Raw genomic sequence first — 72089 nt, forward strand, 5'->3', positions numbered from 1 at the left:
CTATCGGCTTTCCTGACCGGTGTCCAGTGTCCTGCTGTCAACAGCGTGCAACAAAAAGGAGCGTGCTGCTCCATTCCAGGGCAGCAGCAAAGTGCCCTCTGCCACACATGTCCTCAAGGCCCTGACAGGTAATTCAACCTTTGCTGAGCGTGTCCCTTGGGCACCCTGTGCTCCTCCCTGCCTGGACTGTGGCCGGCTAGGGTACACCAGTCCTCCTTCCATGGGATTTCCCTGCCTGACATTCAGCAAGTGTGGTGCTAGGTGAGTCAAGGGGAGCTGTCATTTAGCCACCACAAAGACTTAAACAAAAAAACAAAAAAAAAACCAAAACAAAACAAAAAAAAAAAAACCAAAAAAAAAATCAAACTCCAAAAATTTTTGAAAAGCTAAAATTGACCTAAAAAGTTAAATCAAGTAGGTCATTCTTTCCAGGCAAATAGAAACCTATGTAGCTTTCTGAAAGTGTTTTATTTGTACACAGCATTTATTCACCTTTTTTTTTCCAGTTATATGGGCACAACAGGAAGAACCCAAAGTAAACCCTCATTTACCACAGGAGGAAATAATCTGAATAAGAGACAGAGAAACATACAAATAGTGGCTGTTCCAGCTGGGTTACCAGGCTATTAGCACAATGCCTCTAGCTGTCACAACACATCACCCTTTGCTCCCTGATTGTTAATACTTTGTCTCAGTTTCCAAGCTGTCTTTGCTAACAAACAACTTTGTCCCAAGGCTTTGAACTTAATCGTTACATTTGTAAGTGGTGATAGGCTTTGTCACCGCTACCCTGACTATCCAGCAGCAACCCTGTTGAACATTAAAATGTATTACTGCAAGCACTCAAAAGTCCAGAAATGGAGGAACAGTTAAGGATTTTTTATTTTGATCTCTGCGCACCGTAAGGATGATGACTGATAAGTACTACAAGATGCAACCTCACAGAGGACTGAGGTCCAGTTTTCCTTTGAAGACACACTGTCATTTTTTGTGTGATAGGGTGATAGGAAACACCAAAGTTCCCACAGATCAATCTAAATGTGGCCCACGGGCAAATAAACAAAAGTGATAAAATTTGGTGAGGGTTTACATTTATTAAAGTAAGTTCTCACACAATACAACTTCTCTCTCAAGAGTTTTACGTTTAGGCTACAGCTAAAGGCCTTCATTACTTTTAAGTGAAAAACTGATTTACTTGGACAACAGAGCTGAAATTCCACTTTGAAAAATAGGGTTTTGAGGCTTTAACTACAGTTACTCAGCCATGTATGATTGTATGTTTTCAGACTTCATATTTCTTCATGATGCTGGTGAATTAATTTCACTGAAAGGACATCTAGTGCTAATCCTAAGTCTACAATAATGAAGTCAAGGCTGTCACTTGGAGCTAGTTTTCCTAGGTATAATAGGAAAGTTGTGTTGCTCTCAAGGAACTAAGTACACTTAGGTGTGTGGTTATTTTAAATATCAGAAGTGTCTATTGAATTTGTGAGTCTAACATGATTCCCACACACCGTGAACAGATGATTTTTTTAATCTTTTATAGGTTTTTATGCCTTAGCATCCATGGCCTTATCACAAAGGGATGCATGCACCTTTCCACTCCATGCATCTCTACCTGTGTTTGTTTGCTATCTATTAAAGAAAACTAGGAAGTGGAGGGATCTGAGCAGTTAAAGCCTTCATATTTCTTCAGTCAACCTTTATGCTTTTTCCACCCTTCACAGTTTTAGTTCTCATACAGGAGAGTTTATGGTTACCCAAGAATGAGTGTCAGAAAAACAAAGGATTGGTATCTGTGTAGCATCTGGAAAAATGGTTGCAACAAAACTGAGCAGTAACTCCCTGCAAACTACCTTAGCATAAGGATTACAATCATTACCTAACTCATACAAAATGGTGTTTAAAACGCTAATAAAAAAACCCTCAAACCAAGCAAACAAAACCACCAATCAAACAAACAAAAAATCAACTCGGAAATCCCAAACCTCCTGTTTTTCTAACCAATAGCAGCTGGAACCAAGGCAACAGCAACCATATGAGCAGCTTCTCCACAGCATGCTGCCATCATATGGAAAGAAGTGAGAGGCCGGAGAACGGAGTGAGATAGATATGACACCCACTGGGCTGGGAACAGCACAGAGCTTCTCTCTGTCAGCAGCAGGTGCCAATCTAACCTGCTAACACCAGCCCAGTTATACTTAGATGTTGGTTTGTGACATTCATCTGGTACAAATACAGCTGAACTTTGCTTCTACTCTGGTCTTTTCTGCCTGCCTTTACCATCCCTAACACGTCCATCCATACTGGCACACTGGATCCCATAGATGGCTTAGCCACCTCTTGCACTGCATCCCTTTTGCCAAAATGATCGGAAGCTCACCGTTTATAAAGATTAACACACGAAGCTGATGAGGTAATTGAAGCTGCAGCAAGCTAGGGCCCCCTCCCAGGGAGCAAATTGACTAATTCCATCAAGTGCTGCTATAGCTTGTCTCACCCAGTGCTTTGGTTTCTTTGAAAAACTTTGTGCTGGAAGCTCAACACTGGCAAATACTTACTGCTAGTAGCAGTGGAATTCATTTTACCTTAGGAGCTGATATTAAGTTTAATTACATTGCCTACATATACCATTCAGTCACTCACAACACCTGCACACTGCCTACTAATCCTGAAAACCTGAGTGCATAAGTGAATGCCCTCAAGAAGCTGAAGAGGTCCAGATTTTTAGTTTGGGGGTCTATCTTTATTCTGACAGGAAAGACACCTTTCTGCTCTAGTAGGCAGGGAAGAAGGCCCCGTGGAGTTCACACCCTGAGTTCTTCCAGGAACAATCTTGCTCATGTGGGAAAGACTATTAGAAATTGTTCTTTGAAGTCTTTGTTATATTCCTGCTGCATCAAATCCTCTGATGATGGGAAGTAGCATAAGACCACTGACATTCAAGGTTTACCCCTGGCAGGCTTACTGCTTTTGTAAGGTTTTTTTCAAGGTACTGCTCCAGCTGTAATAAGATGATTCACAGACATTGGCCAACATCCTCTCAAAACCAGAGTGGCTACTGTAACATCACATTAACTCAGTCTTTTTTGTTATTTGTTCCCTTAGAAAATACTGACCTGAATTTAAATACGCTGTTTTAGCATAAAAAAGTTACAACTCATAAAAGAATATCTGACTTTATAAACCTACTCAAAGCCTTTTACTGAAGAGGGAATTCTTGGTTTCTATGAAATTGATAGATTTAATGAATATATTCCTGTTATAATATGACATCTCATTTTTCTTTCTCATAAATACTTGTCAGGTTTATGATTTTTCACTCATTGGCCAGGAATTGTGTTGCACAAGCTCAGATTGTGGGTGCTCATACCAAGTTTAATTTCACTCACAAGTAGAGTTGACAAAAGATCACAGTCACTAAGCCCTGGAATTACCCTAGATATTGCCCTCTGTGCTCTGCAAATGAAATCCTACAGAAGACCCTTTGGAAAAGAAGAACATGATGGTTAACTCTCAGAAATCCATTTTGCACAGGGCAGTGTCAGTACACAGAGAAGCACTGAATGACAGGCAGATCTGCCAGCTCCTGGATGAGCAAAGTCAGATGCTCAGCATTACACTCTCTCTGTCTGCCTGTCTCAGGCTGTTCCTTTCCCACTTTCCCTTGTTCCTCTCTCATGCCCTTGATTAACTACCAGGTCAGATAAGAAATTAAGAACAGTGAAATCAGAACCAGACTGCACCTGTCCCCAGCACAGCCAGAACAGAACTGAAATAAAGCACTTACAAAATTGCTGTGGTCATAACCTTCAAAACACCAAACTCCCCCAGCTGTCTGCTCTCAGGGACCAGGCACTAGAGTGGAGAGCTGGGCAAGAAGGCCCAGCAAGCTATTTCTAATGAAATGCTGTCACTTTGGGAAAGGCTAAAGCAGTCCACAGAGTAAAGATCTGTTTTTAGCAACAAAGCTTCTGAAAATAGACATGACACTACTATTTAGTTCATCGAGTTACTACTCAGTAATAGAGGGATCACTTTACTGCTGTTTTATTTGATGCTGTAAGGGAAAAAGATAACTGCTATTATGAACAAAGCACTACTTATCTATTACAGCAGAAATTGTCATGGTGAGTGCTTATTGTAGTGGAACATGTTATTCTTGCAAGTTATAGAGAATACTTGAGTCTAAGGATTCAGCTGCACGAGTTGCATTGCTGGTCCTGCTCCTAAATGCATGCATAGGCATAATTATGCATATGGGCCTATATATGTATAAGACCTCTCAGTTCTATATAGTCAAAGCTAAATTCTTCTTTTTGCTAGCAGTACACTTCAGGAACAGCCTCGTTTATCTGATGAGTGCAGGTAACTCTGAATCTTACCAGACTTTTGACCAAAGAGATCCTGATGACAGAAAAAGCATCATTGGTGCTTCAGGGAAACCATATTCGGACAAGGTTACTCTTTAAACCCAAAGAGGTGCATGAGAACGGCAGTCTGTCTATAATCCAAGGCAAGAAACCAGATTTACAGCTCTTGCAGTAGGCTCAAGGCTCCTAAATTAGATCTCCAGCTCTACTTAGTTCAACAGAGAATATTTCAGAATGAAAACCAAAAAAACTTAATAATTTGAGTCCCACATGTCTAGCACATAAAATTGTGAATGGAGTAACAAACAGAGCAGAGGATATCCTGGGCTGAGGTGTCTTTTATCAAGGAAGTTCAGGATCCCAAAGCCAAAATATTTTTCTGCAGTATAACTATGCTTTCTTTTGTAGAACAGGCATGAATCAACTTCTTTCTTTGAGAGACACAGCACAAGACAACGTGGCAGCAGTCCCCTTTGTCAATCCCTCATGAGCCACGCACTAACAGAGAAACAAGTCCATACAACAAGAACAAAAAAAAAAAAAAAAAAAGAGAGAATGTCTTCCATCCAGTACTCCAGGTTTCCCAAATGCAAATTGTTTACATAAGTCTGAGTATTGGCTGCTTCGTAATTAAAGGAAGTTACGAAATTGTCCTCCTAGTTGAAGGGAAATACTGACAGATGTGCAACTAATGCTACACTTCAAAGCAAGAACATAATGCAAACTTGTCTGTTCTAAAAGAAAAAAAAATAAAAGTGACATTTCATTAGGTAGCAGTCTGGTTTTGGTTTTTCTGGTTTACAACCATAACGTAACCCTTTTGCTTATTAAGTTGTCAGAGGAACACAGATTAGCACATAGATTAACAAGGAAAACATACACCTTTCTAAAAGAATTATCCATTTCAATTAATCACTGAAGCGTGAGTGAAGTCACAGGACATCTACAAAGAATTTTCACATACTCTCTTTTGGCTACATGTACAGTTACATGTATTAACAGAACTCATTTGAAAATCACCGCTGCTTTGGCTTCTCTTCCAAGTAAAAAGTACTAACACACAAAGTTCTTTCCGAGTTCCCACAAAGAACAGGAAATCCTCAGTGGGAAAACAAAAATACCCATAGAGATGTGAAACAGAATTGCACAGTTAGATCCAGCTCAGGTATTTAGTGCTGCTGCTCACAGTTTTGAACAGAAATTAAGACATGGATGCATGTACAGGTAATTACTCAGCAGATTGTTTGTTCCTGCTTGTAGGCACTGCTTATGGTACTCTATTACAGGTTCTTCATTAGTCTAGACTGCTTATTACACCACTGTATCAATATACCTTAGCCCATTAAACAGTTCCATTAGAAAGCCATTGTTAAGGAATAAAAAGTATGATACTGTAATGCCTCAGCCATGATGCAAAAACCTAGCTCAGGATTGAGCAAGTGACTGGATCTCAGACCAAAATCAGGATGGCATGTCACTAACCCACTGTTATTCTCTAGGGTTGGAAGGCACTCTGCAAAAATGAAGCATTTAAAACAAATTGGTGGCTACTGAAATGTTTCACAAACAGGTTCTTGAAATGTTCTATTGCAACATATGTCCCTGGCACCAAAAACAGAGACATTATCCAGCTGTTAACTGCATAACCCTCTGCCACAAAGCTGAGTGCTTCATATGCCCCCAAGCAGAGGACAGGGTGCATACAAGCACTACAGCTGGCAGGGACACTAAAGCAGACTGCTCACCACCACCCTCTGGGAAAAGACCTGAAAGAAGAACCTACAGAACAAAGCATCTGTGTTATAATTTATGTTTCTTTTCAGTCCAGATCAAAAATAAAGAGGAGAGCGAGAGAAAAATGTTAGGTACACTTTTCATGATAATGGGAGTACTTCGTTTGCAAGATCATTCACTCCACATTAGACTTTCCATCCTTATCCCTATATGAGGACACTCTGGGAAAAACTTTTTAGTGTAAACAATTTTTTATTTCACACTGACATTTCAGCAAGAACAGCAGAAGAAAGGTGAATGGATGCACATAAGATTGTATTTCAAATTTTGTCTTTGAACAATAGAATTAAAACACACATCACTCAAATTTTAAGAAACTGCATGCACTAGGAGATTAGTCATTACATTTATCAATATTCATCAGTGGTGGGATGGTATTGCTTAAAATGAAATAAGCTAAGCATTCAGAAGTGCTAATACTCTGATGGCTTATTTTCAGGTTAGGAATACATTGCAGATTCTCTGTCATTTTAAAACAAACAACAGATTTAAAAACAGAAGGCTACATTATTGCTTACAGGTAATGCACAATTGCAGCTGGAAAAGTGAATTCCATTTTACAAGGCAGTAGCATAGAGCAACACCTGCAAATCAGCTCAATTTGAATAAGGTCATTCAGATTATTTAGTGTAATCACTCAAGCCAAAACTGAATAAAATAGAGACCAAAAAAATTTAACATCTGATCAGCTTTTTTGCACCTTATAATTTACTTACCTTTGACTACTTCTACAGGACAAGACCTAATATATGCTTAAATCTTTGTGGGACTGTGGCTGAAACCAGCTCTGTAGTAGTTTCTTCTCTTATTTAAGTTTATGTTTCTGACATAAGCTATGACCATAAAATTGCTAAAAAGTATTTCTTATTATTCTAGTTGTGTACTAAACTGCATGTTTCTCTGAATCTGTCAAGTGAATTTTTAAACATCCCTCTAACTTGAGGTCCAATACTGTTAACAATGAAATCTGTTTTGAATTTGAAATGGGGGGGAAGGGAGAATATGACAGGAGGGAGAGATAAATCCTTTATTTTTCTTTATCTTTTACAAATTTTATTACTTCGGTCAAAAAATGTGACTGAAGCAATAAAACGTTACTGTTGCTCAGTGTAATGGTATGTGTTTGAAATACAACCCATTTGCTCTTCATTCACTTCATCAGAGTTTTGGCAACTGCTAAAGGCTTCAAGTATGTGTGTAGAATATTTCTTATGCTATCACATCCATATTATTTCTCCACTTACCATTTCTTACTGAGCTATTTTTAACAGTTGCCCACTTATCAGTTTTCTATTTATGGCTATGTGCTTTCCTCTGTCTAAAAACATTTAATGAGATTTGTTTATGAAACTCGTTTGCAATGCTTTGAATGCTGGCAGCAGCTACAAGAGGGAGATCAGAGACCATAGGTGCAGCTCTTCTTCCAAATCCCTATCCTGACTACAGACCTGTGGTCACTGCCAACTCACATGAAATATGGTCAGCTATGCAATCCCAGCAATTATGCAGATGACAGGACACAGTCTGAGTTTATATCATGACATTGCTCCATTGACTCTCTCTCTCTCTGACGCTAGGGACACCACCTCCAGGAATCATGGAAAGCAATAGGAATGCTGGGGAACTAATACACTCCAAGTTCAGTTGGGTATTTGGGGAGCTCTGAAAGGCAATGTGGCAAGCTGATACTTAGCTGTCTTGTTTATCCCCTATTCTGGCTCCCTCGTATTTATCTAGCTGTTTATGGACACCTAAAAGCTACAAAAGCTGTTTTCTTTGGCTCTCAACTACAGTCTATAAAATACTGCTCAGTAAGGGGATCATGTTTGTGTCGTTTAATACCTAGCCAGGTGCTTTTCAGAGTTGGCAGCAGTGTCTTTACTGATAAATTTGACTGCATTTTATGTCTTTTCCTTTTACAATTACAATGCAGACTGCTGTTCAGCTATTGCTCCCTCTAAATCATGCATGAGGTTGGCTTGTGGTGAAAGTAATTCAAAGACTTTCCCACAAGCAGTATGCCCTACCTACTAAAAGCAAATGAACAAAAAAGCAAGGAGTATAGAAATTCCCATCTAACTAAAATTATTTGGATTTTCTTTCCTAACCTCTTAGGTACCTAAAGGGCACAAATTATATTTTGCAAAAGCTTTAAACCTCTGCGTTTCTAAAACCAGCAGAACAAGACCAGTACTGGAAACACTGTAGAGTGGTCCCACAAGAATATATTTGGGTGCAACAATTAGTATTGCATTGCAAACTTTCTGGCACATTTTGATTCCTACTGCACCATTTCTGTAGTGGTCTAGTCACTGATCTTTAATTTCTTTTCCTTAGAAGACCAAGGCACAGCCATTTTCCAAACCAACTTCCTAAGAATAACAGGGGATGAATCTCTGCCACAAAGTTCCACAAAGGACAGGGATTTTCATTCTGCCCAATATCAGTAATTCTTTATATCAAGTTCCCTGCTCACTGACAAAATCCAGTGATGATCACAGCTTCCCTCCCTCCCTTCCTTCCCATTTCTATCTTATGAAACTGCACGTTTCACTTATAGTGACATATGGTAAATGAGTTACCAAAATTTTCTATGTTTCCAGTTTCCCCTACTGGTTCATATGAAGAGCTCAGTGGATATTTGTGATATGTGACAGCTGTCAAGAAGGGCCATGTTCCTGGAATGCAGCACAGAATGCCATCCACAGCAGAAGGATCATCTCTTCACATAGCCAGGAAGGGTACAGAGACCTTGGCTCAGTTCAGTGAGAGCTGACACAACAGGTTATCTATTTGCCAGAGTCACCTAGGAAGACTTGTGTACTATGACAAGGTCTCAGGAGGTCATTCATTCTGTGTCAGAGAAGCATAATAGGACATTAGTGCCTGGGAACCACTATAAAGGCATTTTAAATCATTTCTGACAAACTTAGAAGAAGACATGGGGTCTGGGTCTTCCAAGAATTGCTTGGGTTTTCTGCAAACTTTGGCAAAAAGCTAATGTATATCAGGGGTAAGCAACTGAATTATTGACAAAAACTGAATAAATTCACAAGGGCGATGCCTAAGGCCAAAGAGAAAAAAAATAAGCTTTTCTTAAAACCAGCAGAAATGTGGAAACTCTTCCATTTAGCTTACAGTGCATAAGCAACCTGTAGTTTTTATTCCCCTGAACAGCACCTCATTTCACATAACAAATATGGCATTCAGAAGGCACCTCTGTGGCACTGAGTAAAATCTCTAGAGTGGGACATTTATGTAAATGACAACTTATGTTCAAAACATGACAAACCTCAGGAAATGTGAAAAGAACTGATTTTCCAAAAATGTCCACAGTACTTCTTTTCCATAAGATAACCTGCTCCACAAACTGTTCTGAACTGAAAAAAAATCAAGACCATAGTTTATAAGAAGTACTCAAATTCACTGATCATTTCCGTCATAGTTAAGAAATTTTCTCTTGAACAAAGTAGAACACAGATCACTAAAACCAATATTTTGGGGAAAAGAACGCTTTACATGACAAGACCAGAATGCTCTGCATGTTCATAGCTATAAAGGGGTGGATAAAAATGGCAAAATAGGTAATTTCTGTGACATGTATACAGGGGCACTATCCCTTGTTGACCTTGGCAATATTTCAGAGGGAAGCTTTCAAGGATTAACTGTTCAATCAATCAGATTTTATGACATACGCCAACTGGCTTTACAAATGCACTGGCAATCAAATTGCAAGAATAACAACAAAAAAGGTTTAATCTATTGTTAGCTCTTACACCAGAACCCGCAGAGAAAAGTTGCACACTTCGGCAGGAGCAACCTGCATGTTTCAGAAACTCCTCACCTGCCTCAGACTGTAGCAAGCATAGAGTGCAGCTCTCACATAAGTGTTTGGGGGACCTTTATATAGGAAAGTGCATTTCTGCACCTCATTCTCAGTACACTGAACTAATGAGAACTGACCCTTTTTCAGCCAGAGAAGAAAATCCTTCCCAAGTGCACATCTATGCCAGTTGCTGCCTTTGAGACACAGAAAAAGGCTATGCGCATGCAAAAATTAGAGACAGAGAGAAGATGCAGCCTGAAAGCAACCTTGTGTGCAGAACAGAATCTATCTTATTATTAGAATAATCAAATTGCATCAACGAGCCCTAGTCAGGGCTGCACGACCCTGAAGATTGTTGTTGTACTCACAGTCATGCTATAAAAAGACAGTACTGCCCCCAAAGAGCTTAAAACAAAGATTGTAGCAAACAGGTACAGGTAAGCCAATAATACCCCCAAACCAAATAATGATGGTTATGAGACAGATGGAAATACAAAGTGAAGGACATGATCTTCTAAAAGCTCTTGTAGCAAGTACATTTAGCAGGAAGAGGGCAGAAAATCAACTATTAATTCTGCTCTAGAATAAATCCTGATAAGAACAGAGCCTGCCTTGACTCAAGAAGGTGTGCTCTATTTCACATGTATAAGCAATGCAACTGATTCCAGGTGATGTTAGTTTACCTCAGATTAAATAAACATGTAAGTACTTTGAGTGAAAGCCAACCCCCACATATTTCATTGTAAAATATCTGAGTGGAATCAGGACAAACAAATGATGGTCTACTCAAACTCAGAGAATCCCAAGAAAGCCTCAACAAACCCAGTTATCCAGTGGGATAAGAGCTACACAGTATCACCACAGTATCACACCTTAGCTGCTTCTGATTGCCTTTTTTCTGGAAAAAAAAAAAAAAAAAAAAAAGGGGGGGGGCTAACAAATTATTTAAGGAGTAGAGGGGAGACATTTTGTGGGGAAAAAAAGAAAAGGTAAGGGTCAAGATAGGATGTTCCCACACCAGATTTTTTTCACCATTGTCATCTTCTAGGTCAAAGGGCAGATCAGAGTATTAACTGGGAAAATTCCTACTATTCTAATTGAGTCACACCAGGATATGCAGCTAATCTAACATATAAAAGAAAAAATCAAATATCCTTTTCATAGATAACTATTAACATAAGAAAATTATCCAAATTATTTTTCTTTAAAATATTAATATTCGTCATTCTAACTTTGTATCAAATATCCTGATTAAAATACACTGGCTAAATTTGATACCCTTGTTTGATTTGCTTCCTTTCACTATGGCTGCAATTGTAGCCAGCACAGCCAAGAATCTGGGTAGAAAACTTAGACATGAGCAGCAAGTGATCATTCACAGCCCATAACTTGCCCTGAAAGACAGCTGTGAAGTTACCTTGGACTGCAAAATTATTTAGGTTAACAACTTTGCCCCATGTTCACAAAAACAAAGTCTTGAGGATGGTCCTACAGATATAATTTTCTGTGGGGATTTCCAGAGGTCTGAGTAGAGAAAGACAGGGACCTTTTGAACAAAGCAACCCCCTCTTTTCTGTAGCACTGAGGAGAATATTTGGCACAGTTCCCGTGCTACCTATATATTTTTGTCTTTTTATGGTTGATATATTCACATCAATTACAGTAATTGTAAACCCAAAAGGAAGAGATACTGAGGTTTACATGATTATACTGTACAAGAAAGTTTTTGGCTGAAGATTTAATTAAAGAACATGTGTTATTTGTAGGTGGAAGAACCTTAGAATAAATCAGGCTGGAAGGGGATACTAACTCCAGATATGGCTTACAAGACAGAATTCATAAAAAATGAAAGGAAATTCAGATATGCAGTGATGCTACAAAACCTTTGATATCCAGGATTAAATAAGAAAATTTCCTCTTTCTCACAGAGATAAAATTAAGAAACATCCCTTATTTGTTTTTATTAGAACAATTTTTTATTTATGCTCTGCAGATATTGCACAGAGAAGCAGCAGAAATGTAGTCTGTGCTGCAGGCAGCTTGGACTTAGATAAAACTTAGGTGAAGTCCTTACAAAACTCTGAAGCAGTCAATTTATTTTTAAGAAAGAGCAATTAAGAGAGCCAGGAACAAAGTTCAAATATATACCTACACACACACGTGGAATAAAGCCCTTTTTCTCACCTCAATGTATCTCCCAGTAAAAAGGGACTTACTGTTGAGTGATTTGATCAGAAGTTGTTCTGCATAACTGTATTTTTAAAGTTTAATGGGATAAGTTCATTATTCTTGTAATTCTACTTACTTTCCAGTCTCTACTGTCCAGACACTTGGAAAGTGGGAGAAGAACTAGAAGAGGAGAAAGAAATCAAGACTATTTCAAGCATACTCTTTGGCAAAAAGTCTAGATCAAACTGATAAGCCTGCAGTCTGCTGTGCATACTCCATCACAATCTTTAAGAAGTGAAACAACCACACTGTACTTCCAAAAATAATACGCAGAAAATAAGACTACAGATAACAACCCAATTTTATTAGAGTTCAGCAAAAAATGAAAACTGCTGCCTTGTCTTCCCACTGTGCTTTTCTTGTCACCTTACCAGGTCTAAAGCCTTTTTTACTGAAGAGTAAATATTTTTTAATTCCCTCTATTATTCAAGATAAAGAACTGTGGTATGCTGTAGTGCTGCTGACAAATTCCCTCCCTAGGGTAAATAATTTCTCTAGGACCATGCAGACACCTTTTCCTGTGGCTCTCCTTTGGTTTCCCTGATGCATCATCTCACACAAGCACCTATTATCTGCTTAACCACCACTACCAGAGCTCAAGTGTTGCAAAAGCAAACATTTTGCTCAATCATGCTTAGATTTTTCCTTATAGACAGAAGTACAAAAACATAAAAGCTAGTTAACATGCTGTGAGTGAAGAAGGAATAAAAATTACTTCCTGACCCCAGGCTTTCTTGAAGCTTCTTTTTACTCTGGAGGTATTTTGGAAAGACAATGTACTGAAAAATATTATAAGCATTGCAGTTGAGAAAAGGAAGGAAATGAGGGAAAAGGCTTGTACCTAAGTAACAATCCAGACAGAGCTTGTATTAAAGCCTAAGAGGTCTGTGTCTCAGCAGTCCTGTGGTTTTAAGGAAGAACTCTAATACCTGCTTGCAAAGTGTACCTGATTTGGCTCTACCTGCTGAGATGCCCATGCACAATGGCAGCCACTGTACATCACTCCATTTGCTTCAGAGGAGAAGATCTGAAGGCTTTGGCAGAGCAGCTGAATGGCATAAATGCCAAACTTATATCACTTGATGGAGCTTTGCTTAGCTCACTTTGTTATGAAAAAAAAAGTCATATTACATTTTTAGCACATTGAAATGACATTAAGGCTGCACAGTCAGGCATCCAAAGATGCAGGAAAATACCAGAACTAAAGTTTTATGTGAAAATTAAATTAGTCTCATAAGATAGACATTGTAAAACTTATCTTTATTCTAAGGTGCAATTTTTCATTTCTTTATCATTTACTTCTCTCTCCTCTCCCCAAGATCAAATGTTGCCTGCCAGATTTCAAGTGGAAAAGCATAGGCAGTAATGTTTCTCCCCCTACCCCTCCAAGTAAAGCAAGATGCAGGACATTTTCCCTTTGTAATATGAAAAAAAAGTCATTTTCTGTCAGCTTATTCTGAGAAGTACACTAATATAAGCCTGGCTGAAATTCTTCCCCTCCCCACCTCTCCTGAATGAAGACACCGATCTGGAAAATCTCAGCCCGAATTGTTTAAGCTTTGGCAGCATTAGCACGGGCAGTTAAAAACACAACCTTCTGTCTGAAAGTGTTAAGCAACCTTAAGCACAGGTAGTGTTAGCAGCCCTGTCCATCATACATAAACACAAACACAAGAATGAGATCACAATATTCGGAAGTTTTTACAGTGGGAAGGAGATCCACTGCCAGAGCTGTGTGAGGAATATGTTTAATGCCTCTTCCAGCCAATGCAATGGCATCCTTCAATAACAGGATTAACAATAGATATTTGCACATTTTCCTACATCATCTCTGCCAAAACAACTTAACTCTGACCTCCCAAACCTTTTGTCATACCCTCAATCTCTCAATTACACTACACCCAGCTCCAGGAAGACATAAATTATTCCTTTTCTCTATAAATGCTGAAAAAAAGTTTGTAGCAGAATTTTTATTCTGCCCACATATGTGGTTTGCATTCCCACTGGAAGATTGTGATAGCAGTATGTCCCTGAGATCCTCCTTGCACCCATTTGCTGTTTAGACTCTTATTCCACATCAGATACTGCTTTGCACAAAAAGACAACTACAGCAGTCATCTCTCTTGTGATCAATAAGAGGAGATCCCTCCTATGTGTTCAAAAACCACACTCAGCTACTTTGGTCACAACTTACTTAACCAGCTGCAAGAACCACCAGGGAAATTCACTGCCTTATGCAGTGCAATTAATGGCCCCTTCTACCCTCCAGAACCATCAACCTCAGAATCTCTGTAATGAAAAAAGTATCCTGAAACTAGTTCTGAGGTTAGTGTTACTCAATTAAGATGTATAAGAATATCAATATTAATATGGTTTTTGGTTTGGGTTTTCTTGCTTGTTTCAAGAGAGGGAGCAGTACTATTTTAAAAGCATTGATTCTAGGCGAATGGTAGAAAAGTAATGGCAACATTCACTGATCATCAAAACAGGATGCACACACAAGGTTTATGTCAAGCAACACCATGAGGTAAAGCCATGTTCTTCCTTGCTCCCAATCTCCAGCTTCAGAGTAGGTTCAAACCTGCTGAAATCAGCTGTCAGGTATTTACTCTCTGCAAATGGGGCAACTCAAAAGTTGGTGTGCATTTGTGGAGATGCTCCTCTGGCACTGCTCTTGTGCTTCCTCATATTGGAAAGGCTATTCTTCAGCAATGAGCAGAGGTGAGTGATTCTTAACTTAAATCTCACCAGTCTTCATTGCTGGTGCTTCCCAGGCCATGAAGCAGACTACCACCATCCTTCTCTAAAATCTGTGTAATTTACAATCATGCCCCACTTGAACATTTATTAATAAAGTGGACAGGTTGATCCAGTCTGGAGACAGTTTTACAGACTAAAGTTCATTTCAAAACACTTGTTGCCATGGGGCACTCCTGCTGTTTGCATCAGGGCACTTCAAGTTCATGGCCTAGATGAACTTGACTGCCTGCCTCCTGGGTCTGTGAGCCACATCACCTGACTCAGGACATCAGCAGAGCCCCATGAAATCATCCCCCTGCCAGGATCAACACCTCCCAACAGCCTCTGTGCTGTTTCACATAAGCACTTCTAGGTGGCCACAAGGTCATTTGGTTGAAGAGGGAAATGTTTGGTTTGTGTTAGCTAAAATTAGTCGATGGGTACAAAATAATCTTTTACTTTGCTGTTAGAAGCTTGAGAGTAGCTGGATGTTCTAAATGGAAAAATTATTACTATAACAAGGAAATATCTTCCTTTCAAAAGCGCTGTGTCCTCCATGTGGCACAGAGCTCTCAGTTATCTTAGATAGAGTGGAGTTTTAAACACAGCAGAAGAAAGGCTTCGTGTTTGGATTTTTTTCTTTTGTACCATTTAATGTAGTTTAACATACTACTGCATCGACTTCAGTAAATATTGGGCAGATAAAAGCTAACTGGGAAAGAGCTCTTGGAAAGAAAATATTAATGAACAAAAATTTATGTATTTCACACTTTTATTTTTTCCCCAACACTTATTTGTTAACTTCCTTGAAGAAAGCAATTATATAATAAAATGTATGCAAAAATGGGGGAAAGAAATGTGGTTACCATGTAACAGAAATAAGTGGCAAGCATTTATTTTCTTTGTGGTATGATGATGTCACTTACTTTACCATCTGCAGCCAGCTTAAAATCAGGGTTTCCATACAATAACAACCCACAAGGACATCGCACAGGCTGTTGCCGTGGAGTCCCTTTCCAGGCACATGTGCTCACAAGTCCTTGAGCTGGTTTAGGCCCCAGCAGCTTTTTTCTCACTGGCCTCCTGATAGAAAGCAAAACATGCCAGTGGGGTTCTCAGTAGAAGGGCACTAATGATCTTATACTCTTGTATATTTGACTATGGGTTGATATGAACATAAATTCTCAGACCTTCAACAATCCATTCACTAAGTGTACAATTATCAAGGATGCAAAACAGTCCATTGCAAGCAAAGTTGGAAATGTACAATAATATAATCTTCTTATTTTGCCCCATCAACAAGCCAGAACATAGATGGGCAGCCAGGTTTCTGTTCCTGCAGCCCACCCTTTGAATTGTGCCTTCTCCCCCTTTTGTGCAGCCAGTTCTCTCAGCCTCAAGTCCTGATCTTTTTACTTTCCTGCTTAGCTTTCTGGGAACACACAGCAAATTCACACCAATTTCTGTGTGTTCTTCCTTCAGACGCAGCTGACTTCCTCAGAGTTCAGTTCCAAGGCACTCCCATCCAAATGGGAAGGCACAAAGGGTAAATGGCAATTTACAAGAGCTATTTAACCCTATTCTGTCAAATGTCTAGGGATTACGCTGATGATACTGCAGCATTATAGTTGTCAGCCTGGATTGATAATAGGCTTGTGGACAGATTCCCTACATTATGACAGACTCGGGACAGATTTTGCACATGGGAAACAAGGTATGTTTTTGGTTTTACTTATTAAAACATGAAGTTAAACATTCAGTTCATCTGCAACATGAGTTACTCCATTTCTCTGAATTGCATTATTATCTCTTAGAGGTATGTTATTTCAATAATTCTGTCCAGGATAATCCAGCATTTGGAATCAAGGGTACTGAACCTTTGAAAACTAGAAAACCATTTTATTATGAGACCAAGAGATGCAGAAATGAAAAAAACCCACATTTTGAGAGACTGACATTTGTACTCTAACACATTAGCGCACTATGCTGGTTTTGACATAATTTGAAGTCTTGGTGCACTATTATACAACATCAGAAATTAATGACTTCCTATTTCTATTACTTCCCCTTCACTTCAGAAATGGTTTCATTAAACTGAGATGCCTGACTTTTCTCCAATTCAGCAAACCACTGACTTCAACAAAATCAAACCAAGTCAATCTATTATTCAGTCAATTTCAGCAATTTACTTGACCTCTAAATCATATAACAAATACCCAAGCAGCAAGAGCTCTGAGGGAAGAAAATGCATGCCTCAACCTTTCAATGTAAGCAGAGCAGTGTGCCTCAAAGTAAAAGTTACACAACACTGACATGATTCCAGCATTACATCAGTAGCACCAGTTTCTACAGCATAGAGAAATCAAGTCCTAGCACATCAGTCTACCCTTATCAGCCAAGCTACTTCCCCAGCTTTCCTCTTAAAATAAATCTCAACCCTCAAAATAGAAGAGTTAAAGGTGTGGTCTTCCTTACACAATCAACCCAGAATTTGGAAAGACCTGGAAGGCCTTAAAGGGTTAATTACACATCTGCTTTTGTTGGCATTTTTAAATTCTAATTGAAAAAATGAAAAAGCTATAAACCGGATGACAATCATAGCCATCAACTGTTAATATTTCTGTTCATTTGTCATGCAAAATAAGGATTCCCATTTACTACTTTATTTTTAGTATTGCTTGCTCATAAGCAGCTTTGTATCATCGTCTGTCAGTTTCGAACTTGAAAAAAGTTACACCACAGATTGCATTTACACTTTGCAGCTGGTCTAGGTATAACATTTTTGTATCACTTGACAGGATATATTTTCATGAATCTTTACATTTTATCAGATGCACAAAGAACAGAAGAATTTTGCATTTTCATTTTTTTTTTAGAAATAAGAAATATGTTAGGATCTTTTTCCGTATCAGAGTTATTCTTAGAAAAAAATAAATTAAAAATCATAACAACTAGAAAAGGGGAAAGGGAAAAATAATAGAGAAATACTGAGGTGTGAATGCTGCTTTCATAATCTTTGAGGTTGCTAGATGGAGCTGTAATGGACAGCTTGACATAGGTTCTTAAATGCCAGCCTGCAGGAAAACAAATCTGTGGGTTCTTTTTATATGTGGAGGGAGGTGAACTTGACTTTTCAAGGGTGTCAAAACTGATCTTAAAATACTGTGCATACTGGGGATGATCTCTAACAGAGCAGAATCCTCAGAATGCACAAAGAGTGAGTGACCACAACTTTATTTTTTCACTCTGAGAATGTATTAAGTGTCCAAAATTAACCAAGTAATTAAAAATTATAATAGAAATCTACAGCTGAATGCTGAAGGAAAACAAATTGAAGTGAGGGCAAAGACATTTTTTTCAAGAAAATTGGTAGTCAAGCAATAGTACAGTTTTCTCTTGACATCTCACACAGTCTAGATAACTCTTTTTACACTAAATTAGGCAACCTGAAAAGGTATGAAGCTCAATATTCATAGAGTGAAGGGTCAAAACTCTATGAATAGCACCTATAACAGATAGGAGCTCAAGGAACCTTATTTAAATAGTCTCTTTCCAACTTCCCATCTTTGAAAAACCTCATCAAGCTCAAAGAATGAAATAAGAAAAAGTTATGGGCAATTTCTCCTCTACAAAACAATAAAAATGACATTTATTTCTCTTTTTACTTAAATTATTTTATCCATATAATATAAATAAGTCTGGTCCATAGCATCTAGCCAAAAATAGAATTCCTCCAGGTATAGAAGTAAAAAAGTCTACTAAAAACTAAAGAAGTAACCTCCACACCAAATGAAACACAGGCTAGTCATATTCTCTTTCAGAATTTATTGCTATTTTTTATGTAGTCTTATTATAGCAACATTCTTTGCACCTTTTTTCTGAGCCAGAAGGTTTAATAAATGCTATATGTTGTCAAACTATAGGTACATGGTGTGAATAGGTACATGGTGTGAATGTAACTGTTCTCTTCTAAGCCATGTTGCCAAATGACTTTCTAGGGTTTCACTGAACAGGTGAGAAATGCACAAACTGCCACAAAGTAATGTGACAACTGGACCTTCCAGTCTAGGATACAGCAGAGACTCAAAAATATGAAAGAAGCTAGTGCAGGTAGTTAAAATAATCCATTGAAGATACCTAACACTTTAAACCTCTCATCTGAGAATACGCCTCATTTCAGCTGTGGGCATGCTTGGGTTCAGAAGCTGGTTTCTAAAGTAACAAAGCAAATTTGTGAGCTAACAGAACAAATGATAAAATGCATCTAATTGAATTCCTCACTGCTAAAACCAAATAAAATAATCTTAGTCATGCTGATATCTATGTTCATATCCATTTTTGTATCTTCTGAATCTAGGCTTTTTATGTTAAATGCCAGCCATCAGCCACAGAATGCTAATCACATTATTTAAAAAAAATTAAAAAAAAAAAAAAAAAAAAATCTAATCAGAAACCAAACACTCTGCAATAATATCTCCATAGAACAAAAACAATACTGAAGGGCACAGCAATACATGCATGAAATTGCCATTGACATCTATTAGGACTCAGTATACACCAAAAGGGCAGAATGTGGCCTCACAGAAACTGCTTCAGAGTGGTTTACAAAAAACAGGCAAGTTTACAGGCTTACAGGCAAGTCCTTCACCTCATACAGAGCCCCCCAGGTCGGCAGGATAGCTTAGTCCATAAAAGGGCTTCAGGAGACAGACTTTTATGTGAATAAAAGGCAGATTAAAAGAGATGCTGTTTTGAACTTTCATTTATTTAGAAAAATTTATGCAATGAAAAGTGCTTTCCTTAAACAAAACCTGTGAAAGGTACGGGGCTATGTCTCCTTTTCTTCTACTTCATATTTATTAAATGCTGAGTAATATGAACCTAACCATAGCCTTTCCCTTAAAGCTAAAAAAATCTGGATATTCTCTCTATCAGCAAATAAAGATAAGAGCAGAATGCTGAAAATGCCAATTTTACTGCATATTTCAAGAGGTGATAACACATTTTTCATGGCAAATTCTCTTTTCTCTACCCAAAAATCAATAACTTAACTGTGTTCTTTTCCTTGAAAAAAACTCCCGAATTTTCTGAAAATATCAATTACAAAGTCATCTTGGTATTATTACAAATTTATGACCTCTCAAGAGCACAAATAATTTGTGATTATGGCATGGTGGGAATAAGTAAATATGCAACCATTTATGGCGGGAAAGCCTTTAGGAAAATTTTGCTTCTGCAAATACACATGAAAATGATGAAAGCTAATTGAAGAATATGAAACAAGAGTGCTTTTATACCTATGCAAAGCTTCATATTCAGCCAAGAATTCCACTTGAAGAGATGAAGCCTGCAGCGGCTGAATACATGACATTTACAAATAAAAGCAGCTGGCTATGAGGAGTCTCTTAAAACTAATCAATTTTCCAATACATTTTATTATGGTTGTCAAAAATCCAATGATGCAGGTTAGTAGCATGGAGCTATAAAAAGCCCCACACACCATGCCAGCTGCATAATCTTTGCTTGTTTGAAAGTCTGACAGTTTCCCTTGATTAAAATAAGGATACTTCATTATGAGTATTAAGCATTGCTTTATGAGTTATGTAAAGTTTATGCTTTTTCATTTATGCTTTAGAATTTTAACCACATTGTCTCACTTATGCATAATCCATCAACCCAGGTGACAAATATTCTTCTATATTTACACACTAGGAATATACAAGGAGCATAGTGTATTAGCAGCTGAAACTACAAACGTCACTGTCAATCAAACTGGCTAGCATAGGACCATATTTCTTGTCACCAAGAGGCTTAAAGCAAAGAATCTGTGCCTAATTCTCTTAAACCTTGCAGGTCAAAAGGTTTTAAAATTATTTTTGACACCATTTCTTTGCTTTGTCAACAGGCCTGAGTACTTTTTAACATGTAAAGGATATCAAAAAGCTGCTCATCGTAACAGTCTGGCATTAGCAATTTATGGATTTAAAGTCTAGAGTGCACATAATTCCACTGGTACAACAGCAGGCTGTTCTGGAGTGAGAAGATGGAGATGTGGCTGTGGGACTAACTTTTATTAATGCAAAAGCTCCAAACCAATCAGTCGTGCTCCAGGCAAGCAGCACTTGCTGAGCCAAAGCCACTGCACAGCCTAAAGCTACACCACACTGCAGAACAAACACTCCATTGTCAGCACAAGCTGTCACAGAGACACCTTTCCTGCCCAGAGGTTTTATGCCTCTGTCCAGGTCTTGCTTTGCCCACACACTCTCAGACACAAAAATAGGATCTCTAAATGGCAGCAATGATGTCCTTCCTATTTGCTGATGTACTCGGCACAGAGATGATAACCACCATCCTGGAAAAATCAGGGCTTCAAAAAATTTTCAGAAGCCAAACAATTTAAGCCTTTCTTGCTAAAGGTACTGTTCGGCAGCAGGCCCAAACCCCAGCTGAAGTTCTGGCCCCATCCTGACAGGTCAGCAGAAGGAAATCATTCCTTCTCAGTGGAGTTTACAAAAATTCTGAGAATACTGAATTAATGGAAAACAAGGCCCCCACACAAACTGCTGGCTGCAGCTCTGGGGACAGTAGCCAGCGTCTTCCACTCTCTCTCCAGCAGTTTCAAGACACAGTCCCTGTGATCTGGCAATGGAGCAGGCAGCACAGCACCTCTCAGAGAGCGAAGAGCTCACAGAAGCAGATGCTGACCCACCACCTAGAAATTACTACACAAGCCACTTCCCAGTTTGTCCAATAAAACAAGGTTGCTGCATCTTCCCAGCAGAGTGAAAAGGTTTCTGTCTGAAAACAAAGACAGCAGGCTGACCTGAGAGTTGATGTAAGCAATAAAAACACTTACATGGTGAAGTGAAATAGGGTGAATCTCAAGTAACAATGGGGAGAGCTTGAACTTGGTCATGCAAATAAAGATTTGAAGAGGAAAAGACAATAGAATAATATGAAGGAAAAAAGTAAAATAGATTAATGTGAAAGAAAAAAAGAAAAACAAGATATCAAGAAGGGACAAGAACAGATTAGGAATAAAGAAAAATATATTGTATTTACACTGAAGAGATGGTCAGGACTAGAGTTCACTGGCCCAAAATTACATTCAAACATCAGAATAAAAACAAGCAGTGAAGGAAGATTTAAAATTCTGGAATAATAATGCTCATTAACCATGTCCAGAGGTACTTATGGGATCACAGAATAATTTAGATTTGCAAAGACCTTCAAGATTATTGGGTACAACTGTTAGCCCACCACTGGCAAGTCTACAACTAAACCTTGTCCCTAAGTGCCACCTCTATACATCTTTTGAACACCTCCAGGGATCATGAGTCCATCACTTCCCCATGCAGTCTGTTCCAATGTTTGATAGTCCGTTCTGTGAAGAAATCTTTTCTTCAACCTAAACCTCCCCAGGCACAACTTGAAACCATTTCCTCTCATCCTATGCCTTGTTATGTAGGAGAAGGGACCATCCCCCTGCCTCACTACAACCTCCTTTTAGGCAGGTAAACGGAGTCAGCTTTCCCAAGTCTCCTTTTCTCCTGACTGAACACCCCCAGCTCACACAGCCACTGCTCACAGGACTTGTGCTCCAGATCCTTCACCAATTCCACTGCCCTTCTCTGGAATCACTCCACCACCTCAATGTCTTTCCTCTAGTGAGGGGCCCAGAGCTGGACACAGCACTCAAGGTGCAGCCTCATCAGTGCCACCTAGAGAGGACAACCCCTTCCTAGTTCTGTTGGCCACACTATTCCTGTTACAAGCCAGGATGCCATTTGCCTTCTTGGCAATCCCCAAAACTTGTCATGAGGGCTCCCCCTTTGTCAGGGAACAGGTATTTGAGATACTGCAACCCTAGGCTTTACAAAATATGAACACTATAAGAAAATCAGGTTCTTGGACAGAACAAAGATGATACCTCCATGACAGTGAAATTGGTCGTGCTTTGAGTGTGGTAAAGGAGACAGCAATGATGAGAACAGGTGCTGGTGTCCCTTCACCTTTGCTTTACTGCAGAGCTATCATTGCCAAAGACTACATTCCTCCACTATTTTCAGAAGGCTGCACAACATTAACATACAATTGTCCCCAGGCTTTACCAAATGTTAGGCTTAAAACAATTATTATTTACAGCAGCAACAATTATATGCAGCCTGGAAGACCCCAGCCTTTCTGGAGTGGGTTACCTCCACATTCTTTCCCAGGCTTACAAATGTTAATTCTCCTGTCTGCCAGACTGCTTAATTCAGACACTGAAGCAGAGGGAAGAGGAGGGGGAGGGAGGAGAAAAAGGGGGAGTGTAGCCAACACGACAGCTCTATGCAGCCCCTAGAAATGCACTGAGGCTGAATTTTGGCCCACAGCCCAGTGCTGGTGAATAGAAGTGGCTTCAACTATATTAGATGAAATATTATCATAAGGTTATATCCATGTTCCTCCCTGCACTGTGTGTGTGCATTGTGTCTGGTTTTTATTTTGGTTAAGGGCAAGGACACTGCATTCAACAACCCAAACTGACACTCACAATTAAAACAGTGTATTTCATGATAGCATATACACTGAGACATAAATATCAAGTCTATTTAGATAAAAATTGTTATGAACCAAACCAAAGGAGAGACAATGAGCTACAGAACACTTGCACATAAGGATCACAGCTCACCTTCCTTACCTTTACCCTGTTGGAGCCTTGTGTCAGCACAACAGATGACTTACCTGTTACACCTCCCTTCTTTTCTGCACTGCTTTACTATGCAATTCAGAAAGCAGCACAGCCACAAGCTTCTCATTTCTCTGAAGACAGAGACAGACACAAATCTCACCCCGAGGTCTGACCTTTGTAAGGGTTGCAACTTGTCTGTCAGAATAGGATAAGTGATAGATAACAGCCCATCATAAGGGCAGGAAGAAGAGGAGGAATAAAATATACCTTCCATACTGGAAAGCAAGAGAGATGAAAGGCAGAGATAAAGGATTCCTATCAAGAAACAAGGTGAAAGAGATACACATATCTTGGAAGCAGAGACTGCAAAGTTCGTGAAAAACAGGAGAAAAGGAGATCCTCAGTGAGAACAGAAACAGACCAGAAGAAAAACAGCAGCCATATGATGAACCCATTTTAACTTCAAAAAAAGGAAGTATAGGAATTTACACTGTTAGTGGAGAACCAAAAAAATTCAGATGTTTACAAGGTAGCAAATAATCACTCTTAGTGGTGGATTACAAAACGTAGTTCAACTCAAATAACTTCTGAGCAATTTGAAGTTTCTACTCTTCTTCCTTCTAATTCTTGTTTTCTTTACTATCTTTCTCTTCCTATCCCCAGATCAATTACATGTTCCTTTTTTTATTAAACTAAAGATCAGTTTGTAGAAAAAGAATTATCTCCCTTTCAGTGAAATTTCCAAGGCCTTGCAACCCTTACTTTTCTCTCTTTCCCCATTAACAACTGCCAGTTCCAGTGTGCTCCTTTCATCCATATTAGGTGGCATTGCAGATGGTTCTGCTTTAGTGTAACGAAAGCGTAAGCTTTTCTGCTGATTTATAGCTGAATAATACTTATATTGCTTACAATACTACAGTTTTATATGTGACATAGAACTTCTCATGGTTCCTCAGATGTCTCTTAAAAAAAGTGGAGTACAGTTTCTAAATATAACAAAAGGGTAATGCTAATTGATAAAAGAATACTGCACAAGCAGTCATATATAGAGCTAAGAGAAAATTCAGGGAATTTCCAAGAAACTGGAAAGCAGAAGAACATTGATAAAGTGATGCCCTAACTCAGCCTTAGAGAGAAATTACAAGTTCCTTCCTTTTGTAGGTGTGCCATGAATTGAATGCATGTCACACTCAGTTGCTCACTTTATCTGGTGCCTTCCCAACTTCTCTTGCTAGGGAGCTCCAACTGCTTTCAACTCTTTCTGTTAAAATACTTGGAGCCTAAAGTGCAAAATTCTTGGGAAATGTTTCCCTTTGTTGAAAAAGGTACTAAAAAGTCATACCTGCAAGAAAAACAAGCTACAAATTGGCAACATCAGGCTTCAGTAATGAACCCTTTCCATTATCTAACTAATGCCGTCTACTTCTCAGAAGTTTTGCTTGTCTGAGTTTGCTATGCTTCAGATATGGATCATGCAGAAGAAACTCCCAAACACCGAGGATCCAAAGGTACTAGGCAATGCAGCAAGGCTGTCAGACTTGTTAGGACAGATTCAACATTGATTCAGTGTGTACTCTGAGGAGGGCCCAAGAGCAGGCTTTACTCCAAACCTATTGAATCCTGGTTTAATTTCACGTTTAGGCTGAGGTTTGGACATGTTCATATTTTTTTGGGAGTGATTCATCCAAAACTTTGAGTTATCCAGGAAAAAATGTGGGATTAAATTAATCCTAGATGTTAGTATTTAAAAAGGAAAAACCATGTTTAATATGATCTGAGCGGCAGTAGAAACATGAAGCCACAGAAAAATGATACATCTATGGAACAATAGCATAAATTACTAAGATCAGTGCATCTTAAATAACAAACTATATTCAGAAACAGTCTCCAGGAGAGGGATCCTATACTGAGCAGAATTGGCTAAGAAACTAACTCAAACCTTGCCAGCACCATGACAAAGCAGCAGTAAGGGGCGCATCACCAATCATGTACCAAATTAGCCCCACTAATGCAGCTGGGTACTCCATAACAGCTGCTTTTAGTTGCACATGCAGTACAGGCAGGCATGGAAACCCAAATCCATCTCACTCCTCTACACCCAGCCCCCAATAACCCACAGCAAAAAAACTGCTGCACTTTCTTGCCAAGACTGAAGACTCTGGGATTTTAATCTGGGAGGGAGGGAAGAAGGAGAAACAAAGTGAAGCCTGCAGCTGGTTTGGGTCTCGGGTGGGAAAAAAGTTGAGAAGTCATAAACTATTGCATTCTTCAAGAGAAGATGGGCTCAGGAGTTTGGAAAGAAATTTCTGATTGTATTGAAAAGATTAAAATAGTGATAACAAAATGAGTTTCAGAAATGGAAAAGTGTCTGGAAAAGTAGTCTCCATATCTGCATATCTAATCTGCTCTACTTCAGCTGTCTAACCAAATGGTGATTCTGCACTGTAGGTTCCTATTAGAAATATCATATGGAAAGATAGGGTGCCAAAATATTTATTTCCACAGTGAAAGGCACATTAAGTGCTGAAACAATCATCCGTTTTGTTGATGTTTACATTGTGAATATTTAAGCTGTGCTAAAGTCTTAAGTGATCATTTTTGTTATGAAAAAAATGACAGGACATTTGTATTTTGACAGCATCTGAGTTTATCAGATTATGATTTTGAGCATATTTGTGGTCTTTCCCTAAAGCATATTGTTTGTGTGTGCTTGTGCAGCTCAAGTGTTCCTACCCTGTTAGCCAAAGCGTGTATGGAAGAAAGTACTTTTATTTTCTAATTGGGCCTTTGCTGCTATATAGCATGGGCCTCTCTCACTGTCCAGCAAAGATCCACAAGCCACAGGACCCCAAGATGCAAAGCTGCAGTTCTCCTGACCAGATAAATGACAGAAGGGAGTCTTGAATTGCAAGAGTCCCAAACCAGCTTGGTGTACCTTCCCACAGAGCTCTCCCCATAAGTTTGCCGGAACACTTGCTTAAAGCACTGAAAATTGAAGTCAATTGAAAGATACTTAGGGTTAGGGAAAAAAAAAAAAGATCCCTTTTCTGCCCATACACGAACTTGTGCAAAGCATTTAAGAACTCATCAGGGCAATGCAGTAGAGCAAAAGACGCAATAAAGAGTTCTAAGAAACCTTAATGTACAAAGTCAACATCATCTTTTCCTTCATATGCTGTCCCTTCAACTGACTACCTGAAATGAGGTATTGACACTCAAACTCAATATCCTGGTCCCATATGAGACTAAGAGAGTTGCTGTCACATGGCCATCATGTGTGCACACCTGAGGGAAGGATGGTCACCCAACACAGGGAACCAACCAAACAGGACAGGTTGAGGACCATCAATAACCCATGCAAATTGCCTCAAATCCTTCTTCCTCTAAAAATGATGTACCACTGTGATATAGGAATTTTTGCAGAAAGTCTGCTAAGCACTGTATGCTGACAATGCACAGGGACAAAGCCCAGCTGCTGCACAGGCTTCTTGCAGAGGAAGGCACTTCCATGAACATTTGTGTGCACACCCAGCACGTCTTAAAATCAAAGGGGTAAAAACCAAAACAAGCCTCTTCTTCCAAACTGTCAAGTCACACACATTCAACAGGTGGTTCTCTGATCCAACTCTTTCTTTGGACTTCTCTCCACTGGCCCCATATCTTATATATTTCTAGCCTACTGCCATAATTGCTTTGTTCCCCACTGCAAACACACACATCAAGAGAAACTTCTCAACGGAACCCAGAGTGCCCAGTATATCAAGTCACCTAGTAACAAAGAGGCAAGACCTAAGCAGAACTCCACATTTTCAGGAATCTGGTTTTCTGTTCCCTTGAAAAATCAAAAAGTTGTTTCACTCCTTTGTGATTCAGCCAGTCTTGTGTTGTATTCTCCCAAATGATCAACTACTTTCTTCCAACTTAACTTTGACTTCTCCTTTCCCCATCTATTTAAAGATTGGAATGAAAATATAATTTCCAAGTGTACTATTTGTTTTAACTGAAGTTCCATTTGGCCTGTTTCTTTCTCACTTAGATATCCAATATTTAGAATTCACAGTGGATTTACTACTTACACACAATCCCTCTATTTTTAAAAAATATTGCAAAATCAGAGGGTACAAATAAAAAGCTGGTGAGAATGAAGGAATAGAGGGGGAAGGACTTTCCATAAGGTTGGAAGCTGAAGCAGCTGGACATATTTCAGAAAAGAAGCAAATAAAGGCAGCACACAGGAAAAAATTATGGAGTGAGATATGCAAAAGACAGTCACAATAGCTATTTTTCCTTATCTAAATTCAAAACAAAGAAGCTTATTCAAATTTGTAGGCTCCTGGAAAATTCAGAAAAATCGCTCAACTGAAACATCATCATGCAGTATACCACTAGACCAAGGAATTATAGGCTGCAGGAATTATTCAAACAAAATAAGGTAGCTGGATATCTACAAGGGGATATAGAGTTAGTCCTGACAACTAATTTCAGAAAATTATTAAATCACATCCCATAAGATTTAAGATAAATTCCAGAAAAAAATTGATGAAACTATGTTTTCCACAATCTGTCCAAAGTTCCTACCAAAAGCAGTAACCAACTATCCTAAACTGGAATAAAAACTAAATTATTTTGATAACAGAGAAAAAAAAACCAAGACAGGACAGAAAAAAGTTTTGCTTCAAATCATAATCCTATTGAGCCTTCATTTATCTTCTATATCTCTATTAATGACCACATTTTTTCCATTGCACGTCATCAAATGGAAAAGAATCCATGAATGAATGACACATTAAAGACCTTCACCGACTATGAAAGAGTTGAAGAAGAAAAACCAAGCCAAATTCCTGTCTAAGAAATACATCCCCCTCACCCGCCATGAGGTGAACAGTATGGCTGGTGAAGCTGAAGATTTTGGTAGCATGGATCTTCATATCTCAGTCTAGTTGAAGAGATTATATGAATGGAAAAATCCCATTTCTTATGGATCATCTGATGGAAATTGGCTGAAGAATGTTAAGGCCGCAAGGCACACATAAAAAGAAAATGCAGTAGGGATCAGTTGAGAAAGTAAAATATGGAGGAAGAATTAAGCAAAGCACAGTTCCGTCACTGAGCTTTACACAGTTCCCTGAAACTGAGGAAACTGTACAATAACCTGAGAGAAAGGAAAGATCTAGGCAGAAATTAGAACTGAAAATTGAAAATCCCAGAGACATGATTTAAAAATTAGTTTAATTGTTTATGAAGACAACTGCTTTGTCCATTCAAAAAGAGTTGGTGGATTCAGAGGGAAAGAAGGGGCAAAAGGTAGGTTTTTCTGGTTGAAACCAAAGAATTAAAAATACTGCATAAAGATCTGGGATGCAGATTATTTTTAAAATTTTTTGAAAGTTTAAGTAGGTGCAGGAAAGAAAAAAAAAACCCAACATTTTAAAGGCTGGAGAAAATTCTCAGGCTTTAAAGGTTATATCTGCTTAATTTATTAAATCAGACTATGCTGGTATCTTCTCATAAAAAGTACAAAATCCTAAAGGATTTCTTTGAACCAATGCTAAAAGTTATAAATAGTACCCTGCAAGTAAAGCTAGCAAATGAAGATAAAATAAAATAGTACTATTTTGGTTTTTGAACAGTGAAGTTGATTAACCTTGGTAGCAACTAAAATAGAAATGGAAAAGTTTTGATTGTTTCAAATCAAGACTGTTTTGGGAAGATGTGTTTCAAATTAAAACAAGCAGTGGGGATCAATGCCTGTATGTTGTTGCTATCAGGTTTTTTGTCCTGATGAATACAGGCAGTTGGATCAGATCAGATGATAATCGCTCCCGGCCCTTAGTCCTCTGCATCTTGTGCTTGCAGTTCTGGTTGCATGTCCCATAAGACTCCAAAACATATTCCATTTAGTCATACTTACACCTAAGACTAATCCAAATTTTGTTATACTTTCTCCTCCCTTGCAACTGGCAGATGACATATTACCATTATCCACCTTCCACTCAAACATCACTTTACCCTTTCTATGCAGCTTGTTATTGTGTAAATAGCACTGCCACATGTTTTACATCTTCTCCCTCTGGAAACAAAGATGATGTTACCACACTTACACCATCCTGCACCTATCCTCTGCTTGTATGTGGTTCAAACAGAAGTTAGTAACCCTATTAAGAACCTAACCTAGAGCCAGATTTTGACCTAACTCTACACAGAAGCATAAGATCAGGAGTGCCTTAAATCATCTTGGCAAACACTCAACACTGAGGCAAAACTAAGTATACATAAATTGTTCTGTTTAAACCACTGTTAAGATTTACAAAGAGAAGGGATCCCGGAGCCTGCCAGGTAACCTAGTAAAGAACAAAATTAAATTCACTGTTGATTGCTAACTGGTGTAAATGAAGACTAAGTCAATAGGCCAAGGAAATCACCTAACTACATGAAAAGGTCTGATACAGGAACAATCAAGAAGTCTGCCATCCCAATAGCTTCACTCCTAGAAGACAACAGCAGCATAAGCTGTTGCTGTAAAACTCTTGGTAGTAACTCTGTTGTGATGTATTCCCTCACTAAGCAAACAATGAGGATGATGAGCAATAAACATCACTCCTGCAAGTCCATCAGCATCTTTCAGGGCTGATATTCCCACAAGCTAGAATTTCAAGCACTGTGCATTAAAATATGCTATTCACAGTGATCTCAGCATTTCCATTTTCCAATTTTGCACATTAATTTCCTCTATAAAACAGCCAGGCTCTAACATTATTTCATAGGGTGTATCATTTCAGTAAGCTTGACTGATGCTCAGCAGCACCTGAGAGAGGGCCAGCTATTCTTATCTACTGGACTTAAGTGGGAAGATCCTGCTAGTCAGAAAGCAGCTATACCAGCAGAGCTACTTCTGCAGCTCAGAGAGAGGGTGTCACCCATACTATCCTGTTGCATAGTCCTTCTCCTCACTCTAACTCACCCTGTCAGCCAACACATCGTCTGCACATGATGTTTTCAACTGCTTTAATTTGTGCCCCCACAATGAATTAGAAAGGCAAATCTGAATGCTCTTGTTCCTAATTATCCTGTCAGCACCAGCAGCCAAAGAATTATGGATTTAGGTGCTCAGATTTATACCACACTTAAACACAGCACAACTGATTGAAACACCTTAGGAAAGCAGCAAGTACCAAGCTATGGGAAGTGCAACCAGAACCACAAATGGACAAAATGCAGCAGAGCACCAGCCTCCGATATGTGCCAATAAGGATACACAAGTGTCCTTCGTGGGATTTACAATGTATACATTAAGAAGCTAGAACAATTTAACACAATTGCTGTACTGACAACCTTAAAGCTTACTGGATATGTCCTGACATCATATTTGGTGTGGGAGGATACTACCACAAAGAGGTGCATTCCAGAAAACTCATGCCCATGTTTTGAATAAGCTGTGATTTATTTTTACTTTTGTTTTGTATTCTTACTAGGGAATAAATAACAAAATAAAGCATGTCACATTTTATTTATTCTTTTTTGGCTTTTCCAGCTAAGCTATTCTTAGTCTGCAAACATTTAACATTTTCAGCATCAGTGCTTTACCACAGAAGACATCTGAGGGTTATCCTCTTCCCTTAACTCTAATAAATTATATAACTCAAAGGTTGATCAAAGCACTCTCTCAACTCGAGCAAAGTAATGAAAGAAAAGTTTAAATTAGAATCATTTAAATATCCTCAGTATTGAAAATGTGGCTAGGCATGGCAGAGAGAGGAGCGAGTTGGGGTTTGTTGCTGATTTTTTTTTTTTTAATTTTTAAACAGACATAATCCAATCTCTTTTAAAGTTGCAATTAATTCCTAGCTGGGAGAGGGCATAACACATATGGAATTTAATTCCTCTTTGAAAATCATATGTTTGCATTCCTCCTATATGATGATTTTTACCACACAAGAAACTTCCTAATTAATTGCAACCTACTTCACTATACTGAAACAGATGTAAATAAGATTTTTTTCTAGTCACTGTAACCAGCCTTGCTACACATGTACAATAAAGGAGAGCACTACTGGCTTTGTGCACCTACAGACTAAATTGCTTTTCACCACAGGCTGGGGGATGAATGGACCAAGAGCAGTCCTGCCAGCCTGGAGGTTCTGATGGGGGAGAGGCTGGACAGGGCCCAGCAATGTAAACTTGCAGCTCAGAAAGCCAAACATGTCCAACATGTCAAGGAAGGTAATCCTGCCCTCCTGCTCCACTCTGATGAGACCCCACCTGCAGGGCTGCATCCAGCTCTGGAGTTCCCAGCACAGGAAGGACATGGACCTGTTGGAGCAAGTCCAGAAGAGGCCACCAAGTCGATCAGAGGAATGGAGACCTCTTTATGAAGGAAGACCAAGGGCATTAGGTTTGTTGAGCCTGGAAAATAAAGTCTTTGTGGTGACTTAATTGTGACCTTCCAGTACCTCTAGGGAGCCTACCAGAAAGATTTTACATGGAGTGTAGTGAGAGGACAAGGGGGAATGGATTCAAACTGAGAGTTAGTTTGGATTAGAGGAAGAAATTCTTAATCATGAGGGTGGTGAGGCAGTGGAACAGGTTTCCCAGAGAAGTTGTGAATGCCATCCCTGTAAGTGTTCAATAGCATGTTGGATGGAGCACTGAGCAATGTGGTCAAGCAGAAGATGTCCCTGTCCATGACAGAGGGGTTGGAACTAGATGATTTTAAGGTGCCTTCCAACCCAAATCATTGCACAATTCTATGATCTCCTGCAAAATATCAACAGCTGGTTTTTCCCATTGAATAAAGCAGCAAAGTAAATTTCCATACCATTTCATTCATTCCTACTCTCACTCTACTCTAAGAAAAGTCAATGCCTAGGCAGAGCTCTTTAAACAGCCAACCTGAAGCAATTCTGACTTGTAACAGAAAGTGGCTCTAAGGGATGAAACATAAAACGTGACTTGAAAAAGTCGCCCCTCTACATATTTTGCTTCAGAGTCAGGGGGATATTTTCAGAACCTGAGCATTTGGGAAAATCTGCCAAGTGACTGAGCTTGGTTTTAAGTACAAAAGGGCTGGCAGAATCACAGGAGAGCTTAAATTATTGGAGAACTTAAAAGTGAGAAAAAGCTAAAGCAGTAAAACCCAATGAAAACAAAATATTGGAGACTGAAACATGCCCAGGAGAGGCAAACATGGCCTAATGCCAATCAACATCAGCTTGAAAGATGGTACTTATTAAGAAGAGAGCTTCATACTCAAGAGACTGTTTTGGAGTAAGCCATGGAATCAGGAAGAGGGTAGCTCAGATGATGGGTATTACCAGTGGAATACTCACAATAGGCTTGCTAACAAAGAATCCTGAAAATATTAAAAGACTAAAGAGAAATATGCTCCATTCTCTCAGTCCAGCTCTATTGCGGCATCTGATTTTTTTATTTAGACATCAGCAGCTGTAAACTATTCCATTGTCCCAACAGGACTTTCCTTGGGTTTGAAGGCTGAAGGTCTCCACAACGAAGAAGAGTTGGTGTTTTAAATCTGAGAAGCACTACACTTCACCGGGGTAGTACCCTTAGCTTATACAAGATCATAAAAAGTAAACTATGACTTGCAATATCATAGATGTTTTTGCAAAGCAACCCCAAAAGGAAAGAAACCTCCTGCTACACAACCTACAGCACCTCTGAAAGGATCATTATTATATTAGGAAAATTCAGTCAATGTGATTTGTATGAATATCCAATTTTTTGATCAGTTCAGCACTGGATAAGGATTTGGGAAACCTACATTCAGCTTATGTTTACAGCAGAGGTTTCCCAGGACCTTGCAAACATCATATCTTTTTGACATCTTTGATTACTCATAAGAAAATATGGGAAATAATTCTTCCCCACTCTGCTAAATATATACCAGTTTTAAATTCACACTGCAGCTGCACAAGCCACTGACACAGCATTTCATACTGAGTTGTTTCAGGCTCCATGGTAAACATTAAAACTTGTTTTAACATCCATCATTTAAAAATTTTCTAGTCTTTTGAACCTTCATTATATGTCTGTCCTACAGTGGCTCAATAGTTTGCAGGATGTGTCTCCATGGGTTTTGCACAGGCAGGTCTACAGACCAAAGAAAGAGACCTTCTCTCATCACACCAAAACCACTTCACCACACAAGCTTTTCCTACTTCTCTTCCCAAAACTATTTTTGTTTCATCATATGCAAGGGATGCATGAGAACAGGAAGACAAACTAAAACTCCTTTTAATAATAAAACCGTAAAATAGTGGGAATCATTTTTTCAGTTGAATATCTTGCCTTGGCCTTTTCCCAGTCCTTGTCTCACTGATTATCTTCAGGACTCTTTAGGGCTACTGCATTACCTTAGAATTCTGACTCAAGATGTCTCCCTGTCACAATGCAATCGGCTCTCACTTTCAACTGCCAGCACATCTCATTCCTCATCCTCTGTGTCAGGGGCTGTATGAGCCTCACAGCAGTGTCTTCAAAAAAACAACAACAAAAAACCCCCACACCATATTTAAGATTATCCAACTGTTTCACATCTGCACTGTACTCAGCCAGATTGAAAATGTGTTCTGAGTAAGTGATGGAAACAGGTCAGTGTAAATACTTGGCAACAACAACAGACATAGCAGTGTCCCACATTTTATTTCAAAAGCTAGCACACAGCCTCTGTAATGGAGGAAAAAACATAAAATCACCACCAAGGGCAAGGTGATTTACTCCAGATAGACATTGAGCAAGCCCATTTTGATGTTCAGCCCTAGAAACCTTTCATTATGTAAACACACTTCCCCAGAGGTAGGATGCATCATTTATTTGATGATCAAAAGGTCAAATATACTTTAATTTCTTCAAGTGACATTAAAACTAATGTCCTTTCATTAGCATTTTGAGCTGCTGTTGCTGAAGTCAAGCATTTTAACAGCAATTGTGCACCTCTCTTCCCCACCCCTTTTCTCCTAGGATGCCCCCAAAAAATTACATCAAGCAAAGTTATCTCTGTGATTAACTTGTACTTGGAAGGAACCTAACTTATTTTTCACACGTAAATAAGAAGACACTTAAATTATTCTTCACACATAAACCACACTTAGCTTGTTTAAGCACTCAGGACAGAGAGAAAAACCAGATAGAGATATTTTGCTTTTGGAAGCAGCCTTAACAATGTATAACTTCATGGGAGTAGGGGGATATGGTTTCAATTCTAACCTGGATCAGACTCTAAATATTCTGACATGTATCAAGCAGAATTGCCAAAACATATTCTTCCCTTTCAAAACATTCCATTGGCTCTGGCCTCATTAGGCGGTTTAAACGCTATTTCATTTTTAAAAATTAAAAATACAACATTAAAAGGTTACACTGAAATAAAAAATTTATGTGGAACCATGGTACTTTATTTATTCTGCTTTTGCAGTCTTTGGAGTACCATAGCGTTAGCTATCAGATTAAATTTAGGCATTGCTCAAATGAATAGCCTTTACATTAACAAGGTCCATTTCTACCCATTATTCTGGGACAACTAAAATTAAAGCCATTGTTTTCTCTTATGTGACACATTAAGCATCTTGCTATAAGCACAGCTATGAGAAACACTTCAAGAACCACAGCTGGCTCTGCTTCACAGTAGGATTGGACCAGGTGACTTTCAGAGATCTTTTTCAACCTAGATTGCTCTACAAGATCCTTAAACATCTTTTTCCACTTATTTTTCAAATTAATTTCTCAAGCATTTTCTTGGTTGCACTAACAAGCAGATTAGATTACATCACACAGCATTTCTGCTGGCCACATAATTTTCTCAGTCAGTGTTTAGTGTCACCATGGTATCTCACTGTCCCATCTTACCTTTCCATTTGGTTACTGAACAAAGAAATCCAAATGTTATTTTTAAAAAAAGGCATATTATGTCTATAATTCCTTTAAACAAAGGTCCTAGAGTGTTCTGGGGTAATAATGCAACATAAGTGTCATCATAACCACACCTTCATCCACTTTCCTGTAATAATTTATTAGAATTACCAATTTCACATTTGCTTTTTTTGCAGACCTGAAAAGGCAAAATGTCCTTAAGGTCAATTTTGCCTTAACCACCATGAACCCACCACACTGCTAATCTACACTTCTCTCCCACGTGAAGGAACAGATTCCTGTTTGAATCAGCGGAGTCCTGGCCTCAATATCTTGTTATTCCACAATCTCACTATTAAATCCTAAGTTCACCTGTGTTTGCAATTTACCTCAATTAGAGCAGCTGTACCACACTGAAGTGATTTAGACTGAAGAATGTAGCTAAAATAGCACAGGTTAATTGAAACAAAAAAAAAAATCAAAACCAAAAAAACTTATCAGTGGCAGATTAACCTACTCACACATCTGCAGGTTAATTGTTCATATGCCACTCATACCCCGATTGTAACACCTCTTACATGATGCTCTGAAGAAGCCACCACACCTCACAGTCTGGATTTTTTTTTTCTTTTAGAAAATCAGGAGTAAGTAGTTTACTAATCAGCTTTTACTGTGAAATCCTAGAAGAATTTGTATGAAATGTTATGCACATGATATTAGTAAACAGCCCAAAAAACACTAAGCAGCAAAGTGGCAAAATAACATAGCTACTTCAAAGCAAGCTTTGCATTCATTATAATGATAATTATAATTATATTCAGAAAGCTATATTCAGAAAGATCTGGGGGCACTTGTAGAACATTCACCCAAACATCAGCTAAACAGTCAGAGCATGAGCTTAACTTGACAAATTATTAGCAAATTAGTAGGAAACAAACAGAAGACTGTGGTATGGGCTCAAGGTACAGTTGCTGAGAAAGCAGGCAGGTTATAATTAATATTTATACTCCTACTTATGATTCTGCCTATTTGCAGCTCAATAGGCTGAGACATCACAAAGTCCCAAATGTGACTTTCTTCTAGGCTACAGTGCCCATCCTTAAATCCCTGCAGAGTTCAACTACTAGCAGAATAAAATACTTGTCTGACTTACTTTAGCCAAGCCATATTGCAAATTGTAATAATGACCTTGATAAGCTGCAGAAAGTATGTTTCCTTCTTTTCCTTATAGCCCAACACTTCAAACTAATCCCACAGTTACGTAATATTCAGTCACAACAGAAGTCACAGAGGTATGTTGAGAGATAAATGCAAAGGTAGTAAATGAACAGATTGAAAGCTGTGACCAAAAAAGCCATTAAAATTTCACCCTTTTAATAACAACACAGGCTTAAAATAAGAAAATAAGACACAAAGAAAAATTCTTAGTTTTATTATACTTTAAATGGCTACTACATGAGCTTAAAAAAAACCCCAGTAGAGTAGTATAGGCTAGCAGAACCAATTCATCTAGTTAAATGACACCAAGATATGCCATTCATACAACTAATGAGGATTAGCATGCTGATGATATTCTAAAGATAGCATTGTTAAATAAGCCAAATATATCCCAGGAATCAAGCCTAATATATAATGCCAATCTATGTCCATCAATTAGGATGACACAGAGTGCTAAAAATATACACATCTGTAACAACCATTGGTCCTCTGATCACAGTCCAGCTCTCTAAACCAACAGGCTTTGGACACAGGCTGATAGAGGGCCTGTAAAGTCCAATAGCCTCTGTAGAAAGTAGGGCTCGGTTAGCAAAATCTGCCTGAAGCACAATATTCTTTCATTATCTGTACCTCTGTAAGGCACCTTGATCTACTAAACCACTGTACATAACTGTTACTAGTTTTTCAAAGGCAATGATTTTACTTAACTTAGAATTCATAATGGTAAAAAAAAAGAAATAAACATATCAACTCTCTAAATCAGCTTTTCACAAGAAAAATATTCTGGGAAACTAGATTAACAAGCCTCTCATGAGAAGCCATTTGCAACAGGGTGTTTCCTACAAGGAAACACATCCTGAGCTGCACAAGCAGTGCAAGTTCAACAACCTTGAACTGCATGTCACCAAAATTGTCTATAAGGGATGCAACCTGATTAGCTCCCTATCAAAGATGTGGGAGACAGGGTCAAAGGAAATTAAGGGAGAGGAAAATCAAGCAAAACAACTCAGAAAAAAGCACCCCACATACTAGTTCAATACTTTCTAAAACACTTTGGTTTCAGTCATTACACATGCAGAAGTGGATAGGGGGAGGAGAGGAAATGAATGCAACACACAGCTCATGTTTATAGAAGTCTGACTGACTGAGTTTGTTAGCAATGAGAGTACCAGGGAGAGCCAATAGTAAAGATGGAGACACGCTGTTGAAGCTCCCTCACAGCTATTACCAGTACTGCTCTCCCTTCCAAGGGACCAGTTCTAGTGGGAACAACATAAGAGAGACATAAGCCATGAGCCACGGCTGAGTAGGAATACCTGGTGTGCTCCTGCTGCTGGCATGGGAGGAATTTCCTTCTGGTTTCCATGAACCACAATGCTGTGGCAACCTTGACAACCCCACATAAGGGACTGCAAATGAGTATTCTCCAGATCCTTTACCACCCTTGAAAGGTTTGAGTAGAGATGCCAACTGTATCTCTAGCATATCCGTTCTTTCTCTGACAGGCTGCAAAATCTTTGTTCTGCCATTCTTGTTTGCAGAACAGAAGCCTCTAAAAACTGTGGTCTCAAGAAATAAGCAAAAGTCTAAACATCCAGACATACATGGTTTTTTAGCTTTGTAAGCAAATACAGCTCCAAAGAAATTGCTCCTCAAAGAATAACGTGTTGCAAAGAAAATTAATCTAGAGTTTCAGCTAAACAATTTATCAATCATCTCTAGCTAGTCACACACTCATTTTTATCACTTTGGGATCAGATAATACAGCATTCATCGCTCAAAAAGCAGCATTGTGATCCTCCTTTGTAAGAAAATCAAGAACACAGCTGTGCATAAACCTATCAAGATCTAGGGTGAGTTACAGTTCTAAATACGTATTTTGGACATCTATTGAGTATTTTGCTCCTCTTCTCCTTTTTGTGAACTTTTTTCCAAATTTTCCGAGTGTTTCTCTAACATATCATTGGTTAAGATTTAAGTTTACCTGGGGCCCACAAATATACCATGTCTTGCAATCTCTTGTTATAAAGACAAAAAAAGAGAAGCAAAAACCTGACCATTGTGGCTTCAGCCATCTGTGGAGCTGGCATTAGGCTTTTATCCAAGCCAATTATAAGCGTACTGATACAAATATGAGAAACCAAGAGCAAATCAAATAAAGGCCTAGCAAGGGTAATAGGGAGGTGTATGACCAAGTAAAAAAAGATCTAATTTTAAAAAATGTTAATCTAATTTTAAAAAAAGCAACTTTTACCCTACATATCCCAGCACCTTCAATGTTTTCAGGAGCACACAATACCTTTCATTCTAGCCACTGCATCCAATAGTTACCCAAGTTTCTAACTTTTATTGATGTATCAAATCTCTCTAAAGGCATCTCTTGCATAGTCCCATGACACAGAACTCCACAACTAAGTCATGTCCTGCCTTGCATCATGTGATCCATCCTGTTACTCCATAATTCTAATTTTTTTTGCTGTGAAAATTGCACAGCCAAAACCAAAGGCTCTCATGTTAAAGTACATTTTTGGAAAAAAGTGATTGCAAACACAAGGTATAGACTTGCCTTAATATAGCTGAACTCCAAAATCACTGAGACACTTCTAAAAACATATTTTTACATGTACAGAGGATAACTAAGAACTGTTCTGCAAAATCCAAATGCCTCATGAAGTGATAGACAGAAGATGCCATAACTGAAACAGTCCTGTACACCCAATTAGTGAAACTATTTGCTATGACAAGTACATATTTAACACATTCAGATTAAACTGTGATGCATATTTCCTTGCATACAACTCAAAAAGGAAATCTTGACCACCTGATTTTATTGTAATTCAAAAGCAGAATTTCTAAAGAGAACATTACCCCAACACCCTCTCAAAAAAAAGAAATAAATACTCTGCTGCATTTATAGTCTGTAAAAGCTCTGAAGAACAAGGAACATTACTCCCTGTGTGTTCTGTAAGTACTCTGATATTCAAAAAGCAAGAAGAAAGCAGACACCTCACAATGAAGGGGGTGTCACCTGCACTTTGACATTGCTTTGGAAAGAAGTCTTTGTATCTGCTTTGTCCTGCAGGAAGTTGTTTGTTTTAACTTGTTGTACAGAAGTATTTAAATACACATCAGTGCAACTCTGTAGCAGGGATCATGTTTGATATTTAAAAATGGAAGCCTAAAAATAAACTGAGATGATATAACTTCAGGTTCTGGAACAAGTACATGATTAAATAACTTCTCATCTGAGAGTTTTCTTCCTGATAGGAAAGAATGAGACTGCATACATTCTTATTTCAGTTAATTCCTTAGATCCTGCTCACTTTTTCTTATATAAGATATAAATGGTGTAGCTACCCTACTTGCTAATTTCAGGTTTGCTCACTAATGCTCAGTGGAAAGATCTTCTGTGGAGAACACTTAATGCTTCTATATCTGCATGTGGCAGGACCTGAACCCCCATAGGAATCAAGATTCTCTTTGGAAAGCCAGAATATCCATTGCCTCAAGCCAGCTGGAAAATGCTCGAGGAAAAATGGAGAATACTACTATCAGCAGTAGAAATTTTATTATAAGAAAGGTTATTTTGAAATTAACAAGTTGCAAGGTTTGATTTTTAATGTTTGAAAATTAAGCAGGCTGCAGTTCTGCTCAGCTTTCTTTTTCTTTAAAAGAAAGACTTCAGGCCGGAAGAATTCAGTAATTTTCTTCAATGTGCAGGCCTGAGAAGTCACACATGACTTCTCAGAAAAAAAATTAAGAGGTGCTAGAGATGTGAGAAAATGCCAAAACAAAAAAAAACCCTTTAGCTTCTTTTGGAAATAATGTCCAGTAAACAAGTGTAGAGAAATCTCCAATACTGGTTGCAAAGGTAAGGATGCCATTTTGCAGCTATTAGGAGATGGAGTAGGCACACAGTTCTGTAAGACCATTTAATTATGTAGAGACATACTACTTTAATACTTGATACAGGGAAAAAAGTGAAGCTTTGAGGCTATACCATAAGGCTCATGAAACAGCACATTAGAGAAGATATGGTCAAAACACAGAAATAAAGTGCTTTCTGAACATTTGCTGCAAATGTGTATCAGATTTAAAACCAGCAATCCATTCCTGCTCCTTCATGGTGTATAGCTTTGCTGTGGACTGCTGAGTAGCTGTCATGCTATGCAGCCTGGCTGCTTTCCAGTCCTGGGTGAAGCAATCCCCGCAGTATTTGCATAAAAGAAATGATGGGTTCCTTTGATGTGAATGATCTTGAGTGAATAAAAGGTGGGTTTGGGTTTTTCTGGCCTTTATAAGCATTTTTTGTCAATGCCTCTTGCTCATAAGTAAAAACCTGTGCCAGGTGTCCTAGAAATTCATGTCAAAGGATTCTCTCTGAAGCCCCATGTAGAAAATATCCATTCCTCACATCTTATGTTATAACTAGCCTTCACAGAAGAGACTGCCCTCAGCTTTTTCAATAGCTGGGGTTTTTTTATATTCAGGAATTGTCATCTGCAGGTATGCTGTGAAAAAGACAATTCCTTTGATAGAACACAAGTGGTTTTTATCTAAATGCATTTGTTGGTTTAACTTTACAGCTTTATATAGTTTCTGCAAATAATTTCAGATAATTACTTAAATGTTATTTCATATGAAAGTCATTACTACTAAAATCTACAGTATCCCACCAGCAAGAAAAACAAAAAAAAAAAGAAATGGGCAAAGTTGCAAGCACAGCTCTTCTATTGTTTCTGACTCAAGCAGGGTTGCAAATGCTGGAGACTGTTGGCATTTTGAACTGTCTGGAGACTCCTGCAGATTTCTAGAATTACATGTTATGGCTCTTGGTGTTCCACAGATACCACAGTTGATTTACTAAAGAAAAATTAAAAATGCATTTCTCAATAATATGCATATGCTCCATGCCTTACCAAATCCATACACCCATGGCTGCATAGTCAAGCATGCAGAACCACACAGTCACAGTGAGTTTAGATCAGGTATTAATTTTACACCCTAAACAACATATCAGAGAAGGTATGATGCATGATAAGATGCAAGTGTTCTCTGGCCTACTCAAGTCCATCTCTACTCTGAAGTTTATTTGTCTGTAACAAAGGTCCAATAGCATTAGCAGGTTTTAGGAAGAGAGGAATACTATGTCGGCCAGGAAAATCAAGTCTATGTAAAGACAGAATTCAAACCAATAATCTAGGAAATCATTAACCTGACTGGGAAGAATTCCCACCTGTCAGTATATGTCCCCCACTAATTTACTCCTGCCTGTAAGTGATGCTGGCAAACCCATACAGAAGTTTTCGAAAACAGAGGACCTTGAATTAATTACGCGTAGAAATGGTTTGGTAGTAAATCAGAAAAAACGGTAAAGATTCTTATATCTGCACAAGGCCCTTGGCCCTCACCACTGAGGTGGGAGGTAACAACAGCCTCATCCCTCTTTCAAGCTGCCCAATGATTATACCAACTTGTATCTTGAACACCATTAGAATCACTTTGGGACTTCAAGACTTGCTCAATAACAAGTTTAGTGTGCTTTTGGCCTCCTCACTCCTGGTCTTCTTTTCCATAGCTTGTTTTCTGCCCTCCCACTTTTTTGTCCCACCTCCATCTGCATCCAAGCTGTGCCAAGATGTGCACCACACCATCTGCCCAAGTGGAAGGGATACCAACAGCTGAAGCTTGTTGAAAGCTTGTTCTGCTTCTGTGCAGAGACCAGGTTGCAAAGTAATGCAACCTTCAGGGAAGGCCTGCATTGCCATCATTATATCTAAGGTAATTTTCTAATTTCTTTTGCAGTGAGGCTGAAAAATAACCAGTGTAACTATGATGTTATTGTGGCAATGCCTAGAAAGCAAGCATGAACCCAAAGTATTAGAAAAATCCAGAAAAGGTGTTTCTCCCAGTTTCGGATCATGTGATTATTTTATAAGATGAGAAAAATACATTAGTTCCTAAGGCTTTCCCAGAAGTTTAGATCCAAACCCAGCAAAATATTTTGTCTAAGAAGCAAACATTATATCAGTAAAATTAATCTCCTGGTAGATACAGTAATTTCTTAAGACACAAAAATAAAACATTTGAACACAGATCTAATATTTGATACCTTACAGTGATTGGAAAAATACAGGATGCAAAGCAGATTGAATACTTTTTTTATAGTCTATAACTTTAAAAGTTACAAATACTAAAGCTTTATATAAACTTGAAAATTCCCATCAAAGATAACAAACCCTTCTTCAGAGTAACCACCAAAACCTAGGAAACTTCAGTCTTCCAGCTCTGTGACCAACACAAATATCCATCTCTTCAACAGGATCTACAGAGAAAATAGCACTAGTTACTCAGACACTGTAACAATTTTGGACTCTTCTGTCTTTAACAAGCTCATTTTAGTACAGTTTAAATCAACTGAGTTACTTTTAACTGCTACAAAATTATGAATGGGATACCCAAGCAGAGCTTGCCTTAACTAATCTTCTCAAACAATTTCAAATTTAACCAGGATACACTTTGGTTTAAACAAGACATACACACATTTCTGGGATAGCTTAATCATTCTCCATTATTTAACCTTTATGTTTTCAAATGCTGTAGTATAAAAAGTCTTCTTAAAATACACTGGGGCTGTTAAGTTCCTGTAAAGCGTTCACAGTATCTTTGCTCTTCTTTACTCCAAATAGAAAAGGCAGAAAGTCATTAGGAAGTTTTTTGGGGGATTGTCTTTTTAGTTTTTTTCCACCATCTAAAATATATATTTACATAGACTTACGCTAGTACCCTGAGTCAGTTTTCAACAATATTGTTGCTAATACTCAGCCACAAATGAATTTCCAGTGTAGAAAAAATTACTACATACAAGTGCATTTCTGAAGCGAGCAAATATGGAGGAAAAAATGGTTTTCCACACTTATTCCTTCACATTGTTTACCTACATTACTCTTCTGAAATGCTACTGGGGACACAGAAGTGTTCTGTTGTATGAAACTTACATTCAAGCATTCTCAAAGCTTCACCAATTTTCCCCTCCAAATCCATTTCTAAAGCTCTCCTGTACCAAAACCTTAACCAAAAAAAAAAAAAAAAAACCACCCCATCTTTGAGGCCACTGGAAGTACAAATTTTACATTGGTGTCCACGGTGGTCATTCACTCTATTTTCCTCGCAACCCCTGAGACCTTTCTTTAAAACATATCCGCGAAGCATCTTGTGTAATAGAATCCATGGCTTCATAAAGTGCCATGACTGTGATGAAAAATATATTTAACCAATGATACTGTAACTAGTAGGAAAGAATCCAAAAATGGGAAAATAAGGGGGACTGGGGGTAGAAATCAGCCAGATACTTCCACAAGAGGGTGCATAAAGTCCTTCAACCAAGACTGCATTGTAAGTACCATTTCAGTGGTGAAGTCATCAAAAGGTTTTTCCTAATAAGCTCAGTTTTTAACGGCACCAAGCTATATCCTGGTCTTTAAATTATAAATTCAGTCCATTTTAATACTTTGTAAAATGTATTCAATTTAATTGCTGGATAAAGAATGTGGTATTTAATTATGTACAGAGACAGCCTGGGTTTAACAAAACATAAAGTGTAATCCAGAAACTGGGAATGGTAGGTGACCAGTAGCATTTACATTTTCAATAATCATGGTCAAGTTTTCTTCCTGTAGAGCTCTAGGATAAACTCAAGAGATGATTACTGTAATTAAGGAATTTACAGATATCTTTCTTCAGAGACAATCTATTTGGCAGAGATTTGCAGTCTCTTGAATGAATTCCCTCCAATCCTCTGATGTCACTATCTTGCACTCATTAAGTTCCCAACTAGCAAGCTCATGCAGCTGATGCTGGTGTCAGCCAAAGCCCTATCTCGGTCAAACGGTTCTTGCAAATAGAGATATTTTCTGGCATCCGACTTCTCGAGGTACATGAGGGCATTTCCAGTCCCAGGGGAGGAGGCATACTCCAGCAAAAACCAACCCACCAGATGCTCTAACATTACACAGCCAACTGCTCCAGTTACAGTCCCAACTACATCCAGAATCGTACTAAGTAGTATCTTTGAGAAGAACAGAGGAGAAGAATCCAGACTTAGACAGATATAACTGAAATTATATAACTGACTATTGCTTGTCACCAAAGAGGTTCCATCACTCCAGTTAGAGTCTGTGATTTATATGACACAACCAGATATATCACAGACATGCAAAAGTGGGTCATCCATTCATAGGAAAGATGGTTAGAGACAGCACACAAACTTGCTTTATAAAATACCTTCCTTACTGACAACTAAATCTAAGATTTCACTTGGGAATAGGAGCATCTAATCACATGCCATAGACTTTGAAGCAATCTAAAAATATAGCCGACTTTTCAATCCATAACTGTTCCAAACAAGTATTAAAAATACGTGTTTTAGCTGTAATACAGTATTCAAGTCTAAAATAAAGTTATATCCTGATTAAACCAATGCTCACTAGAGAAGTCACAGAATCAATGGAAATTTACAAATCAGTGGTTTGGGGCACCCAATTTGAAATACTCAAGAAGCAGGATCTTGAGAAGATGGGTGTAGAGAAGATGCTGAGCCTCTCAGACTGTATGTACAGTCAGTAATTAGGTATCACCATACTTTGACTATTCGCAGTGAGAAAATATGGAGATAGTAGCTGCCTTCTACATTGCTATTTACTTTGCAAACCACAATATGCTGTGCAATACATTTGAGAAGACTGGTTCAAGAGGAAAGGGGACATTCTATTACATTAGAAGAATTTCTCTGATTTTATCACGGTTCATGAGGTTTATTGCCACAAGTTAAAAAAAAAAAAAAAACACAAACCCAAACACTAGTAGTCCAAAGGCAAATCAGATCTGGACACAAATAAGAATATTTAGAGGAGTTAGAGTCACCAACTGAAAAAGACTGCTGGAAAGGATAAAAGCTCCTGCTTCAATTTTAGCTCAATTTCTCATTAGAAGGGATTAGAATGAAATTTTCATAGAAGCCTCTAATTCCTATGGGGGTTACCATCCTCATCTCAAGCATCTGGTATGGTCATCAGAGAAATGGTAGTACATTAGACAGACCACAAGCACAATCCAATATGGCAATTACTACATGTTTTCTTCTGCTTGATAAAAAGTTAAACAGTCCATCTGATGCCGCTGTCAAAATGCAATCTTGGAACAAAGCACCAAGTAAACACTTCTTTATGGACAAAAAAAAAGACCAAATATGCCCACTAGCAATTTAAATTCAATTCCAGAGATGCAAGATTACCTGCCTAGACCACAGGCTATCCCACCAATCCCTTTGAGTGTTCTTTTGAAAAGCTTCTATGTGAAATATTTCCTTAGATTGCAGAGAAAACTGCTATCATCACTGGGCTGTATAGCTGGGTTGGGAAAAGCCAGAGTTCACTGTTTTATTTTTTTAGATCAATGTGGGCATCTCAGTAGGATTTTGTTTCTCAGTGAGAAAGGGCAAAAGAACAGATTGTCTTCTACACAGCTTTTCTGCTCCTTTTGGGGCAAGTGGTACAGCAACCATCTCTCAGAATCAAAAAAGAGGACAAAGAATATTTAAATCTTTAAGTTACTTGGAATATGTTACACTTGAACTCTCCATTAACCAAATACAGAAAAAGAGAGGGGAAGAAACTCTTATTTCTCACTGCTTTATCCAAAATCACTTTTAGTGATATCCTAATAAAGAAAAAATACTATTCACATGGCCTGCACAACTGTGTAGGAATTGCATCTTTTATTACCTCTTCTATCATTTTTATATAATTTAGCAAAAATACAAGAGAGGTCAAATTGTTCTTAGAATTTAAGCTTAAATTCATGCTCAGACCCTGAGAAATACAGCCCAGCATCCTGTATCAACCCTCAGCAAATTCTCTTTAATGCAGATACTGAAGTCTGCCAATCACTGCAGACACAAAATGCCAATGATGGATCTTCTCTACGACTTTGTCAGGTAAAAAGAATATCACACATTAACTGATGTTAACACATGGTACTACATTATTAAAATAGTAATAACAAACCAATTTTACAGAAGAAAATTAAAGAGAAAGCCTCTACACATACTGATTGTATATCATTCCTGACTGTACTTAGAGATTGAAATGAAATCACACTGAAAAAAGAAAGAATGGGGTAAAATCCTATCAGTTGTCTTGGACAAGAAAACATGAGAGCTTTTCTAGCTCCTTTTCCCCTAAGAACATGCTGAACCATGAAAAATGTAATGGCAGGAGGAACAATGTGAAGACACTATTTGCCAAGCAGATGAACTAACATTAATGGCTTAAGCAGTACAAGCCAGTACCTATTAATGTGAAAAAGTCTCTCTGGCTTTTATACATGGGAAACAGGGACCATCATGCAAGAAAACCCATTTGTAAAGATTCTTTAATATTTCAAATCAGTAAGAAGCAAAAGCAACAAAAGTGAAATACAGTCTTTCATAGCATCTTCTCTAATCAGAGCTTAGAGATTGGGAAGAGCTCTAAAGCAATCACTTCAGTTTTATGCCTTCACTCCCCAGTCTAGCCATGAAAATTGTACTTGGCCATCCTTAGGAAATTATTTGAAATCTAGAGTTAACAGGTGACTTTCAAATGTTGGTATACAAGAATTACCTTATTAGGTATAATACCTACAGAATTAATAAAAGATGTTATTTTCCTCTCACTTGGTTAATGACTGTTTTTCCCTGATTTCTTTCTACCTATTCAGTGACCGATAATATTTCCCATTATTTCGCCTGTGTGTCTTATCTTCTGTTACTTGATACAAAAAAAAAATTCTTGTTCTCCTGGCTCTCACCTCTGATCCTTTCCAGATATGCAGAGTTCAGTGCTTAGTAGGAGACCTCAGCAGCAGGATGTCAGCATCCTACTAAAGCAGAACTAAAAGCAGAAACAGAAGCAGAAAGTCTTCCCCAACCCTGAACACACTCAAAAAGCACATTCTGTGCTGTTAATATCCTGCATTTTGGAAGCTGAAAATTCTGGTGGTAATGAAGGTACTTTAGAAAGAATTCAGTCACATTAACAGTTTTACTCTAAACAACATCAGCAGGTAAGCTTGAAGACAATCTTGGGCTATGAAAAACTGAGGAAGGCCTGAAGCATATTTAGGATAATATAAAGCTAAAAGCACACTGGATATTTGCTTAGTCTTCTCTACAACAGATTCATTTCTACATCTGACTGAAGTACTCTTGGACGAAAAAAAAAACAAAATGAAAAAAAATTGTCTGGACAAGTTAGAAAGACATTCCTACACTCCAGAAAGCATTCAGCTCTGAGAAGAACTGGGAAAAATTAAATATGGATAGCCTTTAGGAAAATACAGTGGAGCTGGAAGGAATATGATTAGCTCCATTTCTTGAAGAAAGGATTCAGCTTTCTAACATATGGGGAGAAATGGCTTGTGTCAGGGGAGGAAAAAGAGCAGAAATCAGAGCTTCAGTCAATAGTCTGGTTCTTGATCTAAGGCTACCTTTTATGTGCATATTCTGTGGTAATCACCTAAAACTTTAATGTAACATAGACTTTACAAACCTAAAATGTAATTTATGTTTTTTATCTAGGATGATCCACAGGAATGAAATTGATGGCTAACACCATTATTTTTGATATCCATGAAATACTTAAACTGAAAGAAGTGAAAAGGGAGATTTTGTACCCGCTAAGCTGATGGAGCTCTCCCTGAGAAATGTGAAATTATGTAAATGTGGACTTTAAGAGCAACAGAGGAACTTTCATCTACGCACACACAATTATGAGCAAGAGGTCACTCAGTGGTTAGCTAAGCTTCACAGAAAACAGCTTATTTAAGAACCATGCACGGGTATAATAAAAACTTGACATAAGTTATCAAAAGCTACAGTAGTGATATAAATTTGTGACTTGCAGAGCTATGAGTAATTTTAGCTGATTTTAACAGAAATAAGCTGCTGTATTGCCTGGATTCAGATGAGATAGGAAAAAGCAGTACAAGCTGGACAAACCATGCTAGCTCTAAAAAGACTATTTGTTTTTCAGGTCCAACACAGGCATAAACATAGCACACATTTAATTAAGGTATCTAACCTTCTCCATATTTAGTCAGTTATAACGAGAGCTTTAATTAATGTCTATATTTTTTCTTTTTTAATCACAGTTTCCTGATGAGCAACACATGCAGCTTTAGGCCCATGCATGTTGAAATTGTTTTTTATTAACCATTTGCTCACAAAGTAAGTTAGAGGACAGTGAAATTCCACTAATTCTAGTTACAAAATCTTGAAATCTAGAACAAGCAAAAAGTAAAAAAAAAAAAAAACACACAAAAAAAAAGTAGTTCCAAGTTCATGAAAAAAATTTATGTTCTCCACATACTTATAGATTTCTGAAGCATAGTTTTGCATTTTATTGATATTTATTATGAAAATAAACCAAATAATCATTCACTGCCCATGTCCACCATTATGCACTCTAAAAAGACCAGTGGGTATTGATTTCCAGGGGAATTCCTCAAGAAATTTAAAATTTATGTTAACATCACATGCCAATTTCATCCACATGCATTTGAGATCACTGAGCCTAGTTCCCCTTCTGCAAAGAAACTTCTTTTGCGCTGCACTGTATCACATTTTTGGCTCAGATGCTTTACCCCCAACAGGGGAGATGTCTAGAATGACCACTTTTTTTTTTTAAGGATTCACAGATTGTATTCTTATAATTGTAGATTTTGTATGCATTCAAGATGAAAACACAATATCTTTTTAAGTGTTCTGAAATCACTAGTTCTCATTACTTTTGAACACAGTCCAGTGTTGGTAGCATATTGACCTTTACAAGTGCCTTGAAATCACAGAATTTTACTGCATTTAAATTGCTACTAAAGATGCATTACATTTGCAAGAAATCCTAGACTTCATGCTGAAGAGTAAAAATAACAAGGTCTCTAATAGAGAGATGGTGCCCTTAAGAGTGCACTGTACATCACAATACTGGAGCGTAGTATGGGATTTATTCATCCAGGTAATTAAGCACGAGTGTGAGTGTTTGAGCCAAACGTACAATATATTAAAAAAAAAATGACAATTCAATATTTTTCAAAATCCCCAAGCTGTAGCTTCACTAAAAGAGTTTAGCTTCTCTGCTAAACAGATTACTCTGGTAACTATCCAAAGAGGATAGTTATGCTTACGTTCTTAATCTAACCATCACATTTTAAAATATTTTTAGTAAACATATACTAGATAAATTTTCCAAATCACATCATACAGTGTCTTTCTAGACTTTCACAAAATATAGTTGGTTTTTTTTCCTAAAGTCATGATCTTTTTGCCACAGCAATAACAATCAGACATGCAGTATTAGGACAATGGGAATACAAAAGCTAAGTTCACTTGCACCACTGGTCATCACGTCTTACAAGTCAGTTTGCAGCATGATATGTGTACTAGTAACACCTTTACCCAATGATAGTTAAATGTAATGGAGCATTGGGATAATTGCCCCAATTCATAAAGTAGATTAAGCATTTGAGATACCTAATGTTCCGTCAATATATACAACAAACTACCCCAATAAAATAAATTAACCAGAGTATTTCTCAGCCGAGTAACTGCATTCATTTGAAGAATTCCATTGCCACTTAAACATTTCCAAAAAGCTTCCCAAGAAGAGAAAGTTTAAACACTACAATAACAGATTTATTGCTCTTATCAAAGCCCCAGCAGGTAGACAGGATGCAGAAACAGGAATTAGATCAGAAGTCTTTAAGTCTTATTGCTACCATTGTAGCCTGTCAAAGATTAGAGTGTCTTTCTTGCTTGCTTTTCTCTGAACAGTCTCCTGCCTTTCACCAGCACTTTGCAGCATCACACATATCCTATGAGCTCTGCCTCCCAACCTGAAGTAATCTGCAGTTAGCTGACAGACCACAATCAGCCCTATCCTTCTAGAATAGCTGGACTTTTACCAATACTGTGCCTTCCAGTATGTAAAATGAGTCAAGTTAGTTTCCTGCTAGGCAATACATTATCTCCAAACATATAAAGTGATTTAACACAGGAAATACCAGCATGCAGAGGCAGCTCCCCTGTGCTATCCACACGCACAACTGTCAGTTTGCTGCGGAAATGACACTTCAGTGCATTGAGCTGGTTACATTTGCTTCGATTTTGCCAAACTGCAATCACATCTTCAATTCAGTGGAATTTTAAACAATGCATATAAATCTGGATTTCCCCTTGGGATTGGATTGACATCTAAGCTTTAATTAACACTTTTACTAAGCCTAAACTAATTTTTGGTTGGGTGACATGCTTAAAAGTTACAAGACCAAATCCCTGTAAATTCACCCCAGCAGTCTGTCTTTAATTCCAGTAGCTGAAGGACTGACTCTCAGTGATCATACAAATGATCCAAAAAAGTTTGCCAATTGGTTTCATTGGCACCAATATACCAATATCTAAGTTCAAACCATACTTCTGGTAATAGACATGTACAGCGTTTTATCAGAGAATTGACCACAGGTTTTTTTATATTGTCATAAGGGACATTAAGAGGTCATTTCCATGCCTTGCTTCAGGCATACTATAAACCATGCTTCAATCATTCTCAATAGGTACTTACTTATTTTCAGTGCTCTCCAAGAACAGACCAGGGTCTCCCAACAAGATATTTAAACATTTCAATTTTTTTTCTCAAGAGAATGTCACCAAAAACTACTGCTAATCCATCTTCCTGAAGCTCAAGTTCATTACTACTTCTCCTACTCACCATAGAGATAACAATGTTATACTACTGGTTCCACAGCAGTTCCACTGGTTTCTTGCAGACCGCTATGTCACCACCTCTGATACTGCCTTCATCAGGTTAAAGATCAAAGTCAATTCAGCCTGTCTCATCCTCCTAGCATCAAAGATGCTTAGCGCTTTTCCTTCACTTCTCTGCAATCAATTCAGACCCAATTACCTTTATGATGGGACAACTACCTGGATCAATGAGAGGAGAGCAGTGAATGTTGTCTTTGTGAAGTTCCACAAAGGCTTTTCATATTATTTCTCATGATATTCTCATAGGCAAACCCAAAGTCTGCAGGCTGGAAAAGTAGACAGTGAGGTGGATTGAGAACTGGCTGAATAGCAGGGCTCAGGGTTTTTATCAGAATCACAGCCTAGTTGAAGGCCTGTAACTAGTGATGTCTCCAAAGGGTTGACACTGGATCCAGTATTGCTTAGCTTATACACCAACTTGGATGGTGGGATAAGTGTGCCTCCTCTGTAAATCTGCTGAGGATACAAAGCTAAGAGGAGTTTCCAATACCCCAGAGTGCTTCACAGACTTTCAGAAGGATCTCACACGCTGGAGGGATGGGCAGAGCAGAACCCTTTGAAACTCAGCAAAGGCAGGTTCAGGGTCCTACACCTGGGAAGGAAGAACCTGGTGCACCACTACAGGGTGGGAGCCAACCTGCTGGAAAGCAGCTCTGCTGAGAAGGACCTGGAGGACAACAAGCTGTGTTGTCCTCCAGGACAACAGTGTCCTTCTGGCCACAAAGGCTGATGGGTATCCTGATGTCCATTAGGAAGAGCATTGCCAGTAGATTAAGAGAGGTGATCCTGTCCCTCTATTCAGCCCTGGTGAAGCCACATCTGGAGTGCTGTGTCCAGGTCTGGGCTCCTCAGTATAGAAATGCCTGGAGCTCCTGGGGCAAGACCCACAGAGAGCTACAAAAAGGGAAAAGGGACTGAAGTACCTCACTTATGGGGAAAGACTGAGGGAGCTTACCCTGTTCAGCCTCACAAAAAGACAATTGAGAGGGAGCCTCATTAATTCCTATAAGTACCTAGAAAGAGGGTGCAAAGGGCAGAAAATGCCTTTTCAAGAGGCATTGGGCAGAAACCAATGCAAAGTAAGTTAACTGGAGTATAAGGAAGAACTTTGCTGTGAGGGTGACTGAACATTTAACAAATGCCCAGGGAGATTTTGGAGGCTCCTTCCCTGAAGGTATTGAAAAGCTATCTAGATGCAATCCTAAGCAACTTGCTCTAGGAAACCCTGCTTGAGTAGAGAGGTTGGACTGAACCATCTCCAGTGGTTCTTTCCAGCCTCCCTGTTCTGTGAAGTCTTTCTCAAAGTAAGCTCAAAATGGGACATAGCATATCAGCTGAAAGCTCACAATGGCAAGAAATAAATGTCCTTCTTTTACAGTTCTGTTTAAGTCTTTATCAATAAACCAACACAGCTAAGTCACGTTTCTCTTGTGACTTGGCATTGGATCTTACTCCACAAACCTCTGCTTACTCCATTGCTTCTCATCCGTACTTAAGCAAGCAATTACTACTCTCAAAAAGTCATTCAACCTACCAAAATTTCATCCTATACTTTTCAGATCACTTAACTTCTAATTTACCAAAATTATTTTGAATTAATTTTGAATTCTGATCCCACCCTCAAACAATTGCAGCTCACACCAGTTTGCTTCATTGCAGCCTTTAATAAAACAGCCAAGTTAGTAATGAAATCCTCCAACAGAATCACACTCCAAATAGACCTGTTTGTTACACCCTTTTATTTTTGGTACAAATAGCTCCTCTGTGGTACAATCGCCCAACTGGTTGGGAGCCTACCTTACAACAATTTCACCTAGGCAACAAGGCTTAAATTCATTACAAAAGTGTTGCATAAGACTGTTTTAAAAGATTTTCTGAATGCGGGATACAGAGAAATTTATTGCTTTGCCTCTATCCACATATATTTTGCCCTGTCATAGAAGGGGGTTATATCAGTTAGATATAATTTGATCTTATTTCTGACTGCCATTCATCCTCAATTTCCTTGATATTTCCAAACTGTACATTGATTTGTTACAGAATTTTGCCAAAGATTAAAACTTCTCTGGCTAGTCTAGAAGGTGCCCTGCTTCTTTCCTCTCATCAGCCCCTCACTATTTTAAAAGATAAGCAAGCACTGTCCTTTTCCTCAATTTTTTTAGTACCTTGTCCACTCTCCACAGCTTCTAGAGGTACTTCTTGAACAACTGAATAAATCACTATGGTCAAGGACAGACTCAAATGACATGAGAAAAATCCAAGGCTTATTTTCCTATCCATTCAGCAACATCACGCCTTTTTCAGGGGTATTAACTGCACTAGATAGCATCATGCAACTCTCCCATTGAGTAACAATGGATATGAAAGAGTTAAAAGTTCAGCCTTCTCAGCATCCATCCTTGGAGGCACAAGAGCAACTTTGTGTACTACATCCCAGAATTTTGCTCTCTTGAACTGAAGGCAGAACAATTCCTTTCAACCAGCAAAATGGAGGAAGAAATCCTTCAAGCTTTCAGACCAGATTGATCACTCAAGAGACACAACTAACTTGGGTAAATGTCCAAACTCGAGGTTGCTTTCTGAATTGATGCTTTTGAGGTTTGCTCATACCAATCATTAGTCACTACCATTTATTAGCTTGCAGATAAACTGAAATACATCCTGGGAAAGAGAGAAAAATATTCTCCCAGGACCTTGGTTATTGATTTTATTTATTAACTAAACTTAAGCTAAGGCAAAATTAATAACATTCTACATGTGTAGCAGAAACTTGGAGGAGAGACTGTGCAAAAGCAGGCCTCTCCCATTTGTAAACCTCTGAAGAGGTCAGCTTCTATCCTAGGCCTCACAAATTCAGGACCATAAAGATGAGTGAGCATTAAACACCAGCAGACAGAAGTGAGGCACGGACCAGGTTGTTTGGAGGCATACCAAAGGACTCCACCAGCACAACCCTCAGAAATGACCCCTGCCACACTGATTCTTAGACCCTAAGCAAACAGGCATGCACGAAAAGACATTGAATTTCTCATGTCTGACAGATGGGAAATTTGGAGCTGACTAAACACATGCCCAACCCCATACCCTTAGCCCAGATAACACTTCATTGACCCCTGGCTGATGGAAATGCCAGAAGAGTATCATCTGAATGTGACCCCTTAATGTAGTCCATGTGTGAAAACCTTAAAAAACAGTTCTCTTTCCAGTGGAGGCCAGGAAACAAATGAAAAACGTTCACTGAAGTCAAGGGATTTACATTGGCATAAATCTGACACACAGAAAAATTAGGGATCCAAACTCCATCCTCCAAACTGAGGCCAAAAGGATCCCAGAGAAAGATCTTCTACAGCAGTTTCCATATCCATAGCCACACTATTCTGCTCAGAAACATAAAAGAGCTAGTGTCATATTCTGTAACACTAAAGACTACAAAATATTGCCCTGAAATAAGAAAGATCCCTTTGAAGAACTTTTTTATGTAAACCCAAAGGCCTTTCCAAGTTAATTAAGTTTACTGGAAGGGCCTAGGGGTATAAAGTACTGAAATTGTATTGAAATTCAATAGGAAACAGGCCACTAGATCTTATTTTAAAAATCCTAGTGTCAACTAATTATTTGGAAAGAGTGGCTCTTCAGAAACATTTACTTCTCTAAATAGATATTCCGAATATGTATGATCCTTGCCTAAACAAATTTGTATTTCCTTCAGCACAAACATATTTTTACACCAATATTTATAGATTGCACCACTGTGATTCATTAACAAATAAAGCCCATTTTCTGTGCACACAAATGACTTAACATTAAAATAAATTCTACCTTCCTTGTTGGTTATGGAAGGGCATATTATTATTGACATCTTTATTTTGCAAAAATGCTCTGAGAGATGTATTTGGCAAATAACATTGCTCTTTCAGATCTCACTGCTTCAGAAACATGACTTCTCTGAGGAAACACTAGATCTTGTAACAGAAATATCTTTAAATCTTTTAGATAGCCAGTCCACAGGGAAAGGTTTAAGAAAGGATCAAAGCTTGTCCTTTCAGCTTGAATTATTCCATTACAGCTGAATGTGACATAATTACAAAAGATGTTGGATGTGGAATCTCATCAGGATTATCTGACACTCATCTTTGTTGAAAAAGTCTCCCCAGCTGTTGCTCTGATAGCACAAATGTGACAGGAGTGCAGAACACAAAAGTAGTTGCAAGTGACTGCTGCTTTGGGGCTGGTTTAGGCGCCACACAGCACACTGTGACTTTTCAGCCACCTCAAACATTGAGGCTGTTTAGGACTGCCTTGCAGGTGAGAGGGAATACCAGGCATGCAATTGAATTTCTATATGAGAAAATTTGTTTGAGGCAGCCCATAGACCAATATGGTCTCTATGCTCTGTAGCTGTCAGACACAAGGAATTAATCTTCTTTCTTATGCAAGGTCAACATAATTTAGTGAGTAGCTGCTCATTCCTTTTCCCCCTGCTTTTAAAAAGCTTGCTATATTGTCTGAGCTTGTTTTCACTGAGATCAAAAGAGTGCTGGTTACAACATGTAAGATAAAGCACATCCTTTTTAAAATCTACACTTTTCTCTGCATTTGATGCATTCTAAACCAGTACATACAACCTCAAATAGGAAGAAGCATATTTCCTATAGTGGTACTATATTTGTATGTATGCATATTTTTTTTATTCTGTGGAAGAAGCTCAGTTGTAAACTATAACATCCAATCTTGAATAATTACCCATTCCAGAGGATTTGGTAGCTGTAAAAATACTTTTCTTTCCTTCCTTGTCATGGATTACATTTCCTTCATACATTATTAATGAAGTTAAACTACTAGTAACATGCCAAATGTGCTGCATAGGAGATTTGTGCCTAATCCAGCACAAAACAGGCCCAGTCACATAATGATAGAAAAAAAAGAACAAATGTCAACAGTTTCACACTGGGACTAGATTAAGCAGACCATACTTACTGATTCCTTACACAGGGATTATCTCACTTTTAGTGCTATGAGAAGACAAGCCACACTTCTCCTATATTATTAACACAGGACTGCACCTCAAAAAGAAACACCAGAGTCCCCAAACTGGCTTACAGACACACACAGAGAAATTGTCACTTATTAAACATCAGTCCAAACTCTTTTGAATAACAGATGTCAAACCAAGATATTAATAGCAATATATATCAAAAATGTCTTCCTCCTGCTTTAGATCTCAGTCCAACTTTCAATGGAATTTGTGCATAACCCTTAAGAGAATATTGCTTACAATTAGACTCCAACTGAATCCCAATTAAATTAAAATAGCTAGTGTATGTGGTCTTTACCTTCTTATCATGGAAAACTTTCTTTGCTTAGGATCCAGATGCCAAGAGCTCATGTATTAGTCTGGTAAGAGAAGTGCTCACTGAAGGCAACAAAACTGTACTAAACTCTTAAGCATTTACAGGAACAGGCATTTGGCACAAAACTGTGTGACAACTAAGCAATAATAAAGTCCAAAAAAAACCCTAGAATTTGTAGACCATAATCCCCTATCTAAAAGGTAAATTCAAACTCCTTAGGGCACAGGCAGATGTTTACTGAGATAACATAAGTATGATTTTGCAAGATGAAGAATATTGCTTTAAGATGCTTACTGCTGTATCAGAATCACTGAAGCCGTGACACAGACTGTAGAGCCAGTGAAAAATTGCTTGGTCATTTCAGATTTGTTAAAAATGTTCAAGGAGTAGCTGTCCCAGCAGACTGGGTGAGATCAGGTGTCATCTGTCTACACCACTCTTCACTTTATGCTGGATCAGGTATCGTCTGTGCTACTGCAGCTGGCATTGGGCTGGTAGCAAGAGCACAGCTTGTGCTGCGCCTGGCTCAACACAGCACAACTGAGCGCACACACTGATCCAGCCCTAATTAGTGTTAGCAGAGATCTGGCAGGAGGGATTGTTAAATCACAAACTGAATCTGCAGCTCCAAGTTGCTCTTTTACAGGTAAACAGGCATTAAAGAGTTCTGTCTTCCAACTTCAACCCAGCCCAGTCAGAGCTACATAGTCTCCAGAAATTACCTTTGATAAAGTCAAAATCTTACATATATGTTGTGTGTGTTTTACAATTCCAGGCACTTCAGAAACATAGACAGGAACCTACAAATGGCTCAGTGACAGCACAAGGGCAAGTTATTCCCAACAAAGCCATGATTTAAGCCAGTTTCAACAGCACTTGTGGATAGACATCCTGTAATTGACCTGCCATCCAGTCTGTTCAGGGTCCCACAGAATGCACTGGAATATACAGAGCAAATAATTAAAATCAAATGAGAATTTATACCACACATTGTAAATTCATTCTGAGCACTCTTTCCCACAGGCAGGGGGAAATCAAGTGAACAAAAAGAAACTAGAATTTTACCTTGTGTAAGCTGCAAAATATTAGTAAGTCCAAATAATTATATAGTCAGTAGCACATAAAAACTAATTTGCTTATTAAAAGCCTGTGCTTATACTCCCTTACTGAGACCATGAATCATTGCAGTCATGAGAACCCATGCCCTTAGCTTTCCACTGAAACCCATGAAGAAAACAGACTATCGTGTCTACCATACAACCTTTCTGCATTTCTTCTGCACACACACAACTCCCATGGCAGGAGCAGAGTGGGAAATACTAAAGTCAGAACAGGAAGAAAATAACCAAAGTGTATGTTAAGAGAGATGACTGGGATGTATCAATCTCTTTTTTTATAAAGAAGTAATCCACTGACTGCTAGAAAGTGCAGCAGACACTATCTCCATGGAGCCCCTCCACTCCATACCAGGCTTAACATTTGTTCCTCTCATAGCTCTCCAGACCGTGTAACTCTGTGGAGTTGTTCTGATGGAGCGTTCCGCAAATACCCCGTGAAATGCAGTTTCTCACTGCAGAAGGGGGCCCATGAGGAAAATGCTAGTCAGCATCAAATTCCTTCCACAGCCTATGGACATTTATTAATTCAGCCCTTTCCCTCCTGAGTCCAAGGCCTCAGATTTCCCTAAGCTCTCTTTGGACCCCACAGACAGCAAGAAATTATATTTCTGAAGAGACTGAATATGAAGGTTAGGGAATATCCTAGCATAAAGGTTTCTGGATTTGCAAATCTCATTGCACTATGTGTGTTGTCTAAATAGGACATTAAGAAATAAAATTCAGGTTCATGTGACTTTTTTGGCACACTTCCAGTTACTAAAATATTCATTTTTGACCCCATGAAATGTGTCAAGTATGAACTGTTGGGGTTCAAAGCAATATAACACCATGAACTGCATGCTCAGCTTCAGTAAATACTAATTCATAACTGCAGCCCACAGTTTATCCAGTTTCAAAGTAGTTACCAAGTCAGAAGATAGTCATTACATCTCATTCTGTGAGAAGAGCACAGCCCAAATGAGGTGTCTTTAAAGACAAGAAACAGGGCAACTTGCACTGACAACATTTATCCTTTGTACTATGCCAAGCTCTCCTGATTCATCACCTACTCATCTGCCACAGCCACGTTACTGCCCTACATCTGTTTGCGTCTTAAATCACAGCCCTACTGCAAACTCTCACCAGTTATGTGCCCTTGGTAAAGTACAAGTACCATTCCAAAAAGATCTACTGGAAGGAGATCTAGGAACTACTGAAGAATTAGAGTATAAAAAAACTCTTCTTTTTTTTCTGTCTTAATTGCTATTTCCTTAACTCTGGTTATTTCTTTTAATCTGTTACATTTAATATTTTGTTTGCTTAAAGAACTTCAGATCAGAAAGGCCTGAGAGCAGTACATTTTTTAACGCAGAGAGACAGTTTCTAGTATTACTCCATTCTGGAGGGGAACAGCTGAAGTTCAGAACACTGGCTTTATTCACACCTTTTTTTGAACCCTAGATTTCTCCCCCATATACTTAGGCCTGCCCCAGGCATCATGCAAAAATCTTGTAAGCACACACCTGTCAGTCATCAGGAGCATGTCAATCACAAGTTGAAGTAAAGGTAGAAATTTATGAGTAAAGCAATTTTTATCTGCTAATAAGGAAAAAACCTAGATGGCTCCTTACTGGAACAGGCCAACAGACATACTGGACAACATCTAAGCTTTGGAGGCTGGTAGAATTTCATTATCATTCAGTTTTTAGGCCTTTAATCATTAATTTTTGTGCATTCAACAAGGTTTTGACAACTCAAATGCTAAAAAATACATATACATATGTACCTAGTGATGTGTGTATGTACCTCCAGGAACGACAATAGGGAACCCACAATCCTAAACCAGAGTACTTAATATTACCAGCCCATAAGGGGTTTCTGAAGATACAGCCTGTACTTTTTTTGTCACAGAGTTACAATGCCTTGACCCAAGAACTTTCCTGACAAATTATCTCACTGTGCCATGTACTTGAACCATTCTCTTAAGTTACTCCAGAAGAAAGAGAGAACTGTCTCATTTTAGCCAGTTCAGCCCATACCCCTGAGATGGAGAAGCAATCTCCACATTTCCCCCAAACACTACAAGCAGGCCCACATGTGCAATTAGACCAGAACAGGGAAATTTTTTTCTTTGAAGGACTGCTAACAGCTCCATGATAAACAAGAAAAGCTCCACAAGTCTCTCTCTCTCTTTCATTTGTGCTCCAGGTAAGATTTCCATATCAAAAAAGCCAGAAGGCTTGCAAAATTGGAGACCTGCAACAAAAGAACATCTACTTGTTGATGCATGGTTAATGCTATACACAGCAAAATACATGAAGCCAATGAATGTTTTACAAGTGTCATGTTAGTATTCTGTAAAGGATATTTCTCCATTAGAAAACCCTAATACTTAAAATGGATTCAGTGGGACTAATAAATTGGTCCAGTAGGTGTTAATCAATAATATAAATGAATAACCAATGAAAAACTGCCACTAGTATGCCAAAGGGGAAATCATCCAAGAATGAAATCGGTGCAATAAAGCAAGTGTATTGTATCCTTCAACAAATACATGTAAAGCATACTGGATACAGACCAATTCCTAGTACAAAACTATGAGCTCCTTTAGACAGCCTCAAAATACTTGATTTTATAAGGAAGTTTTTATAGGATAGAATTTTTTTCTAATTGTAAGCATTGATGTGTTGAATTCAAAGATGTACATATGCTGTGCTTGCACACTGGATATTTTGCTTAAATTTTGTAGGGTTCTGCCCCCTCCCCCCACCCCCCCCCATTTAATTATTCTTGCAGACAGCTTTTTGCCAGAGCTCTGAACCCTAGAGGAAAATCCCTGGAGATTTACATGAAAAAAGCTGGCGTTCCCTCTTATTTGCCTATTGAACACACGCACAGTGACAGATTGTTTGGATGGGCAAAGCCTATCCTGTTTTAACATCTGAAACATCTGTCCAAGATCCACAGACAGTCTGCATGCATTCACAAAACTCTGACTTTGCTCAGGTTTATAATACTCATTTTACAGTGCTTACAGCGCTGCCCACAGCTCCTGCAAGAGCTGAACTTGACAATTTTTGCCATTAAAAATTCCCTCTCAGGCACAAACCACTAATCTCCCAAGTTCATTTGGCTTTCATTTGTTTGGGACTTTTGGCAAAAACCCACAGAATACCTGGCACAAATTTTTATATTTAAAATTAAACCAGACACAAAATCTAGATATGAAATGCTTGAAATTATTGGAATTATTTCCTTTGATGACAGAGGAAGATGAGCTACAGCTTTCATTTGCCAACAGAGACAAATGGACTAACACCTCCTAGGATTATTTTTGTCCTTTGTATAAAAACTTTCCCCCACGACCACAAAACGACCACTGGCTCTTCCGGCCGATCCCATTCCACAACCTCTCATCGGTAGTACTAAAAGAATGGCTGCCATAAAGCTGGCAGCAGGAATTTTGACTCAAGATTGGCAATACTGATGCAGAATATTGACATTATTATTATAAAAAAACAGGTCAAAAAAGGCCTAAGACATCCAGAAAAAATTTACATCTTGCAAGGGATGTGTACATCAATATTTGAAAGTTTTATCTTCCATGAAGCCTCAATGGCTACTTTTTGCTGACACTAGGGCAATAAAATCCACATTCAGTAAATTTGATCTTCCACAGCACCACAAAAACCATATCACTGCTCAGCTCAGCCTATGTTCAAACCTTAGATGATTTTTTCAGAGTTGTGCCTTTACTGTTCATTCAGCAACTGGCATCACCTCTCTGCATGGTGATCTGAAGGCTTCTCTGCCTTATATTAACACATTCCTTTTTAAATCCTATATTCCTTTGGATCTGATAGGTGCAATAGATTATCTAAAAATCAGGAAGCAAATAATAAACGACAAAACAATAGAAACCAATTAATCCCTTACACATCAGAACTAAGTATACCAAGGGGTTGATATAAAGGCTCCCCCCTCTTTTATATTATTTCCCACTCATCCCCAACACGTAAAATTATGTGGCAAAATCCTCACTGGAGAGAGTTTGGCCTCAACTCTTAGCTGTCTTTTTATGGTGCCTCCTCAGAGAAGAAAACTTGAAGCAGCAGCAGTTTTATATCACCTCCACATCACGTTTTCACCCCTTTATCCCTGGGCTAGTCCCATGCACAATAGTTCACACCTAGCTTCATATGGACTCAGAGTCCACTTCTGGCAGCCAGGAGTTCCCAGCACATGGAAATGTTACAGCCTACTCACTTTTGCTCAGGAAAGGGTGCTTACACTGAACAGGAAAGCAGAAGCCTTCTCAGGCAGCAGGAGTGCCATCCTGGTGACCTTCTGTCAACAGAGGAGTCTTTCAGCCATGAGTTAAGCCAACATTACAGCTACTTCACACTACCTGGTAGCTGAGCTGAAGATCTGTCTGCTCATCTTGTCTGCAGGGTAGGGAAAAAAGAAAAAAGGGGAAAAAAGGAACAATAACAATAAACGGGAGGCCTTTTACAGGCAGCACAAACAGAGTATGTTTTGTCAGTAACGCCATGTAAATCTTGCAATAGATATGATATGTTGACAGATGCAATAATGTGCAGCAGGAGCACAAGTGTGTTTAGCCCTCCCACAGGTATCCAGCAAGCTTTTCCTACTCAGATCTGCAGTAACTGGACACATGTGGCAGGTGCAGGAGGTTTTAAGACTGCTCCCACATCCCTGCTGCTCACAGTGTTTTGCTGGCTTCATTTCAGGCATTTAGCAGACTTTGTGAGTCCTTCTAGGCTTGGAATTGATAGCTGCCAGACTGCACAGAAGAAGATGCTCACTAGGGTTGATACTAAGAGAACATCAGCACTCCATGTTTTTTAAATTCTGGTTTTTCCCTATCTCTGGATTTTGGAATAAAATTTTAAGCACTTTTTTTGGAAACATTGGCTATTATGGCTTCTAAACAAAGCATACTATAACACACTAACAGGACACTTGAAACGTTGGATAAAATTTTCCAAGTCAATAAGAGACATTAAAGTAATACACAGGCTGAAGAAAGTTATTATATTTAATACTCCCCTCCAATTCCACTCAAGGTTTGGGAATTTTTTTAGTCAGCACTACAGAAACTGCCCCCATTCCCATCAAAGGTGATCGTTAGAGCTCCTATGTCAACACCTATTTTAATAAAAATTGACTTGTGACAAAATATGCAATAAAGAATCTCAGTACATTAAACAACAAAACAAATTAGAATGTTCTAATCTGTATACACCTGCCAGACTAATACCTATCAATTTACTACTAAATTTGCAGAAGATATGCAAATATGCACACTATTTCTAGCCAGCTTTTGTAATTTTAAATAAAATCCCTCCACATTCAAGAAATTTCAACCTGTTCTTACACAAATAGGCATTGATTAGTCAGATTTTATGTACATTTTGGAGGCAAATCAAAATTTCAGTTGAACTGACATTCTTAGCTACTCACATGGCATTAAAAAACAGAGCCTAGTAGTGGTGGCTTTTTAAATATCCATTATACCAATGTTCACTGTTCCTTCCAGGAAAAACATACATTGTCTTGCTCCAGCTTCTATTTAGCAAATCTTTTATTCCAATTCAAGTTATTTTGCTCAAACACATACTGTATCTCAAAAAACTGCAGTAGCAAATTTGACTAGTGTCAATTCCAGCCTTCCATAAAACTTGGAAGACTTCAGTGGCTTAGGCCTATTCAAACATTTTCAAATGTTGTTAAAAAATATAACGTTACGGTTTGCAGAATGATTTCCCTACTTATTTTGAAATGCCTAAATAAATTGTAAGAAATCATCAATTTGAATCCTTCAGGAAGTTAAAAAATTCATAGTTAGAATAAAACAGTCTCCCCACCACATCCAGGACAACTGGTCTATAGTATTCCTATTATTCATCATTTGAGCCTGCAACAGATAAATAATAGACCATGAACTCAAACATCTGGACAATCCAACACATACCTTTCTCAGGATCCCCTTATTAATACCCAGATTCACATTCTGGGTTTTTAGCAGAGCAAGTTAGACATGATGTTACCACCACTGCCTTGCCTCCATTTTTACTAATTAACATGACTTCATAAAGTTGATAAATGAAGCCCATCCATTATTTGAGATATGCTCTATGCTTTCTATATGAATCTGTGTGCCTCTCTGGATATACATTTTTCTGAAGCAACAACAACACATATTCTTCAAAAAGCACTCACATGTCCAACTGCAATCTTGATTGCGCTCTTGCCACCTTTGCAAGCCTTTCCCATCAGTTTTATTTGACACTTGCTGTTCAGGTTTCAACTTCACCTGATATGCAGTTTTCCCCAGATAATTCCACTCAAAAAAAAAAAAAAAAACCAAAAAAAACTACGCAGGGGAAAGCAGGTGTGAAACAATTAATCAGCCAAATAGTCAACACAGATTATTTACATCTGAAACCTATTAAACTGGTAAAGTCATAAAGGACAAGGAACTCCAAGATTTGAGCAGACACAAACTCCTACAACATGCATGTAGGAAATAACTAAATTCACAAATTTCAGCCTTTAAATAAATGGATATTTTTGAATGAACTTGATAAAATATCAACTATTACAAGGTCAATAACATTTTATCCTTAAAAACTGAGGAAAAAAATTAACAACAGCATTTTTAGGCGTAGGGGGTTTTATATTCAGTGTATACACTGAATATACACCACCTATTAAGAGTCACTAATTTCCCCCTCCTTTCCACTCACATACTTACCTCCCACAGACAGCTAGGTAACTCCTTCAGCCGCTGCTTATTTGCTTTGCTGGGAGAAGTAGCAATATAACCAACTCTCCCTAAAATTTCCCCCAATTTGGTAAGTGATTAATCACCAACAAGAATGATGGCAATGCTCGTCTCTTCAGTGGATTATGTTATCACTACAATAATTTACACTGCTTAATTTATGTGTGGTTCAACTCACACTTCACTTAAATATTCAGCTAATGAGAGTTTTCCCCTTGATATTCCTTGCTGTAACAACAGCCTTTCCAGATCACAGGATATCTCTGCAACCACTATTTAACTCTACAGTAGCCTTAATGATTGAGGTTTTTAAACCCCCTATATCATCCCAACTTCCCAACTAAAGACAACTGAAAATAAAGTGACATTTGGACATGCATTGATCCCCTTTTCTTTCCTCTTTCCGTGTCTCCCACAGCACACACACATCAAACTGAACTTCGCACTGAAAAGTAAGGTTCAGGCAATGACACTTGTTAGTTAAGTCTATACTAAGAGCATCTGTCTGAAAATACATACAGAACATCCCACCACAACCAGAAACATTTGGGCCTACTTTTAGTGTACAGTCTGCACCACACTCGGTGGTGGTACAACCACAGCCACCCTGCCTCAGCCACACGGTGATTCTCTGAGCTACTTAAGACACCAATTCCTGACACTCCTTGAGGATGCAGTCCAATGAGATCATTTAGCTGATTCAGTTACATTACTGAATTCATGCTCAGAGATCTGTGGCAGGTAACATGCTCTCCATTCTATATTATTTACAGCAATCAAAGGGAATAATTTCAATATCTTTTCTGCTAAAGGCATTGTCCACCTTACAGAGGAAACAGATTACCCCTCAGAAATAGGACATCTAGCACTGCTTGAAGTCAAATTTGAAAAGTAAAAAACCTTTTACTGCTCTACATGACAGAACTACGGTCACTACAAGGCATCCAAGCAACACAGAATTGACCCCTAAAAGCCAGCGTGACATTCTGACAGTGATGCATTGCTGTTCCTTATGTCAAGGGAGTGCACATCAGCAGCTGGCTGATGCAGGAATTGGACACACATCCTTTTGCTGGAATACAACCTCCTTACAGGCCTTGCCTTCATTCCAGCCTGTCAGGAGAATTTCTTCCACTGCACCCGAACATATTGCAAGTGTTTTGCCTGTTTGATGAAACAGCAACTCTTCATCTGTTTCCTCCCAGAGTGCCAGAGGCAGCCCCAGGGAACCTTCCTCACACATCAAGCATTCATATATGAAAATGTAATTTAAGGCAACTATTTAAATAATAAGTAAGCTGCAAGATTCCCTGTTAATAGATGTGGTTTGTAAAAAGCTGACCTAACCTTATGGGACACTTTCCACTTCAAATATGAGAATCAAGATTCCATGTAGAGTTTCTTCATAAATTTATTTTGATACATTTAAAATACATAGTTTATGACAGCTCTATTATGAAAATGAAAAAAGCACTTAAAAGTGTTGTTGAATATTGGAATGTAAATCTCAGAGCTCCTTATCTTATGAAGTAAGTCTTTTTGTGTGCATAAAACACAGTTCAAGTATTTCCTAGAAAACAGATGACAAATCCAGGTGTAATCTTCAGACAAAGTTATTTCAGATGCCTAATGCCTGTAAAATTATAACTGTGCCTGGTCCTAAATTTGATGGCCTTTCAACATATCCATTATAAAAACAGTTTTCAGGTTCTTATAATTCAATAATAAAAATTTGATTCAAGATGCATCTTGGCATAAAAGTGTTTGGACCAGAATATACAAGCAAGTGCCTACAGGTAGAGGAGAATGCACTTTCCTCTGGGCATAGGGTCCAGGCTCTCTCCCTAAAAAGGTGATATCTGCATTTACAAAGTTCATAGTCATGTCATTCACATACATGGGATCAGTTTCAAGAGAATAGCAAACAACCTGCATTTTTACCTACCTGCCCTGTAAGTCTGCACTGGGCAACTGAGGAACAAAAGCCCTTGCTTCCTACAGTAAAGTGAAAGGAATGTAAGAAATCAAACAGTATTTTAACATGTTTAAAAGAGTAAAAATAAAAATGAGCTCTTAAAAAGAACCTACGAAAAACCCCTAAAGCCTAAGAGACATTTTCCTGATATGTAATACTACTTTAAAGTTAAAATAAGAACCACTTAGCTACTGTACTAAATTCCCCAAATTTCTATTTTTTAAACTTGATCTAGAAAAGAATAAGAGGACAGGCCACCCTGATGAGGCCTTCCTGCTGGGCTTGGGCAAAGGAATAACGTAAATTGAGAAGCCGGATCTGATCCTAAAAACTCTTTTCAACAACATGAGACTTTGGCAAGAGCAAAGGGAGAGGCTGGTTGGTTATTTTAGCCAATGCACATGTGCTACTGCCTGCAGCTCACAGCTGCTGAATTAGGCAGTGGGAGCAAAAAGACACATGGGCAGGCATCTTTAAGCAGAAAAAGATACAAGCAGCAACGTTTGGACTCATATTTCAAATGCACCAATGTCCAGCAGCTCTCCAATCACAGCAACAGGCACCACTTTGCTTTCATTGTGCCCAGCCACAAATTAAACAGAGAAGTGTTTGCCCACTCCACAGTATGGCACTCTAAGAGACTGCCAGCTAGATTAGGATTAGAGTTTCACTGGCTCTGAAAATCTAGGAGGAAGAGAAGCAGCTGTGGTTGAGAAGAACATGGGTAGACAAAAACCAGTCATCCTCATTCCTGCTCTATTGTATGCTTTAAACACAGTGAAAAGCCACCTTTCAGAGGCGGTGAGAGATTGGACTCACAGCATAGCAGAGGGAATGCTAATCTTTCCCACATCCCACCATTCAGGGTTTACAAAATAACTGAAGAGACAAAATGCACACAAGTGTGACCAAAAAAATCCACAAAGAGAAGAAATAGCAGGGATAATTATAAATACCCACATGTAATCTGCCTATAGGAACAACTCAAGTAACAGCCAAATCATATTAAAATCAGCAGGAGACCAGGAGGAGAAGGGAAGGCTCAGCTCAGCTATTTGGCGGTGTTTAATTTTTGCCAGTTTCAAGAACCCTTTACAGACATGCATCTTTCCTTTTACAACAGCCCATTTCTATTATTTTTGTGGTTCTGAAAAGGAGCACAGGGTCTGCCAAGAAGATTCCTGCTTGTTGCTATGTGCCAAACACAAGACATAAACCAAATTATCTTTCTCCACTGTTTCTGGAGCTGTGCTGTAAACAGCAACACTCCCCCCAACTATAATGCACACATACCTCAACCCTCACCTCAACAACAATCACATATGACATGAGTTCTCTCTGTCTCTGCCAGGAGACTTCCATGACCTGAGATGTACTTGGAACATTGCCAGGTGGCTCGTCTCCTACCCTTTTATTTGTAGCTAGCAGAGGTATTCTAATAGAATGTACAGACTCTTTACTATTCACAGTTGGCATTTAGATCTCTGCCTTGATGAGCTGTGTATCAACAACCAGGCACTGACTCAACAAAGAGTCCTAGCCTTCTTCAGAAACCAGCATGTTGTCACAAAAGGAAAAAAAAAATAAGAAACTGTTTGAAATCACAACTCTAAATTTTGCTATTCAGAACTAGATGAAAATCCAAGTCAAAACAGCAACTGAATTGCCTACAGTCAAGTCAAGTGATGACACAGGCCCAGGTTTTCCTATAGCAGGTTGTTTGGGGTTCTTTTGGGGGTGAGGTGTGTGCTAATTTTTAGTAATATAATCAAAATGCCTGTTTTACAATTGAGAACCACTTAAAACCTAGTGGGCAGTCAAGATTCCTTTCATTTCTGTAGATAGCTGTCCAAGTTCTGCTTTCCCTCTTCTTCTCCCAGGTCCTTTTCATCATCACATTATTATGCTGTATCAGTTAACATAAATAATGCCACAGTAGCTAAGTCTCCAGTAATTTATCATATATCTCACTAATGAGAAAATTAAGATAAGCTGACATATTTTACTAAGAACAAATTTAAGATACCATCTCAGTTGGTTTATATCCTTAAATGCATGTTTTACATGAAAAAGCCTATCCCGGTGCTGTACAAGTGACTGCACCAGACCTGTGTGCTTACAGGACCTGCAGTAATTGAGAACTGCATCTAATCAAGCATGAAGGGCTTTTGTGCCTGAAAGTTTGTCGTTTTTATCCTCCCCATCCTAACTCAGACACCTGACTGGCAGGAAAGGAGCATTTATGTGGGAAAAACAACATACCACCACTGAATATAATCAAGTCTAATGAGCGGCTCCTTGCTTCTTTATTCTTTTCTTTAACAGCTGCATTTTTTAATATGTGAGGTTCCTTCTTTAATTGAAAAATGTCTCTCTGCTGCAAAAGCAAAAGACTGTAGATCTCTACATTTCTTAAAAGGATCCTCTACACTTCCCCCTTTAACTGACCACAATTAATCAATAATCAATTTACTTTTTTTTTCAGACAAGCATGGATACTTCAATTCTACACTGTAGCAGCTGAATAAAACATAGGAACATACTGAATCCAAAGAATCTTATATTCCATGAATCTTCACAAATGCAAGTAAAGTGATAACTGGCCATGCTCAAAGACCACTCAAACTGAATATGGATTTATCCTTTGTATGATTAAAAACACCAGTGCTTATAAAAGCAGCATCCTGCAAATACAAGGAAGTGAGATCAAAGAAAACATAGAAGTACAGAAGAGTATTAGTAAGTCACAAAGAGCATGGGGTTCAAGTAGAATAAACACCAGCAACAAACTAACCACAGATATATGGTATCCTTAGAGGAATCATTGCATCACCTTCATGTTAAAAGCCAAGCCGACCACAAACACTCACACCACCACCAAAGACAGCCTAGGAAAGGCTCTGTAATGACAATCTATTCAGGTTCACTTCACTTTGAGCAGAAAAATTACTGCTGTTACTCTGAAACTGTTCATGCTGAACAGTTACTCTGAAACTGTTCAATTATCAAAATCTGAAGAAACAAATAGCCTTAAAAATCACTACCAATAAAGATGCTCAGGACAGAACAAGTGATGCCCTCACTGATCAAGAAGAGCCTAAAGATGTTCTGTGACAGGAAGCACAAAAGTCCAAATATCAAGATTCCAAAGCTCTCAATTACATGCTTTGAAAATTACAAACAATAAGGGCTTTATTATAAATACAGCATTCTTTCAAGTATATTGTCACTTGAGAATCTGCTGCTTTCATAACCAATTCCACCATTACAGTTTGTGTGGGGCTTTTTTCAAAAGATGTCAGTAATTTTCTGGTTAAATCTGCTCTATCCACAGCATTTCAAACATTCACCAATCACATGCTTTGGACTGTACACATAACATGCATATATATATATATTTCCATGTTTTTACATTGTATCTGGTGTCTCATAGGAATACTGGACTTAGAAAAATGCATTTACGTCACAGTGCCTACTAAACTAAAACTTGATAACTCACTTTTACATAGCATTTAGATAGCTTATAATAAAGTCAAGCACTCAGTTTTACATGCAAGTTCACAGAAAAATTTAGGAACTCAAATTTAAGCTATCTGTTTAAGTTCTAAAGAAACTTGAGGGGGTTAAGTAAACAATTACAATCAGCAAAATCAGAGTATTCCTGGAAAATTTCATCTTTATCCAAAAGCACCAGTTTAGTAGAAGGTGGTTTTAAGATATCAAAGTCAGTACATATTCTACTAACATGTTAAGATACATATACACAGATATAGAACACCAAAGATGAAACTATTTAGGACTGAACGCAGAGGTAACAAGAGCTTAAACTCTGCAGTTAGGCTAAATTCAATTTTCATTTGTAGTATTTTCTAGGAGAAAAAAAAATCTAAATTCATACCCAAAAACATTTTTCAAGTAAAACCACAATAATTATATTTTTTAAATACTCCCAGTATTCTTGGCTGCAGAACCTCTCCTGGCCAGAAGACAGACTAAAAGCAAAGCAGAAAAGTCAATTATAAATATGCCTGCTATGATACCAAATTAAAGGGACTGCACTCTTTTGCTGGGAATTACCTAGAGTAGCATGCATCCTCATTTTACTTTTGGCTTGAGTACCTTCACTAGCCTGCACTGCAAACCCCTTTTTTTCATTCAGCGATCTTAACACATTTTAAGCAGATGTATTGTCAAATGCATTACATGCCAATCTGTTTATCATTAAAATGAAAAATCAATGTCCAATTCAAGCATAAACAGGAGTTGAATGTTCAAGCTGTCATTGAAGATGACATATAATTATTGAATATGAATTGTACTTGGCAAATTATTATTTCCTGAAAAGAACAACAGACAGTAGCAAGGAGCTTTTCACAGCAAGTCAGTATAGTGCCACTTATGTCCAGAGAACTAATTTTATAAATGCAGAAAGATACCTATGCAGCCAAAAGAAGCAATGAGAAAACAATCACTGTTAAATTAATCATTATGTATGTTCAGATGATGAGAGAACATGTAGCTTTATATTTCTGGGCTGAGTCCAGACTTTTATTCAAAACAGGAGTACTGAAAATAAGAACTTTAAAAAATACTATGAGGTTTCAGTTCCGGACCATTAATTTTTCAGTCAAATCAAACCATCATTTAATTGAATCCTGATGCTAAAACTTGGATTCTACATGAAAAATTTGAAACTAAAGCACATAGAATAATTTGTTATGTTGGGCTATTCAGCCCAATATGTCTAGAAAAAAAAGTAAGACAAACTCAAAATAACATTAGTCTACTTTCTGTGATGACACAGAACTAATAGCAAAAGTAAACTAAGCTTTGTCCTGGCCAAGAAACTAAGTCCTTAACTACCATTACTTTAGAGCAGATGCTCAATTTTAAAACAAACTTCTAAAATGACAGAAAATACTCAGCAGGAATACAATATCCATCAGTATGTTACTTGTGACACTCCCCCTCAAAAAAAAAGAAAAAAGAGGACATTTCACAGGCAGCTAGCTATTTTAGGAATCCTCTTAGAGCCTGTACAAAAAAGTTTGCCTTTCAGGAGGAGTAGAACATTTTCTAAGCAAAGAAAACTCTCTCTAAAACAGTGTCCAATCAAATATTTAAACACTATGGAGGTGGAGAAAAGGGCCACTTCAGTGGCATACTTTTAATTCTATATCAAAAGCGAATTTCAATTCAGAAAAGGAAACAGGAGTTCCTCCTCTGGTTTTGAATAGCAATTTACAGAAACATTCAAATATGGCATTTTAGGGGGGC

The sequence above is a fragment of the Agelaius tricolor genome, unplaced genomic scaffold (genome assembly GCF_023055355.1).
Source record: "Agelaius tricolor isolate 1412-34295 unplaced genomic scaffold, bAgeTri1.0.p SCAF_8, whole genome shotgun sequence".
Lineage (NCBI taxonomy): Eukaryota > Metazoa > Chordata > Aves > Passeriformes > Icteridae > Agelaius > Agelaius tricolor.